The sequence below is a fragment of the Bactrocera dorsalis genome, unplaced genomic scaffold (genome assembly GCF_023373825.1).
Source record: "Bactrocera dorsalis isolate Fly_Bdor unplaced genomic scaffold, ASM2337382v1 BdCtg043, whole genome shotgun sequence".
Taxonomy (NCBI): domain Eukaryota; kingdom Metazoa; phylum Arthropoda; class Insecta; order Diptera; family Tephritidae; genus Bactrocera; species Bactrocera dorsalis.
Window position 1 is genome coordinate 1 of NW_026038094.1, and position 68,471 is coordinate 68,471.

The 68,471-nt window shown below is 35.1% G+C and overlaps 11 protein-coding genes across 18 annotated transcripts in view; 5 read left to right on the top strand and 6 right to left on the bottom strand.

The window, feature by feature from the left end:
• Positions 1-2,759: 2,759 nt before the first annotated feature.
• On the bottom strand, positions 2,760-12,573 carry LOC105228976 (2-acylglycerol O-acyltransferase 2). The gene is made up of 7 exons (XM_011209014.4): positions 12,171-12,573; positions 10,932-12,113; positions 10,783-10,880; positions 8,071-8,202; positions 7,673-7,996; positions 3,690-3,865; positions 2,760-3,623 (listed from the first exon to the last, which is right to left on the bottom strand). The coding sequence occupies exons 2-7, from the start codon at positions 11,052-11,054 to the stop codon at positions 3,466-3,468; spliced, it is 1,011 nt and encodes a 336-aa protein (XP_011207316.3). The 5' UTR covers positions 11,055-12,113; positions 12,171-12,573; the 3' UTR covers positions 2,760-3,465.
• Positions 12,574-12,998: 425 nt separating this feature from the next.
• Positions 12,999-15,357, top strand: LOC105228975 (kinesin-like protein subito). The gene is made up of 5 exons (XM_011209013.4): positions 12,999-13,685; positions 13,744-14,333; positions 14,396-14,805; positions 14,877-15,057; positions 15,123-15,357. Exons 1-5 carry the CDS (start codon positions 13,139-13,141, stop codon positions 15,219-15,221), a joined length of 1,827 nt encoding a protein of 608 aa, XP_011207315.2. The 5' UTR covers positions 12,999-13,138; the 3' UTR covers positions 15,222-15,357.
• A 374-nt stretch (positions 15,358-15,731) lies between these two features.
• Positions 15,732-16,664, bottom strand: LOC105228973 (protein FAM136A). The gene is made up of 3 exons (XM_011209012.4): positions 16,524-16,664; positions 16,290-16,454; positions 15,732-16,222 (listed from the first exon to the last, which is right to left on the bottom strand). Exons 1-3 carry the CDS (start codon positions 16,608-16,610, stop codon positions 16,034-16,036), a joined length of 441 nt encoding a protein of 146 aa, XP_011207314.2. The 5' UTR covers positions 16,611-16,664; the 3' UTR covers positions 15,732-16,033.
• An 87-nt stretch (positions 16,665-16,751) lies between these two features.
• On the bottom strand, positions 16,752-17,669 carry LOC105228972 (protein FAM136A). Its single transcript, XM_011209011.4, has 3 exons — positions 17,465-17,669; positions 17,236-17,400; positions 16,752-17,166 (listed from the first exon to the last, which is right to left on the bottom strand). Exons 1-3 carry the CDS (start codon positions 17,549-17,551, stop codon positions 16,978-16,980), a joined length of 441 nt encoding a protein of 146 aa, XP_011207313.1. The 5' UTR covers positions 17,552-17,669; the 3' UTR covers positions 16,752-16,977.
• A 312-nt stretch (positions 17,670-17,981) lies between these two features.
• On the top strand, positions 17,982-18,902 carry LOC105228970 (28S ribosomal protein S28, mitochondrial). Its single transcript, XM_011209009.4, has 3 exons — positions 17,982-18,381; positions 18,444-18,565; positions 18,626-18,902. Exons 1-3 carry the CDS (start codon positions 18,076-18,078, stop codon positions 18,792-18,794), a joined length of 597 nt encoding a protein of 198 aa, XP_011207311.2. The 5' UTR covers positions 17,982-18,075; the 3' UTR covers positions 18,795-18,902.
• LOC105228971 (probable inactive tRNA-specific adenosine deaminase-like protein 3) lies at positions 18,785-21,738 on the bottom strand. Of its 4 annotated transcripts, none has more exons than XM_019991271.3 (2): positions 21,426-21,738; positions 18,785-20,036 (listed from the first exon to the last, which is right to left on the bottom strand). In XM_019991271.3, the coding sequence occupies exons 1-2, from the start codon at positions 21,465-21,467 to the stop codon at positions 18,894-18,896; spliced, it is 1,185 nt and encodes a 394-aa protein (XP_019846830.2). In that variant the 5' UTR covers positions 21,468-21,738; the 3' UTR covers positions 18,785-18,893. The 4 variants fall into 4 exon arrangements, with proteins under 4 accessions (XP_019846830.2, XP_049317452.1, XP_049317453.1 ...); XM_049461495.1 differs by lacking the exon at positions 21,426-21,738 and adding an exon at positions 20,343-20,729 and having other exon boundaries at positions 18,785-20,270; XM_049461496.1 differs by lacking the exon at positions 21,426-21,738 and adding an exon at positions 20,187-20,729.
• Positions 21,739-30,055: 8,317 nt separating this feature from the next.
• On the top strand, positions 30,056-47,008 carry LOC105228969 (acetyl-CoA carboxylase). Its single transcript, XM_049461491.1, has 20 exons — positions 30,056-30,540; positions 30,654-30,919; positions 32,703-32,827; positions 37,846-38,212; positions 38,555-38,843; positions 38,935-41,590; positions 41,664-41,838; positions 41,912-42,183; positions 42,248-42,506; positions 42,579-42,941; positions 43,012-43,314; positions 43,386-43,556; positions 43,620-44,048; positions 44,119-44,206; positions 44,290-44,466; positions 44,665-44,858; positions 44,920-45,330; positions 45,403-45,750; positions 45,822-45,956; positions 46,025-47,008. The coding sequence occupies exons 1-20, from the start codon at positions 30,408-30,410 to the stop codon at positions 46,160-46,162; spliced, it is 7,299 nt and encodes a 2,432-aa protein (XP_049317448.1). The 5' UTR covers positions 30,056-30,407; the 3' UTR covers positions 46,163-47,008.
• Positions 47,009-48,415: 1,407 nt separating this feature from the next.
• On the bottom strand, positions 48,416-50,018 carry LOC105228968 (COP9 signalosome complex subunit 4). Its single transcript, XM_011209007.4, has 2 exons — positions 49,302-50,018; positions 48,416-49,237 (listed from the first exon to the last, which is right to left on the bottom strand). Exons 1-2 carry the CDS (start codon positions 49,860-49,862, stop codon positions 48,575-48,577), a joined length of 1,224 nt encoding a protein of 407 aa, XP_011207309.1. The 5' UTR covers positions 49,863-50,018; the 3' UTR covers positions 48,416-48,574.
• A 248-nt stretch (positions 50,019-50,266) lies between these two features.
• Positions 50,267-57,662, top strand: LOC105228967 (PX domain-containing protein kinase-like protein). 2 transcript variants are annotated; one of them, XM_029551385.2, is made up of 9 exons: positions 50,268-50,606; positions 50,665-50,684; positions 50,851-51,136; positions 51,792-52,212; positions 52,281-52,459; positions 52,523-52,762; positions 52,827-53,143; positions 53,222-53,432; positions 53,489-57,662. In XM_029551385.2, exons 3-9 carry the CDS (start codon positions 50,971-50,973, stop codon positions 53,716-53,718), a joined length of 1,764 nt encoding a protein of 587 aa, XP_029407245.2. In that variant the 5' UTR covers positions 50,268-50,606; positions 50,665-50,684; positions 50,851-50,970; the 3' UTR covers positions 53,719-57,662. The 2 variants fall into 2 exon arrangements, with proteins under 2 accessions (XP_011207308.2, XP_029407245.2); XM_011209006.4 differs by lacking the exon at positions 50,665-50,684 and having other exon boundaries at positions 50,267-50,606.
• A 1,540-nt stretch (positions 57,663-59,202) lies between these two features.
• On the top strand, positions 59,203-63,407 carry LOC105228965 (dynein light chain Tctex-type protein 2B). 3 transcript variants are annotated; one of them, XM_011209005.4, is made up of 4 exons: positions 59,203-59,840; positions 61,769-61,837; positions 61,903-62,099; positions 63,056-63,397. In XM_011209005.4, exons 1-4 carry the CDS (start codon positions 59,823-59,825, stop codon positions 63,219-63,221), a joined length of 450 nt encoding a protein of 149 aa, XP_011207307.2. In that variant the 5' UTR covers positions 59,203-59,822; the 3' UTR covers positions 63,222-63,397. The 3 variants fall into 3 exon arrangements, with proteins under 3 accessions (XP_011207307.2, XP_011207306.2, XP_049317454.1); XM_011209004.4 differs by lacking the exon at positions 59,203-59,840 and adding an exon at positions 61,156-61,313; XM_049461497.1 differs by lacking the exon at positions 59,203-59,840 and adding an exon at positions 61,325-61,476 and having other exon boundaries at positions 61,769-62,099; positions 63,056-63,407.
• An 819-nt stretch (positions 63,408-64,226) lies between these two features.
• Positions 64,227-68,471, bottom strand: part of LOC105228964 (RNA-binding protein spenito) — a 5,592-nt gene continuing 1,347 nt past the window's right edge. For both annotated transcript variants that reach the window (XM_011209003.4, XM_019991296.3), the window contains exons 3-4: positions 68,236-68,471; positions 64,227-68,164 (exon numbers count right to left, since the gene is read on the bottom strand). The exon at positions 68,236-68,471 is cut by the window's right edge. In XM_011209003.4, the coding sequence (XP_011207305.1) occupies positions 66,367-68,164; positions 68,236-68,471 (2,034 nt within the window). In that variant the 3' untranslated portion in view covers positions 64,227-66,366. The remainder of the gene's footprint in view (positions 68,165-68,235) is intronic.

A 68,471-nucleotide genomic window follows, 5' to 3' on the forward strand; every position in this document is an offset into this window, starting at 1 on the left:
TACAATGTTATTTCTGATGTTCGTATTCTCTAAAGTGGAATTTATCGTCCAGATGCTTCTGGACTCGGTACTTACTCTATAATAGGTGTTTTTTTAGAGTTTTGGAATTATCAAGAAGAAGAATCTCAATCTGTCAAACAGCTATTAAAGTAAGCATACGAGTTTTGACATTTATATTCAACAAACTTTGGTCTGCAAGGACTTACTCCGGAAATTAATTTAATTTCATGAAGATTTATTTGTAGTTCAGAAAATACATTTTGGATTAACGTGTGCTAAGATAACCGGAATCGGCAGCATTTGAAGTACGGACAATGTTGAAAAGATTCTGCCGGCTCCTTTGTGTGAAGCAAAATTAATTCTCAGTCTCAAATAATTCGGAACATTTTGGTTACACACGCCAACACCACTTTTCTCAAAATGGTTAAATGGACGTTCAACAGGACGTCACAACACGCTCTACAGCACACGAAATCATCAACGTCAAGATATGACACTGTCACTTTTTGCGGCGTTACGTCAAGACAATGGTTTATGGTGATACTAGAAACAAATAATAGGTATGTTATTGGCGAGATGGAACTGGTTCTGCAGGAAAAAGTATCTGAAATTAAAACGAAGGCAGAAAAAAGAGCACACCATAATGCTAAAGACTTTAGAGGACCATCACCTTCATCCTGAAGGCCATAAAAAGGCTATTGCTCGCGAGTATTGAACGAGCGCTTAATCCTAGTAAGACTGAACTTGTGCGAACCAAATTATCTCACTTTCAACTTCCTCAACTTGGTGGTAATACATTTCTCTGTCCGCCACAGCAAAACATCTGGACATCGAGATAGATACCAAATTGAACTGGAAAATGAATATTGAGAAACGTATTAGGAAAGCTTACACATGGTGGCAAAAAAGTCCCCGAAAATTGTAATTAAATTCCCCGTGTAAATGTAAAGTGAAAAATATGGTGATGGAAAAACATTAGGCTAGTGTTGGAGAGATGGCAAACGAGCTCGACAACTTTCTCGAGTCCGTTCGAATGATTTTTGTTGATATTTTGGGTATGAAACGCGTTTTTGCTCGACTCGTCTCGATAAAGCTGAATTTTTTTCGCAAAGAGTACCGTAAACAGTTCTCTTTGGACATGCTTGATCGTGCGAATTCCGATCCCATATTCATGGAGAGCAATAAATAAACTTAAAAAAAAAATTATTTTGTATTTATTTTTAAAAATAAAAACCCGTCCGATTAGTTAACTATAACATTAAAAAAATTACGAAAATCTCTGATTTTTCCGAGGGTCACACTGAGACGATCCCTTAAGTCAAGTCTAACTCATGCGCTTAATATACGTATGCTCCTGCAGCAACTGCCCATAGACGTTCTCATACAGAAAGTGACAAGATTATCATTCTAATATCTAATTAATAATTTTCTGCTATAAGAGATTGATGATGCGAACAGGAAGACTTATGGAAGAACATATACGCAGCGAAATTCTGAATCAGATCGATACTGGTATAAATAAATCAGACTATATCCTGCCAAGATTGGATTTTAATAGTTAGTTCCAAGTGAGAACATCCGCTAGACGTTAATGGATAAGAGGTTAAGTAGAGAAGAAGAATATATTTAAGAATCCAATCTATACCAAAGGGTCCAAAATGAATTGCGGTGTAGGGACAGGGATATACTCCAAGGATCTTCATATCTCTCTATCTTTCCATCTAACAAACTCAAATAGCATTTTCCAAGCGGTAGTACCACGCTTGAAAAACTGCGGGAGGATACAGAAAGCAACCATTTACACAGGCAGCACAGCGGAACTGCTAGCCTTGTCATCACGAAATAGCGATTCCAGCTTAGTAAACAATTGTGGAAGGCTTTAAACTAACTGGCAGGTCAACTCCACTTGTTCAAAACTTGGATTTTCGGTCCAAGGAACATTTGCGGCAACGACGAAGCAGACGAGTTAAATAAGTCAGTACCACCTCTACACGGATTCGAGGTAGAGACAATACCGTGTCCGCTAGATATGATCATATGGGAGCTTAATGTACAATAATTTGTACAAATATCTCAAGATAGATGGAAATTTAAAACCAACTGCAGCATAACGAAACAGACAATTTATGGCAGGTCCAAGAAAAGTATGTACAGACGTAAAGCTACCATAAAGTGGCCTTAGCCATTTGGAGAATATGCTTTAAAAAGGGATATGCCTTATAAGAACAACGGCTAGCAACTGCAAACTCGAAGACAACAAGGAAACGGCTCTGTACGTTCTCTGTGAGTGACTGCTGCATCACGAACCAGATATCGAACTTTTGACAAAAGCAGTCTCGAATAATAAGTGTAATTCAGTCATTAAATATCGCAGAATTAAAAACATTACTTGGGTAATGATTTTGAAATCCTGGACCAAAGCAACGATCCTTCATTACGTTATGTAATAATTTTTTTCCCAAAATTTTATACCGTTTTTCTTTTTAGAGTCTCAACTTAATTTCTGAAATCTCATACGCGGATCAGAGAAAGCAACAACAAAGTGTAATTGGCTTTGGAGTGCCTTGCAAGCGTTCTCCAAACGATTTATTTTGTAATGACCTCTCCATTGCCCAGTTCAAATGATATTATTAAGATATCAACAGTCAACATTGCACAGTTCAACATTGCACTGTTGCAATGCATTTGCTTTTAAAACATGTTTTTCAAGTTTTCAATAAGAATTTTGAACCATGACTCTTTAATAACAGGCTTGTGAGATAATTCTTATTGCTGCTATGAATTTCTTTTGTACATACACTCATACATATGTAGAAATATGTTATGTATTTACATATACTCGTATTTAATAACTAAATTACAGCTACAACGATTACTAATTAAGGAGCCTTGGAACATGTCGAAGTAATTGAATATTTAAACTTCGGTCATTGACTTTCGTCGGGGCAAGATCAATGTTGTACATACGAGAATTTACAAAGAGACCCCATAATCAACTATGGTATGAAAAATTTTAGCTGGGTGACTAAATTTACAGTTATTTTCGATATTACAAATGATAACCCAGTTAATATTCACTTTTTTCTTCTTCTTTATTGACGTTTACACCACTTACTTGGTTATAATCGAGTTTCACTCCTTTAAGTGGGATTATATTCACCTTTCTACACTCAATATTTGAGAGAAGAGAGATTCCGAAATACATGAAAATGGCGATCAAGAGCTTAAGAGTTTAGACACTACCCGAAATTGTACCAAAAAGATAAGAACAAATAATTAAAATAATGATAAAGACGAAATATTTGAAGTCTGACTTTAGAAAGCTCATTTAGAACTCGAAGACATCACGAGCAACAATTACAGCTCTTTTTTTTTATTTTCTCAAAAAGCAAACGAACATTCAAGAGCAAAGAGGTCATAAAATTACTCGAATACAGCACCACCTAATCATTACAATTAACAATATTACTTAATTACAAGTTTAACATTTTCGTAATTTTCGATGTAACTAATTTTGTGGGTCTCAAATAAATCTTTAACACCTTCAATGACTTTTTGATGAATTTCGTCCACATATTCCGGTTGAGGGTTATCATTTTGTTGCACTTCGATTGGTTTGCCGACTGTAAGTTTATGAAAATAGCTCAAAAAGTATTGAATATTAATCGATTACATGAAGCGTTACTCACCCACTTGTACAATACGGCGCTTGAATGGAAGTGGAAGGCCACCACGCCCCTTTATTAGTATTATCGATATGCCCAGTAAGTATTTCACTGCCAATTGCCAATGCAAAGCCCATTTTCCATCCCAACGCTCGAAGCTGTCCACCTCACCGAAGGTGAAACATGGAACGATAGCAGCGCTGAGAATGATGGAAAAGAGTTTTACTTACATACATAAATATTATATTTATATAGTCCGATGGATCTATGGTAAGCAGAATAGTAAAAAAAACCTACTTTTTTAAATTAATAGTCCGTACCTACGTATGTATGTATAAATTCTGGATCTACAAGTACTACTATGAGCAAAAAATAGTAAGACTTTGTTCATTATTTAAAATTCTTAATTTATTCTTCAAAATCTATGTCATCCCTCTCAAAGAAATCTCTTTCCAGTATAGCTTTCAAAGCGCGTAGCTTTTCACGTTTAATGTCTTCAATTGACTCAAAGCAGTTTCCCCGGAGCGGTCGTTTGAGTTTACTGAATAGTCAGAAATCACACGGAGCAAAATCAGGCGAATACGGTGGTTGTGGCACGATATTGGTTGAAAATTTGGCGAAAAACTCACGAAGAATCAATGCAGTATGCGACGGCGCATAATCGTGGTGCAAAAACTATAAGCGGTAGGCCCATAATTTCGGTACTATATTGCCGGTTGATCTGCTTCTGGGGCACAGATCCAAGACTCATCATCCGTAGTAGTGCCCAAAAAATTCAAATTCGTTATTATTCTTCTAAATCAATTTCATCCCCTTCAAAGTAATCCCCTCCCTATGCAACGGATTTTCCAATCTTCGAAACACTGGTTGTGGTCACTTTACAGGATGGCCTTCAGTTCCGTCTTCGCTGCGGCTTGAATCTCCTCTATCGTATAAAAAAGGTGTCCCCGGAGCGGTCTTTTGAGCTTGGTGAACAGCCAGAAGTCGCACGGCGCCAGAATATGGTGGTTGCGGAACGATATAGGTTGAGTTTTTGGCGAAATTATCAGAAATTACGAGGGCAGTATGGGATGGTGCATTATCGTGGTGTAAAAACCAAGAATTGTCTTTCCACAATTCCGGTCTTTTTAGGCGGTTAGCGTTACGCAAACGACGCATAACGTTCAAATAATATTCCTTGTTGACTGTTTGACCGGTTGGAAGGGATTCATAATGCACAACACCACGATAATCGAAGAAAACAGTCAACACGACCTTGATTTTTGAGGGACTTTGGCGCGATTTTTTTCTTCTCGGCTCTCTTTTGGCACGATATTCGCTCGATTGATCGGTTGTTTCGGGGTCGTAAGCATAGATCCAAGTCTCATCGCCAGTTATAATGCATTTCATGACACCCTGGTAGTCAGAAAACATCGTTTCACACACTTCAACGCGACGCCTTTTTTCCAAAAAATTCAATGTTTTCGGTACCAGTCGAGATTTGACGCGCTTGAGGCCCAAAACATCCTTCAAAATGGTATTGGCTGAGCCTTTGGATATGCTAACTTCATCAGCAAGGTCTCAAATTGTTAATCGACGGTTTTTCAACACCAAATCTTTGATTTGTTGAACGTGAGCTTCATCAGTTGAGGTTGATGGTCGCCCTGGACGCTCTTCGTCTTCGACACGTTCACGGCCGGCTTGGAACTCACTATACCACTTGTAAACATTTTTTTAGACATAGCCTCATCACCAAAGGCTTTCTGCACCATCCTCAACCACCAACCTAAAAAAAAAAAATTATTCTCCAAATCCTTCGACGCGCCCAGTTTAAATTCAAATGTCACTTTATTTTTTGGGCACATTTGGGGTTTCATTATTTCGTCGACGCTGTTTTTCGAGAATTTAGTGGTTTTAGAACCAATCGTGCTTTCACTTTTCTTAGGATCAAATGATCTTTCAAAATGGTTTTTACTGGTCCGTTCGATATTCCAACGATGCCAGTAAGATCTCTTATTTTATTGACGTAATCATCAGTTGATGTTGTTGACCGTCCTGGAGGTGGTTTGTCGACAAGGCAATCTTGAATTTGTACCAATCAAAAACACTTGCGCGCGACAAACAATTATCACCTAAGGCCTTTTCCAACATAATGAATATTTCGCTACCAGAAATTTGATACCACACACAAAATTTAATAGAATTTCTTCGTTGATTTTCAGCATTAATGATTGATCGTCTAAAGTTTCAGAGCTAGCGAAGATACGAAGCAACCAAGCCTCATTTGAGCCGGTATATAACTATAAAGTCTAGTAATTTAGCCTAGTTAGAATGATTCTATTTATGTGAAATACTGTATGCACCGCAATTCCATTATGTCACTCTCAAAGAAAGTCTAGCTCTTATTAACAAAAAACAGGAACAGTTATTGATCACAAGAGGAATCTTTCAACAGCAAAGTCCTTCGCCATAGACAGGCACAGGTAGTGATCTCTTGGTGGCAGGTCCGCACTGTAAGGTGGAGGAATATCAAACAAAGTTCCCAGAGTTTCTGGCAATTCACTATCGATGTGTGATCGATTACATTAATCAGATAGTCCAATTGTTGACAGTATTAAAAGTTTAGCGGTAGGGGAGCAGCTCAAAGTAGATTATTATCTTTCAATCGCTCCAAACCTAAAGTAAAACCTTCCTGACCATCAATCCTACCGTGAACAGCATTTGCTCCGGCTCACCGCGATTTGAGCACGACCGTTTCAACCTATCATAAGAGAGTCACTTTGATTTCAACGTTTTTGTTGCGTTTCATCAACAACTCGCAAATAGAAACTTGATCCATGAGGTCCATGAGCGAAGCAATCACATGTATAACGAATTTGGTTTTAGATATCAATAAAACTCCTTATTTATATGAAGGCACATTCGATGCCATTATGTATGGAACTCAATTTCTTTTGCCAGGCCACCACGGGCACGCTTGCAGAAGTCCAGACGCTGAACTCAATTTTCTATGGTTTTCAAGCATAAATCGGTCGTAACTCCTGCAATTTCAATTTCGATATTCGTACGAAGTTCATCAATCGTCACTGGTTTGTTTGCATAGACCATAGACTTGACGTAGCCGCACAGGAAAACTAACAGCGTCAAATCGCAAGACCGATTCGGCCAATTGACTGGGCCATTTCGTGAGATAACACGTTCACTAAAGTAAGTTTTCAATAAATCGATTTTGACATTCGCTGTGTAGCTTGTGGCGCCGTCCTGTTGGAACGACGTATAATATTCGGTTATCATTGAGCGGTAGCAATTGCGATTCATAGTCACGTGCCGGTCTTGATAATCACGGAAGTACGGTCGAATGACGCCGCCGGCCGATAAACCGCACAAAACCGTAATTTATTCGGGGTACAATGGTGACTCATGGATTGTATGGATTGCTGTCTGACCAATAACGCATACTTTTCTTACTGACGAAGCCATTCAGCCAGAAATGATCCTCATCACTGAAGATGATTTTCAATTAATGCGCCAGCGGCAGCAATATTCTCAACACTACGGACACTTCTTTATCTCACAGACAAGAGAACATTTTGTACAGTGACTGTGGATTCAAATTTTTTCACTAGACGCTCAATTGTTGATCTGCCAGGATAATTATGACGAGCATATATTGGACGTAGGATCTGAAAATGGAGGCCACTGACACGGAAATTCGGTAGCTAATTTTAATGATTTCGACTCTTTGTTGGATCGTATATCTTTCCATGATGAAATGGCAAACCTTACTGAAGAGAAATGTTAAAAGAGCGGGAAAAATATGGTGTCGTTTGCTGTCCCTATCAGACTAGTTTTGTAGCGTCGTTATATACGTTTATGTCAAAGAACTTTCAACTCTCTAGTATTCGGAAAACAATTTAAGGAAACTTTATACCACTACTACCACTTTTATATATGTATATATATATATATATATACTCAGAGAAAACATACACACCTTGTCCTATACTTTTTATAGTCATACTACATACCCACTTTTTATGGCTACCCGAACAAATCCTTTACGTCTCAAAAATGTCAGCTCATATTGGCCAGGACGAGAGTCTAAAGCCTCCTGTGCACCGCCAACCATAATGAAAACACCGTTAGACGTGAAACCATCACCCTGCCAGCGACTGGTCAAATAATGCATTAAAGACTTTTCCGATACCGAAATAAAACCGCAAAGGCGCAAATATTCATGCAAGAACGGCGTCAAATAGGTGGCATTCAGAATCGTCTGCCTCGGCCGTATACCGGGAAATAGTGCTAGCCAATTGTCAATGTCATATGTAATGTTAACGCTGCAGCCATAACTAAACATAAAAGCAAGGAAATTAGCTAGCAAATTGAATTAAACTGAATGACTATACTGATTATGAAAACTTACGTCATAACACCATGTGGAAAAGTCGCGAACACATAATGACGGTTGGCAGGTAAATCTACTGTTTTCACCAACTCGATTGGAAAATAAAGGCGTAGTTGTTTCCAAAGCCAGTTACTGCGAAAGAATCTGATGCTTTAAGAAATAAAGAATAGAATTGATTATTAATTTAGGTGCGGTGAAAATCTAGTCGAACGAAACGAAATTCCCGCATAACGGGTTTCTATTTTTTTCTTACTATGAGATAGAAAAATTTGTATTTCACTTCCACCTATTGGGAAAAATATTTCGTATTGTGGATTTTGTTGAAAATTTAATGTCCTTCAAAAAATTACAAACGATTCTATCGTAAACCTAACCGTTCAAAAGATATTACCGATTAAAATTGGATTATTTTAAAGAATTTTCTTTTTATCATTTTATAACTCAAACAAAAATAAGTTTCAAATTAATGAGGTTAATAGGTTAATAAGGCTTATATACTTTAGGAGACTTGAAACCTATTCAACTTACAATAATCAAAGCAAAGCGAGCGAAATACCTTAAGGTACAAACCGTCAACCAGAGGAGCAGAATCCAACTTATACATACATGAACTTCCCTAACTCGAATCACCATAATCCACAAAAAAACTTCGTGTTATCATATGTATATAACTCAGGCCTGGCCGGCATATTCGGCATATATACATATGTAGTACATGGCAGTTGGGGTAGTATCGACCCGATTTTAAAATCGACCTTACTAAAAAAATGTTTCCTAGATTTCATTAAGATTCTTCACATACAATCATCACTCATATGAAGTAAAGTCAGTCGGGTATTCGAAAATCCTTATATTAGTTATAGAGGGCTAGGTAAAGCTTTCACCCAATTTTATCTATATTAGGCACAAAGATTCATTGTTATAAGTAAAACAGGCTCTCTAATCTTTTTTGCGATAGCTCACGTATTGTCCGATATATGCAGTATAAAGTCAACAGGTAGTTCGAAACTCTTTATAAAAGGTATTTTGATACTCAGGGAAGTGTTGACTTAATTTAACCCTTTTTGATACACAGATATATACATATGTATATTATTACAGGTATCCCTCGAATAACACGGTTAATTGGTTCCGTGTTATTCGAAATCGTGTTTATTTGAAATTTAAAAGGTAAAACTTTACAAACGCAATAATTTTTAAGTACATATGTTTCAACTACTGTCACTCTCCAAAGATTGATTTTTTTTTCCTTGAAGAGGTAGAGGATCCTTAAATTTCAATTTTTAAAAGGAATTTTCGCGGCTTCGTGTAATTCGAACCCCGTGTTATTCAAGGGTTTGTCGCAATTTTTAACCGTGCTATTCGAGATTTCGTGCAACTCAAGTGCCGTGCTATTCGAGGGATACCTGTATATGAAAAATATTCTCTCTGAATTTCAAGTATAAATACCATACATTGATCGAAATTTTCAATTAAAAGTCAGCTATGAACATTTTTGGTTGGATTTGGAGAATTTTTAGTCATAATGTGACACACTCTAAAGGCATTAATCATGTCAAGTTTTATCCTATTTTATCCTAATGTCTCTGGAAAATTTGGTAATTGACTTTTAGTAGTTTTATAACAGTATCGCTATATGGCGAGTAGACGGGGTTATCTTCCAATTTCCAACTTACAGAATTTGCGCTAGTCGAATACGATTGTTGCAGCTTAAGTGGTTAAAGAGATATATATTAAACCAAATAGAGGACGGAGCTACGCCCTTTTTCAATATTTTTAACACACAGGTGCCCCTTGCTACTTCGATCCCCTGTGCCAAATTACAGATTTGTATCTTAATTTAGTGCTTAGTTATGGTATTTTATTTATTTTCGTTTAATGACGTTTTGTGGGCGTGGCTGTGGTCCGATTACTCCCATCTACTAACTCCGCCTTGCTTTTTTGTCAAAGAACATGTGTACAAGTATATTCAATATATGTATCTTAATTTTTACTCAAGTTACAGCTTGCGCGGACCGACGGACATACAGACAGTCGCCTGAACTCATCGCGTCATCCTGATCATTTATATATATGTATATAACCCTATATGTATCTCAATTAGTTTTGGGTGGTGCACAACCCGCGGTACAACCGTTAGGTGAACTAAACTATTATACTCTGTAGCAACATGTAGCAAGGGTATGAAAATAATATTACAGTTGAAATCTTATTTTAAATGGACCAATCTTGAGAAGGCTTGCAATCGAAAAAAATAATTTTGAGGTTGCCACAAGTTTAAAAACGAATTTTTGTAATAATTTAAGTTGAGTGTTGCCAAACGAATTTGTAATAATAAGTTAAGATAAAAAAATAAATATTTAGTAACAAAAATATATAGAAAATTTTGAAAAATAATTTTAAGTATTACCACATGTTAAAATTTTTTTTGAAATAAAATAGATTTAAAAAACGAATTTATAATAATAAGTTAAGATAAAAAATAAATATGGACTAACAAAAACATATGTATAAACAAATTGATTGCTAATGTAAACAAAAGAGTTATCACTTATTTCAAATTTGCATCTAATAAAAATGATAAAAAAAAACGTACAAAATGATTATCAAACTAAAAACTTAAGATGGCTTAAAATTTGAAAATTTTTAAAAATGAGTTGCCAGCTGCTTGAAAAATGTTATTCAAATAATTTGATAAAATAAATTCAATAATTAAAATAATTTACTCACCCATTTCCTTTGATGTTCAAAATGAATTTCGCGCTTGACATATGAATATAGCAAATATAGAGAAGCATTGTTATTCTCCAAAATAAGTTGCCATAAAGCTAAAATAGTTTACATAAAAAACACTTTATAATAAATAAATAGTTACTCACAAGTAATCCAAGGGCCAGGATCCAGCAACACGAAAATCCTATTGTGATTACCAACACATAAATTAGGGCCGCAAGTGCGCCCATCAATTGCCGAAACCCGTATCCGTGCTCTATTTTGGCCATTTTTTAAAGAGATATTTTTGCTTTAAACGTAAAATGTACCAACAACTTTTGTGTTACAACTGAAAGTGTTTATATCAAACTACCAACCATTGGCTCGCACTCCAAATATGAAAACAAAGTGCATATTCTAGCAATGGTAAAAACTCAAGCTTTTAAGTTAATCGAACCAATTAGTCATATAGCTGCATGCTTATTCTGCAGCTTTTATTAATTTTTTTAACACAGTTTTCAGAAATAATAGATCAGACTTTTTGCAAACCAATTTACAATTAAAGTCACTAACCAAAATAAGTAAGGAAAAACTAGGTTCGAGAAACATTATGTTTACGGAGCAATTAATTTAATTATAATATCACACATATTGACCTACATATATATGTATGTATATATTTAAATCGTTTAAAGTCAGCTGAAAAATCGAAAATACATAACTACACCGAGTTTATTGTAACTAGAGGAAAGTCTGAGCAGAAATCATTTAACTACGACATTAAACTAAAGCAAGTTTGGGAACATATTTCCACTAAGTTATATTAATACAACTCAAAATTTGGCATACATATGTGGGGGCTACCGGAATTATTGAGTTTCAATAAGATTTCTCGCAGTTCTGATAATCCGATTCTGCCTCCGATTATCGCAAACGCTGCTTTTTGGCTTAGTAAGAAACGCAGAAATGAGTCCCAATCCGAAAACTAAAAATAACCCAATGTATTTTAGGGTGTGGGTAAATGCTCCTCTCAAACCAGTACAATTTGAAATCCGCCAATAATCACTTTATGCATTTCTTTATGGTTTATTACCTTTAAATAGCAATGTTTTGTGAATCCCCAAATGTCTAAGATCGCCAAAAAAACAGGACTTGGCTGGATAAATTCCGGTGCGTAGAACCAGCTGTCGTGGCACTTGAGCTATTTCAACTATTGCTTCTTTGAAGAGTGTTCTGCATAAAACTATTGGGCACACAAAAAAGAGGCAGGTGCTCGATGCTGCTCTCTCCGCTACTTTCGCCGTGCTGAGGCTCAAAAGCATACCATGAACAGCAACCAACTTACATCGCTGAGAGGTTAAACATGGTCAATCGTTTGAATTCAAATTTCTCTATTTATTAAATACCCTTTTCCCTTGACCATTTTCTAGTGCAACACGCCGACCTCTGCTGGATATTGGTAAAATTATTTTTTATGTCGCATCTGGATCCGTTTACTTTTAATTTCTTGTGTCGTTCCGTGCAGTAAATTTCTGCAAGGTTCTTTTTTCTCTTTTGACTACAGCACACACGTGTGGAACAATAACAATTTCGCGGCTCTTGTCGTTGCATATAACAATATTTCGTAAGAAGCATTGAGTATATTGCGCCAATACGCTGTTTAAAATCTGTTTAAAATTACTTGTGTTATAATAACCATCCATTTCCGGCTGATCAAAACAAAAATTTGACAGTAGAGTTTTGTTGGTGTAAACAAAATTCAGTATCCACGGTTATTTTATGCATTCACAATAGATATTTGTTATAAAATTATAATATCAAACAATTTTATAGTTTACTGCGAATGGCAAAAAGTTATAATAATCCAACTATAAATACTTACTTTTCCGAATGTTTTTTTTGCATAAAGTACTGAAGGCCCAATATGCATTTGAAATGGATAAACATTTTAAATTACGATTAGATCTTTATAACTCTATAATATAGTGACAAAAGCAGAAACCAATTGGATCAAAAAATTTTATTAGTGTCCTACTTATAGTCATAATAATCTAAAGCTCTGTCGAAATATTATCCATAAATTGAATTTGAATTGGAGTTCACAAATTTAACTCCCTATACTGTACCATTGTGATTTACTCGTTGATTAAAAAAAGAAGCACCATTATTTACGTTTAGAATTTGTATTTTCGCTAAATCGGCAACCCTAAAGAATCCTTCAATTTTGAATTTATCCAGTCGCCTGTCATTATTTTTGTGTTTACCCCGCGCCAATTCGAATTACAAAAGTTCTGTAATTTTCTTTTACTTTACAGTTAATCCTACAATAATTTTGTATTTGTTTAAAAATTTTGGTGAACTAAAGCGGTTTATAATGTCAAATTCATTATCCGACCATAGTTCGCTCGGTAGCATGTGTGAAGAAGTGCGCCCGTCTTTTCTACGTGCGCGTGATCCATCCGTAGATCGATGTTTTCGGCCGCGACCAGACAGACAAGTAAGACTCTTCGATGAAATAAAAGAGGAAGGTCAAACTGAATATAGCAGCGATGCCGACGTTTCATCATCTTATGAAGATGTATCCGTGCCGCTAAGTGAAGCGAGCAGTGATCTAAGCACAGACTCAAATGCTGCTTTAGTATATTTACGTTTGAAACCAGTTACACAAATATCAACTTCGTATACAATTTCAACGGCGGGTAATGTGCTTATAACTGAGCCTCCCAATGATGCATCAACAACAAGCAATAACAAAAGTAAAATGGAACAGCATTATAGTTTCTCAGCAGTGTTTGATAGCGCCGTAAAACAGGATGAAGTGTATCGTATTTGTATAGCACCACGCATTGAAAACCAGACTGACAGCTTTACAGTGCTGACATACGGCACCTCGGGTTCGGGCAAAACATTCACATTGCTCGGTAAGTGAGATTTGTAAGTATTACTAAGACAAGAAATAAAGAGATTTATTACCCTTAGGTACGCCCAGCAAGCCAGGCATTGTGCCACGTGCTGTAGAGAATATATTCCGTATGAATGCATCCAATATTTACCCACAACCTGCGCTTAAATTAGAGAAAGGTTGTGCCTGCATATTAGACGATGAGGCGCTAGCTCGTGAGGAAAACATGCGTCAGACGTTGCTGGAGTCATGCGTTGGACTAAACGCAGACCATGAGCTGCTGGAGAAAACAATAAAGTCAGAGCATGACTTTCAAACTATCGTGCAGGATGAAGTATCCGTATTCATTTGGATATCATTCGTGGAAATATACAATGAATTGGTATTTGATTTGTTAGCACCACCGTCACAACAGCCAAAAACCAGCCAACAAATGGCCCCACCACAACGAAAGGGTTTAAAGATTGTTACAAATGACGGCAAAGTTTTCATACAAGGTCTAACCTCAGTGTATGTGAAATCGTGTTCGGAAAGCCTGAAATTATTACACTGGGGTCTACAACACGTTTCTTATGCATCCACTTCTATTAATGCTAACTCGAGCCGCTCGCATTGTATATTTTTTATTGACATAATTAAATACTACAGCACCGGTGTGGTTGTCGATGTAAGTCTTTGAAGTTTACTACGGCTGCATGGTTGTGCTTAAAAGGCTAATTTTATTTTCAGACCTCCTACAAATTCTGCGATTTAGCGGGTTCTGAACGTTTGAGTAAAACACGTAACGTTGGTTCACGTCTCAACGAAGCTAAAGGTATTAATACGTCACTTATGACGCTCGGGCGCTGTCTGGATGCAGCTAATAATAATAAAAAATTAAAAACCAAGGGCCAGGTGATACCAGTGCGTGAATCGAAATTAACAATGTTATTACAAAGTGCCTTGTTAGGCAAAGAAAAGCTCACAATGATAGTGAATGTCACACCCATGGACACATTTTATGAAGAAAACATGAATGTGCTGCGATTTTCTGCAATTGCTAAGAATATTACATTCAAACAGCCGCCAAAACCAGTGAATAAGTCGCGTTATTCGTTTGTCGTTGAGAAGGCTAAGTCAGCTGCTGAAGAGAACATATTGTAAGCATGTGGAAATTAGTTTATTTTTTAATTTTTTATTCAATTAACATATCTCTTAATATCCCGCACAGTTTACGCAGCGAGGTGGAGCGTTTGCAATCGGAAATGCAATATCGTCTACTTGAACAAGAACGGATTTTGCGCAAGGAACTGGTCGAATCATTTGAGAAGAAATTGGAGGAAAAGCAGAAGGATCATGAGCAAAGCTTGAAGCATGAACTACAAATGCAGCAACGTTTGCATGATTTAAAGGTATAAAATATTAGCAATTTCAAGATTACTTTGTTGCTAAGCATTTTATTTTTTTCTCAATTTAGATCGCTTCGCTCAAACGCCAATATGAAAATCAAATTGAAGATCTGCGCGATCAACTCGAAGAAGAGGAAACAGAAAAGAAGCGTCGTACATTAGAATAACAGTAGCTAAATTAGAATCACTATTTAAATATATTTGTGTAGAGTATCTTGTTATGTTAGTTAAACTTTATTACATTTATTGTATGTGCTTTTAAATTATTAAAATGTAATTTCATTTCCCTACTTTTTATACTGATACCGTGCTATTTTTTTAAATATCAAATGAAAATTGATTTTTTTTCTTAAAAAACGGTTGTTAACGGCTAATTTAGTTTTTGACTCGGCTTTGAAAGTGCCAATACTAAAATGCTCATTTGTTTTTTTTTTTTAGAGATTATTGCTGTCATTCTACATATTAGTTGCTATTAGTTAGTATTAGTATTAGTTAGTTATACCCTTCTGAAATAAATAAGATATATAACATACCGTTACCTTAAATATTGTTCCATGCCAAATTTTCTGAAGATACCGTGTAAATGAAAAAGTTTTGCATGTTCGGACGTAATTTTGATTTAGTTTAGTTTTTATGACAGCTATGTATGTATGAGCAATACAAGTATATGCACCGATATCGGTGGTTCCCTCAAACGAACAGCTTCTTGAAGGGAAATGGACTGGTTCAAAAATTCTGATCTATATCTCAAAAACCGAGGAATTAGTTAGCGCCAAGTTGATAACTCATATATTTATTTTAGAGAATTTCCCACGTTTCACGAGGATTACAAAATTCCTTGCAAACTTAACATACCATGTTCGGGGTTTAATAATAATTAACCATTGGCCTTACTCATCAAGTTTTAATTTTAGTTTATAAAACACACACATTACAGCATAATTTTTATTACAATTTATTTACAGCTTCAACAACTTTTCTATGCTTGTGGCAAAGCTTTAGGACCTTTCTCCAATACAGCCTTTATAGTCTTCATCATAGTTGGTATAAGGCCGATATGTCTATCCACACATGCCACCGTACAATATTCGAAATGATGTTGATATCTGGCGAGTTCTGCTTCTCCTGGATTTAATGGCAGCCTTTCTCGAGCATCTTCGCTGCATTTCTTAAAATTGTTTACAAAATAAATTGTAAATGCAAACTACAAATAAATACAAGTTTTAAAGGCACACCATAACACAATTTTGCAAACGTCCTTGAAACTGTCCCAATTCATGCTGCAAATAGTCCTGAGCTTTAGTAAGCGGTACGGCGCAACCCTCAATGCAAGTTTGCACGGAATCTAAAGTTCCACGTTGGTCGTCACAACATTTAGATGCACATAAATGCATTTCTGACTGGCTTAGAAAAATTATTCGAGTGAAAGCTGTCTTTACAAAAAAAACTGATCGTTGCTGCATACCAACCTGCATTTTGCGTAAGTGACTTGAATACATTTCGTTGATCATATCAGATACGGCGCGTTCTACGCGTTTACGTTGTTGTTCTATCATTTACGATTGAATACCCTTAAGCGGGAAGTTGAACGATGTATCTTTACCTTGAGTTGTTTGCCTAACACATGAGCTAAAGTGGATTTGTCTACGATTCGTTAAATTTGAATTTTTCGTTGGAATAAACTATTGCCAAAATAGTAGTTTGACATAAATTCTAAATGCTTTTCTTTATTACTCCACATTTATATTTTTTAACAAACAAAACAACTGTTCCTTATTTACTGTGCAATTTATGTTTGAAATATAATCGTGTTTAATTATTACACACATTTTAAAAACGTCAATGATTAGACATGACCACTAATATCTTTTTTAAATCAAGATATTCATCATTATTTGAGAGTAATGCTGGTTATGCTGGCAATTAAACTTGAGGTATGGACTCTGGACCTTTCGCCAATACGGATTTTATTGTTTTCATCATAGTAGGTATTAGTCCGACATGCTTGTCTACACACTGTATAGCGCAACGTTCAAATTGATCGGTATATTTGGCAATATCAGATTCGGAGGGATTTGGCGGCATTTTCACCTTCACATCATCGTTACATTGCTTTAAAGAGAAAGGTTTTTTTAAACTGATTTTCCTTATATGTAGGGATAAGTAAGCAATCAGGCTTACCATAACACATCGCTGCAGGCGCCCCTGAAATTCACCCAACTCGTGTTGAACGTAGTTTTGAGCGCGTGTCAATGGTGCCGAACACCTATCAACACATCTCTGAACACTGTCAAGGCTGGAATTCATATCCTGACAACATTTTGCCGCACATAAATGCATGTCTGTCTACAATTATATTTCGAGGATCACATAAGTTACAAGGTAAACATTAAGTTTGTCACCGGCTCACCTGCATTTTACGTAAATGAGTTTTATCCATATCGTCTACCATCTCTGTGACGGCACGTTCAATGCGTTGTCTCTGTTGTTCGATCATATTTACAATTTAATTAAAAATTTAATAAAATTACACAATAATTGTTATAAATTGCAGTTGAGGTGTTATGAGTAGAAAACCAGAAAACGTGCAGCGATTGCAACAGCTGATAAGAGAAAAATTGGATAAATGTCAAACTTCAGATATACATACATCCAATCAGCTGACAGCAGTGCAACCGTGCTGAGCAAAAGAAAAAGGCCTAAAAAAAATTCTAGTATTTCAATAGTATATCATAATACATACAATTTTTGTAAACTGAAAGATAATAATTTTTCAGAAACATAAGTTGCGAAAAAAGTTCTGTGTGATGTTGCTTAGAACGTCATTATAAATAGTTAATTCAAAATCTAAAAAATAAACATACCTTTTTTCATTAAATGTTGCTAAATCTATTTAAATGTCATCTACGCAACCCCATCAGCTGTTGTTATTGTCGAATAAGCTTTTGACATAACACTTTATAACCTAAAATAAATTATACTCTAGTACGAATCATAAAATTTACTATTTTTGAACAAAAAATGTATTCCTTGTACAAAATAACCACAGTAGCCGTTCGCGCTCCACAAATACCAAATATATTACCACGTTCATTAAACTTACGCAAAAAGCTGGCTCTTCGAACGTTGTGTACAAACAAGGGTATTACAGAAGACACTCAAAATGCTATTGTTGAAAAGGAAACAACAGTGGCGAGTGGTGCAAGTGCAAAAAGTGGGTTTGCACTAGCTTTTGAAAAGCACACAGAGGCGGCTACTAATAAACCTGAAGAAGTTGTTGACGATGAAACGTTTGCTGCATTGTTAAGAAAATCAAAATTCATAGACGTAAATAATCAGTGGCCATTCTTTTAAAGAATAATAAAATACATAATTTTTTACTTTTCTAGCTAGGGGATCCCGAGGGCAAGATTGTCAGCGGAAAGATCTTTCACGTTGTTGGTGATGATTTATACATAGATTTTGGCTGGAAGTTTCATTGTGTATGCACACGTCCGGCACGCAACGGCGAGTAAGTATAAAAAAGTGTTTATGAAAAATGTATGTGTGTGTTCGCAATTTACACTTTTAGGGACTATGTACGTGGAGCACGAGTGAGGTTACGCATTAAAGATTTGGAACTCTCAACAAAATTTTTGGGTTCTGAAAAGGATTTGACTATTTTAGAAGCCGACTGTCATTTGCTTGGTCTGTTATCGTCCCCAGCAAGGCAAAGCACAAAGTCGGTTAATGTGAATTAAAAACAAAATGTATTTGCATCAAATATATTCATAATAATATGGTATACAAATAAAGTTTACTAGTTAATGATAAAACTTGTATTATAACAATTAAATACGTCAACTATACATTACATTGTTTGATTGGTCTATCTTTTTACATTGAAAAACTTCATAGTGGTGATTTAACTCCCTGACTGCGTGCAGCTTCAAGCGTGTAACCAATGCACCATTATTAGAGCGTTTTACGAAATAAACTCTGCGCACTCGACTGTGTACAAGCGCCATAGCACACATTAGACACGGTTCTTGGCTTAAATACAATTCATATCCAGTACATAAATATGGGCCATATTTTTCTAAGTTATCCACATTTTGAGTAGTATCACTGACTTCACATTTTATTTTAGCTCTCGGTAATTCTGCACCAATTTGTATATCCTTAAATCTCTTATCGGTTCGTATAAATTCCAAAATCCGTTTGGGAATACCACTTATGACGGGATTCACTTTTATATCGTTGTAAATATCTTCGTCGATATTTTCGAATTCATGCGAAACCTCTTTTCGCCAAGCACCACCATCTTGTGTACGTGCTACGAAATCTACAAGCACCATTGGACAATGCATTACTGGACTAATTGATGTTCCACTACTTGCCAAAGCAACAACTCCCCTAGTTCGTGGATCAATGCAGATACCACACGGTTTGCTATGCTCCAACTCATTTGTAATAGCTTCCAACAAATGCATAATTTTTGAATGAAATTTTCGCTCATTTTCATTAAATATGCTACCAATTTGGAGTGATTCCATATATTTGTCTGGATGAAATTTGCAAGGCCAACATGTTTGCGCCAGCTCATATTGCCAACGGAGCAGGGGCGGTAAAGCAGGAACCTCACCTTCACGTATGTTTTTACACAAAAGATTAACCACATCATGACTAAGTCCCACTGCTTCTAAGTACTGACTTACACTATGGCCTTTTAAATCATTAACTTTGCATAAAAGAATATCCTGTTGTCGTACACGTTTTAAATGCTGTAAGTTTATTTGTTCCAGAGGTAGCATTTTAGATAGTTCCTGCATAACATTTGATATTTGGCGCTTATTGTCCAATTCGCTTAGGTAAACTCTAACACGTGGAACTTCTTTGGAGTATTCATCAGTTAATATGGCAGAGGCATACCACTCGGGATTGTAACTTAATTTCAATCGTTTTATTGGCCGAGATTTATCGTCCTCCATAACAAAACACCGCTAAATCAAATATGAATCAACAAGAGTTAAATAAAAGAATTATATACAACAATATGTACATATATGAATATATGTATATCAAGCTAACTTGCTTTTGTGGTTCTTCCTCATTTTCTAAACATTTATAATCAGCTGTTTCATCAAAGTCACTATTGAATCAAAATAATAAATAAAAAACGCCAAAAGAGGACGCGCTGTTGAACTTTGAAGGCCATGGTGAAATTAAGCTCCGATCTAAATTTTTTCAACGAAACCCCTTCGTGTGACACACCAAATCATTCTTAATAAATTAAATTATGTATTTACTTATTCTTTAATCATTTAAGTTTGCAGTATTTCACATTTTTTTATGAATCCGAATGTTTACAAATCAAACCTCCTCCTACTTAATTTTTAAAATGACCTAGAGCACTGGCACCTGCGCATCAAATAAAAACAAACAAGTCAAAAATCAGCCGATAAATAGAGAGAAGAAGCAGTAGTAATAAATGCTACCATCTTTAATGACAAAGTGTGTATTCGTTATTACTATGCAATTTCGTTCAAAAACTGTATAAAAAATATAAAACAGAGTAAATGGATTGATTTTTTAATTTTGAAAGCATATGATTTTTACTTCATATTGACTTGACACCTCGCAGATGGTGCTAATGTATTATTGTAAAAGCGTCACAATCGCAACAATTTGGACAGTGGCATCACCGGCAATCCGATGATAAAATTTGGCTGCAACAAAGTTGTTGAGGAGCTTCATTTGGTGAAATTGACAAATTGATTGTGAAGAAATCAAACAACGCAGCAGTTTTAATTTTAATAATAAATAATCATAACATAAAATAGCCTTTAAATATTTCAACCGACATCACGTGCAAGTGCTTGGACGTTATAGTTATTTTTCTCGGCAACAACAACCTGCCCTCACCTCGCTTTACAAACTACCGTTCTATCAGTGCACCTGAATTCTTAATAAGTGGGCCTGGTGGACCGGATAACAGTTATTTTTTCTACATATATGTATAGTGACTAAAAAAGATAGTGAATAACAATTTGATATAACGGTGACGTAGACAAAGCGAAATGGAAATCGGTGAGTAAAAACGCGTATTCCGCTAACAAAACTCATATAATCGATAAACAATTACCGCCCGTCGACCCACCCTTCACCGCCACACAACACTGTGTCAACGACAGTATAGTGTCATGATTCCATACCATATTAATTACGGTTATTTTAATGTTGTTTTACCAGCAACGGAATAAGAGAAATAATTTATTTTGTATGTAAAATGTGGAGATGTTTATTTAAAATATACATGTGCGCCGTGTTTACACAATGTTTTGTTATAAAATGACGTTGCAAATTAAAACAAAAATATATTTTCCACTTACCATAATGTGCCAAAAGCGACCACCGCCCCGTCGCACTACCATCTCTTACATCTATTTGTGTCTTGCACTTTCCCAATGTTTACAACGTTCGTGTGTTTGTTTTCATGATATTGTCGGTACTCACCGGCCGTAGCCATAAAAACGCGCTAGCCGTTCATTCGCTCTCAAAAGTCGCGCCACCATTTACGCCGGGAGCACTAATTGACCTTGGTTTCTTATTGGATGTTGAGGCTCGCGCCATTTCTACGTTAACGTAGTTAGTGCTACCAGATGTAATACGAAAAATATGTTCTAAATCATGTTACGTTGCGAACAGTGGGTAGTTTTGAAAATGCAGTTTTGAAATTATAAAACAAGTAATAGTTTTGAGAACGTCATACATAATTACGCTATTTCATTGGTTGCTGTCTTTCTTTCTTTCATGTTTGAAAGTATTAATGCCCCGTGTAGCTCTCTTAGTTTTTCGAACTTGCAGTTATAAATAGTACTATACGAGTACAATTTCCGAAACAAATATTTTATTTAATAACCGTTGACTTCTTATATAAATAAACAATATCTTTTGACATTTATGTGCAAGTGCATGCATATAGATACATACCCATATGTATACACATGTACTCATGCATATAAAGTTCTGATTACAATATTTTTTGTTGTTATTATTGTTTTTTTTTTAATAAATAAAAAACTTTATTAAAATAATGTTTTTTTTTTTCTTAAAATGTTCTGTTCTATTTGTAAAGATTTTATAGAAAAACATTTAATGATTACTACTAAGGGCAAGTTAGACACAAGAAAAAAACTAAAAACTTATATATTACCTGTGTTAAACCGCAGGAACTTTTGTGCCACAACCATTCTATAGGTTTTTTAATCAGTGAGTAGTTTAAAAAAGAATATATTTTATATTAATAATAAATTCCCCAAGCAAGTTTGTGTAATTCTCCTGAGTAACAGACCTTGGCCGGATATAAATCAGGTTCCGTTCCGGTTTGAGGAGAGTTAACTAAATCGGAAACGATATATCAAACGATATGTTGAAAAATCACAATTTCCTATAACAATTACTACCGGAAATAAAGAAATATCTAAAATAATATTACGGCTACCCAATAATTAATGATTTTAAAAACAGAGATAAAAAGAGTTTATAGAAATCTTAGCTGAAATCTAGTTTATAAGAGCAGCTTACTTTTTATAACGAAATTTGATTTAATTTATTTTTGTAGACTAAAACAATATACAAACATATGTACATACATAGCGATTAATCGCATGATTGGAAGCTGTTTAAGTTCATGTTTCTATGAATATGGTCGCGTGTAATCAGTATATGAACACATGCCTATGTGTAGTGATCACAACGATTTTATAAGAATCACCTCATCATCATTTGTCTTTGATTGCGCTAGACGAATGTGTTTAATCTCAACAACGTCCGACATTGACATTGTTGATGTATCTCCATGCTTTTGTTATTCCCTTATTTTGCATTTGTGCAGCAATAAGAAATAGTGTTCAATATATAACGACTAATATTTTGCGGTTTCGTTATCAATATTGAAGGCTAGTACGAGTACAAATGTTGTATACTTGGATGGGTGCACGTTGCTAACGATTAAAAATTATATAATATTAAATCAAGAAAGTACTATAAATATGTCTATAAGTTTGTAGTATCTGCTCTGCCGGGGTATTTATTATATTGAAATTTAATCACGGCACGCGTATGTTTTTTTATGTCGCTTCTTGTGGACCCTCGGAAATTTTGTTTAATATGTACATATTGATATATTCTTAGGTTAGAACAGAAGCGCACAAGTGTCTCTACATTCATTTAAATAATTTTTAATGCGTGAAATTTGCACAACTGCGTTTTTTAATTAGCTGGAATAAGTTTGATTTTGACGCAATGGTTGATATCGGACCAATGTAGCGTATCGCTGCCATACAATGTCATGGACCCAACTACTTATCCAGAAACGACCAGCATGCAACGAATCCCAGCATGACTCTAACCACCTCTTTGCATGCACAGTTGACACCCCTCCCCCTATGGTCTGATCCCGTCAAAACATCATGTTTCCTGGCCTACAGTTGGATGATCTCGAGGACAACTTATCTGAACCTTACCACCATAACGGCGACTAGATAACCTTTACAACAACAACGTAACTGCTTAAATTCGAACAGAATAGCATATAGCTGTCATTCAAACTCGATTGTCAAATAAATCAAGATAAAGATGTTATGCTATACAAAATGCACGTATGAAGAGTATCTTCTTATATCTTTAAAAAAGCAACTTTTCAATTGTAATAAACAAAACACTACCACTGATCTGGATTTTTTTTTTTTGTTTTTTGTAGCAGCATAGGGCATTAAGCAGATAATATTTAGAGATGCTGTTGAGGTGACAATCCTTAAATGAATACAAATTTCAGTCCATATCGGTTAGAAAGTTCTCACGGCAGAACCAAATACCCACTAAATATCATTAGTAAACGATTCAGAGGATGAGAACCTACTTGTTTGAAAAATAAACTCTTTTTTATGAATATAAGTTGAACAACCTTTGGATTATTTGTTGTAGATGCTTAAATAAATTTGTGAAGCTCTCAATGTATGTGTGTTGTTTGTGCATGTGTCGAATAAATGTATTTTAGCACTATTGACAAACTCAAACTAATCAGGTGGCAGTTATTGCACAACAAATACATAATACATACATATGTAAATAAAGGAAATTTTTATTAATGTATTGATTTCAAGTATAATTGTAAAAGGTCTATTTATTTCAAACAAATGTCAAACATTACAAAGTATTCACATACATATTCATGTGATAAGCAGCTAGGCGCACGCGTTCTGAATGCCTCCTCCGAAGCAAGCGCAAGCTAGTGTACATATGTATAAAGAACTACTGTATATAATTATAATTGTGTATGTATGACCGTGCTCCTTCATAAATATGCACCTGTACATGTGCTTATACCTGTATGCATATGTATATCTCTAAGCGATCGGCAACTAAACAGTGGCTTAGACGGGCGCTTGGCACAGCACAACGGCACGCACCACAGCTCAGCTCAGCACAGCACATCACAGCGCAGCGCCGCGTCACACTCAAGGCGGCAATCCAATTCAATCCAATTCCATTTGCCAGCAGTAGGTCAAGCGTATATGATAACATTGTTGAATGGTGGATTTCAAGTTTCAGTTACCGCTCGACCGCCGACCACTCAAGAAGTTCACAAAAATTTTCGTGTGAATGCAGTATAAACAAAACGCATACACACATATAAATATACACAGCCAAGCTAATCGTACTATAAGTGATCGTGTATGGGAAATGTGCTTTCATTGAGGCATAGTCGGCTTTTAAAAACGCTGCGAGTTTTGCTAAATTGGAAATGTGCGTATTAACTGCTATTTGAGTGTTATTTTGGCATGCAAATATTATACGTAGATAATAACTGCATATCGTATATAAAGTTTATTCAATAATTCAGTGAAATATTTGCGCCAAATTCAGTGACAACTAAGGTTAAAAGAAGTAAATACAAAACAAACGCTTTAATGCAAATGCATATTAGTTAAAACACTTGGTGCTATACAAATTGTTTGCGAAATATTCGCGGTTTATATATGTATTTATGTAAATATAATATTTTTGTGTTAATAAAGTATGAGGATGTTCTAAGAAACCCGCAAATGTAATTATGTATGTATGTATGTCTCTAATTGTATGTTTCCAAGACCTGCATTCATATCTGGCCAAGGATTGTTGGAGTATGAGCGTTCCAAAAAAATATATGTGAAATGTTTAGAGCTGTTAGAAATAGTACAATAATAACGTTAATTTTTAAATAACTATCCAAAAATAGTTCTTTTCAGTCAATGCATGCATTTTGTGCCGAGGCCTTCAGAATAAGATAACTCAAAGAATTCATTATTCGAGACTTTTAATAAAAAAAAACATGTAGCTTCTTGAAAGCAATCGATAAAATTTTATATAAAATTAAAAGTTACATAAAACTTTAAAAATGTTAAAATAAACAAAAAATCAGAATATTCCACAAAAAGTTGTTTAATATTAAATTTTGCTTTTTATACCCTGAACAGGTTATATTAAATTTGCCACTAAGTTTCTAACTCCCTACAAAGTATGTATATCTATAATATAAACGATCTGCGTGGCGAGCTGTATATCGATTTGAAATTTGTTTTCAAATATCGATTTGAACTTTTGCACACGTTCATTTCTCTCCAAGAAGCTGCTCAAACTGATCGAGCAAAATTAAGTCTTTCTATGGAAAACTTTGAGAAGTTTAACACAGATTATTGTCCATAATCTCCCGATAAGTTGTTTAGTTTGGATCACTATAGCATACACGTATGTAACTGTCATTTAAACTAGTCGATACAAATCAAAATAAATATAATTTTTTTCTTTTTAAAAATCCACTTATGAACCGTAGTGTAAATAGCTTCGGTGCAGCCAAAATTAAAGTTTTCTCTTGTTTATTTTAAACAAATATTTTTAAATTTGATTTCACATTGGTTATCGGTTTTAATACAGTAGTGATTAAAAAATTCAATAATAACTTGCCGAAAATCAAATTCTTATTACCTTTATTTATACAAACATAAAGTGTAGTTTTTAAGAATGAAAAACACAAATAATTAAATATTTTCTGTGATTAAAGCTCTTTATTACAAGTTTTACCCCAAAAATATTAATGACTTTTTATGTAAAATTGATTTATACTTTATTAACGTATTAGCAAAAATTAAATATTATTTTTAAACTGATTTTTTTTACAAAAATATTTTTTTTAAACTAAAACTTATTTTGTAAAAATATTGTTTTTAATCTAAAATTCGTTTTATAACATAAAAACACAATAAATATACATTGAATTTGAATGTAAAAATGTAAATGCATTGTGTGACATGCGTATATGTACATACTCACATGTGTTTGTATACACGTTTTTATTACACGTGTGTACTTATTTGCATGCAGATCACAGTTCAGATTTGTATGTTGTACAATTAATTCTATTTCTACGTATATAAACCATCGCAAAAGCCATATTATATATTTCCGACTATATTTCCTGCATCTAATATATTATATAGGTGAATCGTTTTTTCTAAGGAGAGGGCACAATAGACCTTAGGTCGTGGTGCAATCCTCATTTATTTATCTCACATAATCTATACATTTTTTGCATCATAAATATTCCTTATTTATGTTTTTTGTTTAAATATGTTGTTTGAGAAATGTTTTAAATTTTTTTTGTTTTTTTATAAGCATAAAAAATGTATCTCTTATTTTACTGTTATTTTTAAGTATTATTATAAGATAGTAATATTTGTTTTAACACGAGTAAAGTTATGTACATAAATATGTGTTTTTATATGTATGTATACTTGAATGCACTTGCCTGTTTATATATACTGGTGTATCGTATGATCGTTTTATAATATTGTTTGTATTGTATACATTAGACATATATATACAAACATACATATGTACATACAGTAATGAATATTTACATACTTATATATGTATGTATATTTATATTTCCATGTACATATGTATATAGTAGCATATATTCCGTGCAGTAGCTGCGCAATCGATTACTTTTCCAAATCACTCATACGCCCTGTCTAACTATTTTACGTCAATTCTGCGTGACGTTTCGAAATAATTTACTTTTTCTAATTTACTGTTTTTAATAATTCCGATTCACGTAATAAATTCTAAATTATTCGATTTTGGGGATTGCATTTTTTTATATAATTATTTTACTGGCACTTGAACAACAATAACATTGTTATTATACCCTGAACAGGGTATATTAAGTTTGTCACGATGTTTGTAACACCCAGAAGGAAGGGTCGGAGACCCTATAAAGTATATATATAAATGATCAGTATGTCGAGCTGAGTCGATTTAGCCATGTCTGTCCGTCTGTCTGTGTGTATATACATATGTATACAAACTAGTCCCTCAGTTTTTAAGATATCGTTTTGAAATTTTGCAAACGTCATTTTCTCTTCAAGAAGCTGCTCATTTGTCGGAACTGTCGATATCGGAGCACTATAACATATAGCTGCCATACAAACTGAACGATCGGAATCAAGTTCTTCTATGGCAAATTTTCACATTTGACGAGATATATTCACGAAATTTGGTACATATTATTGTCTAAAGCAACAATGTAATCTCCGAAGAAATTGTTCAGATCGGTTAACTATGGCATATAGCTTCCATACAAACTGAACACATAGTCACTAACAAAAATGCACCTGTAAAGGGTATTTAGCTTCGGCGCAACCGAAGTTAACGTTTTTTCTTGTTTTTCGTTGAAATGCTTACAATAAATCTATATGCGCTATTGCAATTCAATTAATTAAAAACAAAAAGTGTTTTTATAAAATACAATAAAGGCAGTGATAACAAGTGAATTGAATATTCACTGCCACTTTTAAGCCACTAGCTTTTTAAACACCATCGGCTTATCACTAAAAGTTTGAAGGGTACCCCAATGTTAATTTTAAATGGAAAAAATGCAGATTTGATTTGTGATAAGCATTCGATTTCGTACAATATGAATGGCAAACTAAAATAGATTTATTTTATACTTTATATTTTTTATTATATACGTGCATACATAGTATGTATTATACATACATTTGTATTATGAGGAGCACAGATTTTAAATGCAATTATCGATGTTTTTCTTATCAGAAGCTGGTACTTTTACTGGTTTAAAGTGGCTAAGCAAATAAGATTTCGTTTTAATCGTTTTTGCGTTTGCCTAGCTTTATCAAAACACATAATAAACATATTGCACGTTTTCTACCATTTCACAAAATTCAATTTAATTTTTAAAATAATTTCAATCTTTGCGACAGACAAAACTGCTTTCTAATTTTACATAAATATTTTTGTATTAATAAGGAAAATTTACAATAATTTTGTATTATCAATTAAGTTAACAATAATTAAAAAAGTTGACTGACACTCATTCCAAATAAAAAAGCAAAAATAAAAAAACAAAACATTTTTACCTACATTTACTTATACAATTCTATTTATAAGCTTTAAGCAAGCGTTCATTAGCTTAAAATTGCTGCAATCTTATTTTATTTTTAAGTAATTTGAAAAATTGCATACAAAATGATGTAGACATTGACCTAGCCTGGCAGTCAAATAACGAAAAATATGTATTTGTGCGCATATACATATGTACATATGTATATAGTATGTGTTTATGACATCTCTTGCGGTCATTATGACTTTTGGACACCGCAATACCTTTAACTCAGTTCATATATATGTACATATACCATGCATATGTATGTACACATGTGCATGTACATATGTGTGCGCGTGTCTTTCTTTTCGTTTAACTACTTGTCTGTCCGTTTTTTCGCTTGAATTCATTATCATATATTCAACATTTCGTTTTCTTAATGTTGTCAACTTCTTTTTTCCAAATTTATGTGTTTGCATTTTATAGGTGTTTACATTAGAGATGACTAATTTTTTAACTTTTTTGTTTTACTTGATTTATTTTTATTGAATATTCAACAAATCTCCCACAAAATTAAATCTCTCAAATATTTGAACATTATAATGATCAACGTCACGTGCTGGGTCGATTTAGCATATCTGTTTTTCTGTCTGACCATGGACATACACGATACCCAAGAAGCTACTAATTTGGCGGAACCGTCAATATCAGACCACTATGGCTGCTATAAAAATTGGACAATAAAAATCAAGCTCTTGAATGGGAAATCTATTTGAGAAGATATCTAGGTAACGCTACAATCTCCGAAGCAATTGTTCAGATCAGACCACTATAGCATATTACGGTCATATAAACTGACCGATGAAAGTCAAGTTAAAGATGTACATACGTAACAAATCGTTTTTCCTTATTGAGTAACATAATTTCGACTTGTAGGCTGTTTAACAAAAAATTTAGTTAAACAGCTTGAATAGAAAAAACTAACAAAACGTTTTCCGTTTGTTGCAAATCTGTGGCCGTTGCTATCAGCAATGCATCTGTGAAGGATATATATATTCGGTGCAGTCAAAGTTAACGTTTTTTCCTGTTTTTGTTTTGTTTTGCTTCCGAGCTGTAAACCTTTTCTCTTTCGCTTCATTTAAAATATATTTGCTTACTTTGGCTCTTAGCAACGTTAACCGAAAAAGTTAATTAAAAAGAGATTTTATTTGACATACATATATTTACACATATTTACATATGTATATACAAAAAAGTATTAATATACATTGTATATATTTCGTACCTTAACATGTGTTATGCATTTTATACCCGACAACATTTGCTCTTTGCTGTAATTTGAATTATTCTTTGTCAGCTTTTTTTCATTATTATTTGCCCATTAAATCGCATTTCCTACGCACACAAATAAGAACAAGAAAACATTGTACGCAACGCCAATAAATAAATATTTAATATTTGTTAAAAAAAAACCGTCTAATACAGCCATACTTCACCTTCCTCCTCTGATTCTAGCTACGAACGCTTAAAAACTGAATGCACATGCACTTAATAAAGTATGCACATACATACATACATACATTCGCATTTCGTATAGTGCTGTAAGCAATTGAGGCTCCAAACGCTGTTTTGCCGCATGCACCAGCTGAACGCCTCGCTCGCCTTTATTTACCGCAATTCGTCACACAACATCCACCGAATGCTTCAATGCTCATGCCAGTCTAACGTTATTAACACAACAAAAACAAATTAATATATCTAAGTAAAATAGAAGTAAATATAATCTACTAACAACAACAAATGCGAACGTAACGTGCGTAAACGTAAACGAAAGCGAAAATAGAGAAAAAAATAAAATTTCAATAGACGATATACAGGCTCACACACATCTTGCTGTGGCAACATACCCAAATATTCACCTTAATCGATGCTCATCATCATCATAATACTGACAACATTATGTCTCGCCATCACAATCGTATTGTCAGCGATTTCGCGCTCGGACAACGCTAATCGTAGCAATCAAGTCGTCGTATATGGCGAGCAGCTTAGCATAAAAAGTACTTATGTTAAAGCATATATTATATTATATAAACATATTATGTGAATGTCGGGGCAAGTACAATTGAAATAATTTTAATTTTTTCTTTTTTTTTCTGCTCTCACTTTACAGATAACAAAACATCGGGTGAGCCGCTAAAGGAACCGTCATCAAACAGCAGCAGCAACAACCACAGTGATTGTGTGAACCGCATTAAGAAAGTACAATTTTCGAATGAGAATATCACAATAGAGAATAATCATAACGACTTTGCTGCCAGCGGTCAACTACAGCACAAACATTGTAATAACCTTGAATTGAGTAGTAATAATAGTGAAAGTAGCAATAGCGAAATCAGCATGAGCAACGATACATCTACGGAGCGTCCCAGCTTTCTGGTAAGCTTGTTCATTTAAGAAGCTAAATATTTTTTAAAGTTTTCACCCTTAAGTAACCCTAAAGCTTCATAGACAGCATAAATTCTTCAAAGGCTTCGCTTCGTTGATGTGTGAGAGGACTTTGAAATGACGTTGGAAATAAGATAGCGGGCTATAACCATATTAACGGAGTACTAATCCAACTTTGAATGACCGTAATCTTTATGCACTTGGTTGAAGTTTTATGCTATACATGTTAGTTGAATGGGCACATCCATAAGATAGTAGATACTACAGAGCATTAGAAAGTCAACGAATACTAAAAAATGTCAGATTGACAGCTCCGTTCCGGTTGCGTAGAACTGGCTCTCGTTGGAACTGTTCCCAGAGAGTCTCGAGAATTATATAAGAAATATTCTGTGTATTTGTTTAGCACTTACAAAATTAATGCTTTGGACTTTTTATTTGACGCCATCAATTTTCTGCTGATTCGGCGCTGATAGTTTTCATCCGATAATCTTGAACTTAGGATCCTACGGATGTTACGAATCTCTTTGTTCACTTGAAGTTCAACTCATTTACCTCCGTATTTTCGCACATAATTTTGATCCTTTGTCGCATATAAAAACGAGACTTTCCGCTTGAGTTTTCGATTTTTGTCACTTACCAAAACGGTAATCGGGTCTACACAACAACAAAATATATTTTACCTGACTACCATCGTTGTCACATGAACGATTATAAAATAGTTTGTATGAAGCTTCGCAAAAATTTTCTCCACAACAGTTAATCGCGTACGAATGTGCTTTAGATTAATAAGATTCTGTACCTTTACTTTTGAATCACACTGTCTACGAATACGCTTAAATTTGCTTTTACTTTATGCGCAAAGAACTTTAAATTATGTTTAATTAAACATCAGCACTTGAGAATATATTAATTTGGACACAATTCAAATGCATACGACACACTTACATGTGTATATGTATGTGTATTTGTACGTCTGCTGTAAGCGACAGTGCGTATAAGGAACGAAGTTCAATCGCAACGATAATGACTTGTGAATACACTAACCTAGGTATACTTTGGAAACGTTGCTGTAACAAAAAAAAAGAACAAAGTACACTTTTTAAAGTATGTTCTACTCGTTTTTACTGTCTTCTTTCATTACATTAAAATGTAATATAAATTTTACAAATTTGGACGACTTTATACGAGTAGTGGAGGTTATGTAGAAACAATTTCTTCTCGTAGTCTTGTATATTGATTTTAGCTGTACTTCCGATTAGGTCACCCCTCCGATTTTCTTTATAATTTATACAGGGATATATGATAAAAGACAACTTCACATGTATTTTTTTTGGCGGATTTTTTAAGTAAAAAATAAATTGACAATTTAACTATAAATTCCTGTAAATAAATAAAAAAAATTAATTAAAAAAAAATTCAATTTCCCGTGATCCGGTTTATGACAAAACAATTTTTCAAAAACAAATTTTCTTTTTATATTCTTTTTTCATTTTTTTGTTTTTTTTTTTACTTTATTTATTTATTTATTTTTCAAACAAAACCCTAGCCGATCCAACACTGGCACAAAAAATATACAGTCTTCTTTTTAACAGTTCAAAGAACTATTGTGTCATTTTAAATATTATTGCTTTGGTAAAAGAAAATTTAAACGAAAAAAATTTAAATAAAAAAAAATTACACTTTTTAATTTCGCAAAAAGGGACACTTGACTTCTATGTAAATTTCGTTAATTTTAAATATCATATTTACTCACTTCACCTATTTCTTATTTTAGGTTGGAGACGAAGTCGAAGCCAATGGACATGATGAAGTCAGCGAAGCTAGTGATGAATTCCCACAAAAAATGCAAAACGAAATTCGTCCACAAATTGATTTGATGGAGCGTCGTAAACGTTTGAGGTACACATAAATAAGTATATGCACCTATAAATTTTTTGTTCAATAGCATTTTTTATTAAAAATTTAAACTTTTTTGAATTGTGATGTTCACAATCCTATCTTTTGTAACACTTAAGAGCCGGACTCAAATCCAAATCAAATTCCAAATCAAAATATTTAATTTTAAATAATAAATTGCAAGGCAGGCGTTAGTTATAAAGGTGATCCACTTCGAGGTTTCCTACCTACTTTTTTTTTAAGAAAAGCACAGAAACTTCAAATTTAATGGTAAATGTTTATTATCATTCGAAGGAACATTCATGGCATTTTTTATGATTATCTCTTCCACGCTACACGCTATGTCTCCGATTTTCCATCCGTTGAGTCCAATTCGATGACTCGCGAGGACTTCGACTGGTAGTTTGGCAAATGACACACGTGATATTTTGCTCCAAGGTCTGAATCGAAGCGGGATTGTCCGCATTGACTTTAGACTTTACATATCCCCACAGGAAAAAGTCTAACGGTGTGATATCACACGATCTTGATGGCCAATTGACCGGCCAATACGTGACATTATCTGCTCTCTCAATGTATCCATTGATTGATGCGATGTGTAGGAAGTGGCGCCATCTTGTTGAATCCAAATGTCGCCGAGATCACGAGCTTTTCCACTAAGTTTGCTGAGTCTATTTAACCATATCCGCCTACCTGCCACAATACGAGTATACTAATTCCTCAATTTTTGAAATGTCAATCTGAAATTTCGCACACAACCTTTTCTGCACAAGAAGCTGCTCGGTTAATGAAACAGTCAATATCAAGCCTATACTATAATATGTATGTAGCTGCCATATAAACTAACCGATCAAACTTTAGTTCTTGTATGGATAACTCTTTTATTTGCGAGATATCTTCACCAAATTTGGTATAGACATTCTTACAATATCCGCACATATTGTTCAAATCGGACCACTGTATCATTTAGCTGTCACACAAACTGATCGATCAAAATCATGATAAAGATTTTTTTATACATTTTTAGTCTATAAGAAATGCGCCTGTGAAGGGTATTCGGTGCAGCCAAAGTTAAGGTTTTAATATTTAACACAAATATTTTCGGACATTTATAAACGTACATATGTATCTTAAAATGATCCGCTCTTATTGTTGTTGTCCAGCAATTAAATTATTATATGATCACAATCTATTGCAAGCTCTCCTGGTAGGAAAATGATAACAACTTATTGGTATATATGGAACAATATACATACAAATGTACAAAAATCCACTATACATAGAGTATTCTCTGAGAGCTTAGAGAATAGACCGTGCACAAGAGATTATACCGGCAAAACGCGCGGCAGTGAGTGGCCATGCGGGCGCAATCTCTGCGCCGTCAAAAAAGAAACAGTACAACGGGAGTATTTAATTCACACTGTATTCCTAATACCCCACCGGCGGTTGTCATTTTTTTAGTTTAGTTGTCAATATCATTTTTGCTGTCATTTTATTTGTTGTGCTATTACGCATTGACTTCCGCTAAGAAAATAAAGTAAATTCTTTAAATATACATATGTATGTGGTGTGTGCAATGTAAATGAATGAATAAAGGGGCCAGACATAAATATGCGATGGATACGTTTAGCGACCGGTTTGTTGCGGCCAATATCAAAGCTGAGCAGCTACAGGTGACTACGACAAAATGCTTTTCAACATTTTATCGTTACTTAAGTGCGTACGTATGTATGTATGTAGATATGCATGTATGTATGTAGCAAGCGTGAGCGCCACAGCTGATTGGGGCTGCCACCAACTATTTACGTAAATAATAAAAACTTGATGTGTGTACACACAAACAGATGGGAGTGAGAATTTTTGCTGAAACGTGCACATATCGTACACGCCTGAATCGTATGTTTACCCATATTCGCATTCAACGAAATTATACACCAGTAACTGCGGTAACAATGTCAGTTACACTTGGAACGTCGTGTCGTGTGGTTTATTAACGTGTGTTTACAGTAACCGCCGTGGAAAGCAACCACCTTACAGTGTATAATTGTGTTTAATTGTGGGTTCGTTCCTCGTTGTCAAGGATATTTTCTCTGTGTACATACCGACATATGTATGTATGTGGTGCGTTTGAAAGTCGCAAAAGTTGAGTCGTTAGTTTTGCCGGATTCCTATGCACGCATATAACATTTATGTTAGTGGCGTTTTTAAAGTGGTTATTTGAAATGATGAAACCAAGCACTAGACGCTTCACTATCGGTGAACCAGCCGATGAGGAATCAGCTATATCAGAGCTAACTGTGCATTCCAAAACATCAACACCCATCATTGTTGTAGATGAGCATACGAGTGATGCGGCTAAACATGCAGCGCCCGACAATCAATTGGAAAAAAACTTTTGCGCTAATTGCAACAACAACAATAATGTTGATTTTAGACGTAATTCATCGCAAATGAATTTATCCTCAACGCAGAGAACGGATCTCTCCTTATTATCGCCATCGCAGGCGCAAAGGACTATAAAGTAATGCTTACATATATACATTCATATAAATATTCATAGCTATTACTCACTAATTGCTTGCGTGTACTTTTAAATGTGCGCACAAACTACATATATATGTACATATATTTATATTGTATGTACCTCATACGTATTAAACTCAAATGGGGGCACTGTGTATTGAAAGTTACAAAATATAAAGGTTAAAATAAATTATGACTTATTAAAGGCATTGAATTATTCTTAAGTGGTCGTAAAAATTGCAGTTAGGCAAAGTTCGAAAGTAATGTGTTTTTATTTGCTCAAAAAAAATGTATGTGAAATTGTTTAGTTTTGAAGCCGCAGTCTTTATTTTTAAAAGTTTTGCTAAGAATTACTAATTCTTGTATAATTTCTTATACTTTAACTTTCTTTTGATGACATTTTCTAAAAGATTAGTTATAATAATATATATTTTCCATTTTATAGTTAATAATATATTGTATTTCGCGGGTTTTGTTCATTAACTCACAAGAAATTTATTTATATTTATAATTCCGGTTTTAGTATGATGCTGAAAAGGATATTATTCTTTATTTTAGTGCACAATGTTGACAGTAAGAGTTACTTTTTCCCAGATTTTTACAAATATTAATAAAAATGTTATATTGGTAGCAACTTTTACTCATTAATTTTGGTTAAAAATAAAATTTTATAGATTTTTTTTTAAATAATTCATAATTTTTGTTTTGAGTAAATTAGTAATTTCAAAAGCTTTCTTTCACTAAAATTTATTACAGCTTTCAACTTCGAGCATTTTTTTTTTAATATAAACTCTGCATTGAAATCAATATATTATATAAATATAGGTTGGAATTTTTTTGGAAACATATTTTGAACCCAAATATAGTACACTATTGTATAAAAAACATATGTACATATGTATATACAAAATTATTTTGTTTTTTTTTGTCAATAAAGTTTTGAAATTTTTTTTAACAATTTTATCGATAACAAGACGAACTATATACTTAGTTGATGGAATAAACAATTTGTTTGATTCGTCAATCACTTCGGCCATTGAGAGATACCTACACACCAAAATGACATGCTACCCTGAAGTAGGCCATTACGAACTATGTATGCCTTATCAGTGATAACATATGTATGTACATATATGTAATAATAGTTTTATGTCGTTATGATATCAAGTAAGACAGTTGTGGTAAAGAGAGTTGTGGTAACTGTATTTAACAAATGTTAGAAGATTGACTAATGGAGGGAAGAGAGATATGACGTAGAGCTAGAAGAAATATTTTTATCGAGATTATTAGTGCTTTTTTTAATTATTAGTGTTTTTTTTTATTTTTTTAGATTAGAAAAATAAGAAATTCTGTTTTACATGGTTTAGATTTAATACGGTTTAAAAATAACACAATTTTTACTTTTTACACGATTTTAGTTCATTTCGCACGTTTAAAAACTTTTTGGCTTAAATTAATTATTTGTGAAATATAAAATATCACAAAATTAGAATAAAATAAAAAAATTAGAAAAATTTGTTGAAATCAATTATAAATATCTTTGAAATGAATTAAAAATATATATTAATTACAATGCTAATGAAACCGACTAACCTTCTACACTTTGATATATTTTAAAATAATTTACTTTATGAATCAAATATGAAAAAGTATATATACTATACATATGTACATACATATGTATACATATGAGTTAAAACAATTTTACGTACCATTAATATCTTTGAAGCGAAAAAGATCGGTGTTTTTTTGAAAAAAAAAAAAAATTGAATCAGCTATCTTAACCTAACATTACTCTAACCTGTACAAACAATATTTTTTTAAATATGTTTTTATAAAATTGAATTCATTGCAAATCTAATGTCCCCAAACTGAATTCTAAATCATTACATTTTTTAAACCAAATTTGCTTACCATCATCACACTGTCACTGCCGCTTGCCATTTACGTCGGAAGACATTGATGACCAACCGCAGATTACGAAGCCATCACATAGCCTTATTTGTTTTAATTTTTTTTTGCTATCCCACATAATTTCGACAACACAATAAAGTTGATGCCGAATATTTGTGACTCGATTTCTATTCTCCACTCGCTCTCTTTTACAAAGCTTAAATATCAACAAACAGGTTAGCCATGCATGTACATATGTAAATGCAGAAGTACATATGTAGGCATTTATGAGCTTTCTGGGTTTTATTTGATTTTACAGTATTCTTTTCATATTCAATTTACACCATCGCGGCCGAGCGTATGGCGAGAGAAACTGGCCTCTGATTTTATGCCGTGATCTTGTGGGAAAAAATATTTTACACTCTGCTTTTAAACGAATAAATTCGAAAAAAAAAGTTGTGAAGTGCATTTTTGGGACGAGCCAATTGGTTGTTTACACTTGCGTTTTCAGTTTCCTTTTTGACTTGTTGCCATTCACACTAGTAGTTTGGCTAAGTTAGAAATTTGGTCAAAATGCGTAATCATCATCTGTCTTTCGGTTTTAGGCCGAGCATGTCGCGTGGCACTGGGCTGGGGCAGGATCGATATCAGGACCGCGATTTTCACATTGCCACACCGGAAGAGTTTGTCAAGAAGTTTGGTGGTACGCGTGTCATTAATCGTGTGCTAATCGCGAATAACGGTATTGCCGCTGTGAAATGTATGCGATCGATACGTCGTTGGTCTTATGAGATGTTCAAAAATGAACGTGCTGTCCGCTTCGTGGTAATGGTCACACCAGAGGATCTTAAAGCCAATGCTGAGTACATCAAGATGGCCGATCATTATGTGCCCGTACCTGGTGGAGCGAATAACAACAATTACGCCAATGTTGAGCTGATCGTCGATATTGCACTTCGGACTCAAGTTCAGGTGAGTGAAGGCACTTGTAAAACATTTACCTGTTAACTATATTTCATAATGTCGTATGATCGATTAGCGCGCATTTTCATGGTTATTCATTTAAAGCCAAAAAAAATTAAAACTCACACAAGCAACAATAATTAAATACGAAACTGCGTAAAGCTCACATAACAAAACCGGTTTTCAGTGTAAACAAGATGGGAAGCTGCATTTTGTTTACACTTTTGTTTTGCCTTATATTTATTCACTGCTTGCATCGTTTAAGACTGACTTCACTGTCAATGTTAACGTGCTTAATTTATCAATAAACGATGTCATCAATACGAAGTTAATTCGACTACTTTCTTACAGGCTGTCTGGGCTGGTTGGGGACATGCTTCGGAGAACCCGAAATTGCCCGAGTTGTTGAATAAGCAGGGTCTGGTCTTTTTGGGTCCACCGGATCGCGCTATGTGGGCGCTCGGTGATAAGGTTGCGTCCTCGATTGTCGCACAAACAGCTGATATACCCACGTTGTCGTGGTCGGGTTCCGGACTGAAGGCGCATTACAATGGCAAGAAAATTAAGATTTCGAGTGAATTGTTTCAACGCGGTTGTGTCAGTAATGCTGAAGAGGGTCTGATAGCAGCAAAAAAAATTGGTAAGCGAAAGTTTTATGTACAAACTTGAAATAATTTTTCCCAAAATTCATTAAAATTAATACTGTTGTTATCATTTATTTTTTTCTACAGGTTTCCCGGTTATGGTTAAAGCATCCGAAGGTGGTGGCGGTAAAGGTATTCGTCGTGTCGACAACGAAGCCGAATTTCCAGCACTCTTCCGTCAAGTGCAAGCCGAAATTCCCGGTTCACCCATATTCGTAATGAAGCTGGCACGCGGCGCACGACATCTTGAGGTGCAATTGCTTGCTGATCAGTATGGCAATGCGATAAGTTTGTTCGGACGTGATTGTTCGATACAGCGTCGTCATCAGAAGATCATTGAAGAAGCGCCAGCGATTGTGGCACAACCCGAAGTGTTTGAGGATATGGAGAAAGCCGCTGTACGTCTCGCAAAAATGGTTGGCTATGTAAGCGCCGGTACGGTGGAGTATTTATATGACTCAGATGGCCAATACTTTTTCCTTGAATTGAATCCGCGTCTACAAGTGGAGCATCCGTGCACAGAAATGGTAGCAGATGTGAATTTGCCTGCCGCCCAGTTGCAAATTGGTATGGGTATACCGTTATATCGTTTGAAAGATATTCGTCTCTTATATGGCGAATCGCCTTGGGGCTCTTCGGTTATTGATTTCGAAAATCCTGAGAATAAACCACAACCATCCGGACATGTAATTGCTGCACGTATCACATCGGAAAATCCAGACGAAGGTTTCAAGCCCAGCTCAGGCACAGTACAGGAATTGAATTTCCGTTCGAGTAAAAATGTATGGGGTTACTTCAGTGTTGCCGCTTCGGGTGGCTTGCATGAATATGCCGATTCTCAGTTTGGTCATTGTTTCTCTTGGGGAGAAAATCGTCAACAGGCGCGTGAAAATCTAGTCATTGCGCTGAAAGAACTTTCGATTCGTGGTGATTTCCGCACAACCGTTGAATATCTGATAACACTGTTGGAGACTAACAGTTTCTTGGATAACACCATTGATACTGCTTGGTTGGATGCTTTGATTGCGGAACGTGTACAATCGGAGAAACCTGATATTCTATTGGGTGTCGTCTGCGGTGCATTGCATATCGCGGATCACCAGATCAGCGATGCATTCTCCAGCTTTCAGACATCACTCGAGAAGGGTCAGATACAAGCCGCCAACACGCTGACAAATGTAATCGATGTAGAGCTGATAAACGGGGGTATGCGTTACAAGGTGCAGGCCGCCAAAAGTGGCGCAAACTCTTACTTCCTACTCATGAATAACTCTTTCAAAGAAGTGGAAATACACCGTTTGTCTGATGGTGGGCTCTTAATATCTTTGGAAGGTGCCTCTTATACCACTTACATGAAAGAGGAAGTGGACCGTTATCGTGTGGTAATCGGTAATCAAACTTGTGTCTTTGAGAAAGAAAACGATCCATCACTATTGCGCAGTCCATCTGCTGGCAAGTTGATTAATTTGTTGATTGAAGATGGTGCACACGTTGCTAAAGGACAGGCCTACGCCGAAATTGAGGTTATGAAAATGGTTATGACACTCACGTCACAAGAAGCGGGCACAGTTTCATTCTTACGTCGCCCCGGTGCAGTGCTCGATGCTGGCTCACTTTTAGGTCATTTGGAATTAGATGATCCCTCATTGGTAACTAAAGCACAACCCTACAAGAATCCCTTCCCACTATCTGAGAATCCACAAGTGCCTGAGAAGCTGAATCGTGCGCATAACTTGTATAAATCCATTTTGGAAAATACCTTGGCCGGTTACTGTCTACCCGAACCATATAATGCACAACGTTTGCGCGATGTTATTGAAAAGTTCATGACCAGCTTGCGTGATGCTTCATTGCCCCTGCTCGAACTGCAAGAGGTGATCGCCTCCATTTCGGGCCGCATACCTGTGTCTGTGGAGAAGAAAATACGCAAGCTAATGACTCTGTATGAGCGTAACATCACCAGTGTGCTTGCCCAATTCCCCTCACAACAAATTGCCGCAGTCATCGATAGCCATGCTGCTACATTGCAAAAGCGCACTGATCGCGATGTCTTTTTCCTCACCACACAGAGTATTGTACAGCTGGTGCAACGCTATCGCAACGGTATCAGGGGGCGCATGAAGGCCGTCGTACATGAATTATTGCGTCAATACTATGAAGTGGAGTCGCAGTTCCAACATGGTCACTATGATAAATGTGTCGCTTTGGTGCGTGAGAACAGCAAGGATGATATGCAGAAGGTCGTGAACACTATATTTTCGCATGCGCAAGTCTCGAAAAAGAATCTACTAGTCACACTGCTGATCGATCATCTGTGGTCATTTGAACCGGGTCTAACTGATGAGCTGGCAAATACGCTGAGCGAATTGACTTCGTTAAATCGTGCCGAACACTCACGCGTCGCATTGCGTTGTCGACAAGTATTAATTGCCGCCCATCAACCCGCCTATGAGCTGCGTCACAATCAAATGGAATCGATTTTCTTGTCCGCAGTCGATATGTACGGACATGACTTCCACCCGGAGAATCTACAACGCCTGATATTGTCCGAGACATCAATATTTGATATCTTACACGATTTCTTCTATCACACGAATCGTCAAGTCTGCAATGCTGCTTTGGAGGTGTACGTGAGACGTGCCTACACTTCATACGAACTCACCTGTTTGCAGCACTTGGAGTTGTCGGGCGGTTTGCCACTGGTGCACTTCCAATTTTTGTTACCCACCGCACATCCAAATAGGTATGTACGCAAAACTATCACTAACTTAGTTAAACTATTGCAATAAAAATATAAATTTCATAATGGTGTGCAGACTCTTCCCACGCATGCTGCAAGATGGCGAAGCTCGTGAAAAACTACTCGGCTCTTCGTTCATGCGTACCGGTTGCATGGCAGCCTTCGATTCTTTTGATCACTTCGAAATGCACTCGGATGAAATTTTGGATCTGTTGGAGGACTATGCCTCACCTGCCTTTGTTAGCGCAAAGGTAATATAAAATCCCAATTTTGCTACAAAATGCATCACTTATTTTCATTGTGCTCTGACTTGACTATTCTCAGATTTTGGAAGCTGTTGATGCCGTTGATTCCATTTCTGACGGCCGTCTAAGCACATCCATCAATGTCTCGCTTTCCGATCCCATTACACGCGCCAACGCTGTGGAAGAGGCAAAATCGACCGAGCCGATTCACATTATTAGTGTAGCCGTACGTGATAACGGTGATATGGATGATTTACAAATGGCGCACATATTTGGAAATTTCTGTAAAGAGCACCGTGATGAGCTGTTCCAGCGTCGCATTCGTCGCATCACATTTGCCGCTTTGAAAAAGTAATTCAGTATTCTCCTAAATTATATATAAACTGAATAATTTCATAAATACACTCGTTTATAGACGCCAATTCCCGAAATTCTTCACCTACCGTGCCCGCGACAATTTCGAAGAGGATAGAATATACCGTCACTTGGAGCCCGCTTGTGCTTTCCAACTCGAACTGAATCGTATGAAATCGTATCAATTGGAAGCATTACCAACTGCAAATCAAAAAATGCATCTCTATTTGGGCAGAGCCAAGGGGTCAAAGAGCCAAGAGGTCACCGATTACCGTTTCTTCATACGTTCCATTATACGACATTCGGATCTGATCACCAAGGTAGATGCCAAATAGTTAAACATAAATATTTTTCCACCATTAAAGCGAGGTTTATCTGTTACTTTCATCTAGGAAGCATCGTTTGAATATTTACAAAACGAAGGTGAGCGTGTTTTGCTCGAATCAATGGACGAACTCGAAGTGGCATTCTCACACCCGCACGCCAAACGCACCGATTGCAATCATATTTTCCTCAATTTCGTGCCAACCGTTATAATGGATCCGACGAAAATCGAGGAATCCGTTACAAAAATGATCATGCGCTACGGGCCACGTCTTTGGAAACTACGCGTACTGCAAGCTGAGCTGAAAATGTTGATCAGACAATCGCCGCAATCACCAACACAAGCCATACGCTTGTGTATTGCCAATGATTCGGGTTACTTCTTAGACATTGCCATGTACACTGAGGTCACCGATCCAGAGACGGGCATTGTAAGTACCTCGTATATAGTTTGAAGTTTGACTTTGTGAATAGTAAAGAAATTTCACACTTTTGTATTAGATCAAGTTCAAGGCTTACGGCGAAAAACAAGGATCACTACACGGTCATCCGATTTCTACACCGTACATGACCAAAGATTTTCTGCAACAAAAACGCTTTCAGGCGCAACAGAATGGCACAACATATGTGTATGACATACCCGATATGTTCCGCCAAATGACAGAGCGCCATTGGAAGGAATACTCAAAGGCACGTCCCACTGTCGATATCAGAATACCGGACAAAATTTTGATTGAATGCATGGAACTGGTATTGGATGATGATAATCTCGTTGAGATGCAGCGCCTACCAGGCGAAAATAACGTAAGCATTTCACCATCATTTTCACTATAATCTCAATAACCTAACATTCCGCCATTACCTTTGCAACGCAGTGCGGCATGGTTGCCTGGCGTATTGTACTAGCCACTCCCGAGTACCCAGAGGGTCGTGAAATTATTGTGATAGCCAATGACTTGACATATTTTATGGGCTCTTTCGGCATCAAAGAAGATATACTCTTCAATAAGGCATCGCAATTGGCACGCAGCAGAAGAGTGCCAAGGGTAAATACGATCTTCTACTCGTAAAATATTCTTGCTCTATTATATGCTCCGCTAACATTTCAGATTTACATTTCGGTGAACAGTGGCGCACGAATCGGTTTAGCCGAAGAGGTGAAATCGTTGTTTAAAGTTGCATGGGAAGATCCCGAAGAGCCCGACAAGGGTTTCAAATATCTCTATCTGTCCACAGAGGATTATAGTAAAATCGCAAATTTGAATTCGGTACGCGCCATACTGATCGAAGATGAGGGTGAACCGCGCTATAAAATTACCGACATTATCGGCAAGGAGGACGGTTTGGGTGTGGAAAACTTGCGCCATGCCGGTTTGATTGCCGGAGAGACATCGCAGGCGTATAATGAAATTGTCACAATGTCTTTGGTGACGTGCCGTACCATAGGTATCGGTTCGTATTTGGTGCGCTTGGGTCAACGTGTCATACAAATTGATAATTCCCACATTATACTGACTGGTTATGCAGCGCTCAATAAGGTGGGGAAGATAAGATTTTTCTGATTTCTGATTTTCTAATACTTATAATTCCTATTATTTTGTTTAACAGTTGCTTGGTCGCAAAGTGTACGCTTCCAATAACCAGTTGGGTGGTGTGCAAATCATGTACAACAACGGTGTCACACATAAGACTGAAGGTGTGTTTCTAGAATTCGTTGTTTATATTTTTCGTTTTTTCTTTTTATATACGAATTTAACGTAAATTATTTACCATTAACAGCCATGGATCTCGACGGTGTGTATACGCTTCTTCAATGGCTTTCATACATTCCAGCATACATCGGTTGTGATTTGCCGATTGTATTGCCAAACGATCGCATCGATCGCTCTGTAGATTTTATGCCAACGAAATCGCCATATGACCCCAGATGGATGTTAGCCGGACGCGTGAATCCGGGTAATTATTGATTGTGTTATTTTGAAGGTTATGTGTTGTGTTAGTTTTCGCAATTATGTTTGGATTGAATCATTGCCAACCAAAAAAAGCATAATTTTAGTTGTGTCCGAACTTATAATTAATTCATTATTATTATTTTTTATTTTTTTGGTATGCAAAATACATTAAAAAATGTTTCCCATTTGTTCCATTGTCTAGTTAATCCCAACGAATGGGAAAATGGCTTCTTCGATCGTGACAGTTGGGCTGAAATTATGCCGACCTGGGCGAAAACGGTTGTAACTGGACGCGCCCGCTTGGGCGGTGTGCCAGTTGGTGTTATTGCTGTTGAAACGCGTACGGTTGAGGTGGAACTACCAGCCGATCCTGCTAATTTAGACTCTGAAGCCAAAGTAAGCATTTCGACTCTTGCAAAAAAGATGCCATACGATTTTAACTAAACACATATTTCAGACACTTCAACAAGCTGGACAAGTCTGGTATCCAGATTCTTCATATAAGACAGCACAGGCCATTAAAGATTTCGGACGCGAAGAGCTGCCATTGGTTATATTTGCTAATTGGCGTGGTTTCTCCGGCGGCATGAAGGACATGTACGAGCAAGTGCTTAAATTCGGCGCATACATTGTGGATGGCCTGCGTGAATACAAGAAACCGGTCATCATCTATCTACCACCAAATGCAGAGTTGCGTGGTGGTGCCTGGGCCGTCTTGGATTCACTGATTAATCCACGTTATATGGAAACCTATGCGGATCCAGAGGCACGCGGTGGTATTTTGGAGCCGGAGGGCTTGGTCGAAATTAAGTACAAAGAGAAGGATTTATTAAAGACAATTCATCGTTTGGATACAACGACCATTGCGGTGAGACGGCGCAACAAACTGTTTTGTGTATAAACAAATATTAAAACTTATTAATTGACTTGCATTTTACAGCTCAAAAAAGAGTTGGAGGAATTAATCTCTGCCGGCGATAAAATTAAAGCCGCCGTGGTTGAGGAAAAACTAAAGACACGCATCTCACAATTGACGCACGTTTACCACACGGTAGCGGTGCACTTTGCCGATCTACATGACACGCCCGAACGTATGCTGGAAAAGGAGTGTATCAGCGAAATTATACCCTGGCGCGATTCTAGACGTCTGCTACATTGGCGCTTGCGACGTTTGCTGCTCGAGGATGCTTACATAAAGAAAATAATGAAGGCTCAAGAGAGCCTTTCGGTGGGTCAAGCAAAACAAATGTTGCGTCGCTGGTTGGTGGAAGATCGTGGTGCCATGGATGTAAGTGCAAAAGCAAAACGCAATGAAATTAACTTTACAACTTTTATTAACGGTTGTTACTCTCCAACTAGTCGTATATTTGGGATAAAAACGAGGAGATGGTGCATTGGTATGAGGAACAGAAACGGCCAGACTCTGTTGTCACGAAGAATATAAACGCTGTGAAACAGAATGCGGTAATCTCGAAAATCACCGAAATGCTTGAGGTATTTTTTTTTACATTGTAGCTCATAGTATTTTCCATATTTTTACACTTGCTTTTAAATTACTTCAGGATTGCCCGGATGTCTCGTTAGATGCTGTTGTAAGCATATGCCAAGGTCTCACGCCTATGAACCGCGGCGCAGTGGTGCGCACATTAACACAATTGGAGTTGAATGAAGAGACGACAGCATCAAATACGCAGGGATGATATCGCGCATATTAATTCATATATGTATTTGTTTGTATATCAGATATGCGATTAAAATGCATTAACTTCCAAATCGTTTATGTGGCCAAATACATGCGTACATACATACTCTACTCATCATCCGCAACTTCAACAAGCAACGAAGTTTAGTCTCTTACGTAGCAATACGGTACTGTAAATACTTAGATAAGCGTACATAAAATGAGCGACCAAAGTCTCGCTATAGCTTCGTCCTACACACTTCATATGCGCTTTGTTAATGCAAATTGTTTGTTTTTCTCTAATTTAGTTTATTATTATGTATAATACATTGGCTTTATTAAATACTGATTTATTTAATATAAAACGTACATATGTATCTAACTACGGCTTGTTTATGTGCTCTTTTACTCTTCCTATTTGTAAGCAAAATAATTACAAAAAAATAACTGAAAGTAATAATCCGAATGGCAGCACAATACTATATGACTAGTTACAATTTACATTATATACATAAAATAATACATAAAGAGGGGTGTTCAAACCATGTTTGATATATAGTTTAGTACAGTGTATCTTATAGCATACTTTTTTTTTTTTGAATTGTTAAAAATGTACAAAAAATTATGAAAAATAATTAGAAAGAAAACCTTAATATAGTAAATAGAAAACTTTTCAAATGCATACATACTATATTTAGTTGTATAACAATTGTGAATTAGCGAACAAAGTGGATGTTAACTATTGTAAAATAAAATAAAGCAAGTTTTAAATTATCCACAGACACTAAAATTATGTCTAGCCTAAGGCTAATCACTATATAATAAATGGAAATATAAATTAGTAAATAAAAATGTCGGCACTAAATTTTTTTAGTATAACTTATTCGGAAAAAGTAACCGGCCAACGGTTTGCATCCAACGGGAAATATTTTTCCAGTTCTTTAGGCCACGTTCTTTGATATTAACAAACAAGAAGTCAAATTACGGTTACTTAACAAATAAACAAGTTCTGATATGAACATTTTTATCTTTATTTTGAGCCATCAGTTTGAAGGACAGCTTCTATGCTATAGTGATCCAATCTAAACACTGTCAAATTCCTTGAAGATAAATTAACAAATAAAAAAGTTTTCCATACATGAACTTGATTTTGATTAAGCTATATGCTATAGTCCGATAAAAATAATATGTTCAGTAATTGTGACTTTGCGGTACTTAAGGCAGTCTCTGCTAATTGTGCAGGACACTGCGACTCTAGAACACCTGCTAATTGAATGGATAACAGTCTGCAGACGCAGGACAAAGGCTCTGGAATGCATCTTTCCAAAAAGGGAGCACATCGCCTTACTAACACCTAGCAGTATATTGAAATTTATCAATATGCTGGAGCTGGGTGAGTCTTTGCCATGTAGTAGAGGGCACAATAGACCTAAGGTCGCTGTGCAATCCTTGTCTATTTATCTATATATCTAAATGTAGCTTTGCCTTAGACAATTATGTGTGTCGAAATCAAGGTTTTATAAATTGAACCTTATTTCCATCGATCAGTTTGAATGGACAGGAGAGAACTTGAAAATTAATTTGCTTACGTAGCTGCTGCTGTTATTGTAGCAATGTTGTAGTGGTTTTAACTGCTAAAGTGACTGTTTTCAGCTGAATTATTCATAAACTCAATTATTCTACCGGAAGAGCTGGATACTATAGAAACGAGTGCCTGCCATCTTCTTCTTTCTAGGAAGATTGTTGTTGTTGTCATAGCGGCACAAAATATTTTCCTATTTGGTACCTTTTATTTATAAAATACCTTCTTTGATAATGAGCCTGTAGACACTCAAGCAGTCCTAAATCCTTCAACGATCTTTTGAGTAACGTATTCTGAGGGTTGTCTACAGAGCAGGATTATCCAGAACTACTGGGGCGTGACAAGATTTATAGGGTGGAATATATTAATTAATTCAATAAAAGGGGGGTACTACAAGTTTTAAACCGTTGTCTAAAATCTGATGAAATGTTACAAATAAATATTACCCTACGTTGTTGTTGTTGGCGGAATTCTGCAGAGTTGACAGTCCTTGGCCGGATAGAAATTCTGGTTAGGTAGACCCGACTGTCGTGAGAATGGAATATTACCCCACTATTATGTATCGATACTAGCGCAAGTATAGTATCCGATAGGTAACCGCATACATTTGAAGTTGCTAACGGATACCAATCTCTGGGAATTACGTTTACATACTTATACCATTTATCCAAAATCAAAATTTTCTTATAATTCAATTATAATGTAAAATTGTTCTTCCAGTTATTTTATTTTTCATTAAATTAATGTGAAATATGAGGACGTCTCAAAAGAAATTTTAACCAAAAAACAAACATATCTCTTTGAAAATGTCTCGTGTGTATAATAGATAAGATATTTCAATTAAATGTATCAGTTCAAAGTATCTAGTGTATTTGTCATCCAGTTCGGCTCAGCCGCGGCGATCTTTTCAATAATGGAGTTTACTTGATAGCATAACGATTGGATTTGGCGATCCCATTGTGGTAGCACCTCACGACTTTCAAAATGAACAAGACCGGATATTTGATCTATATGACCGTTCATTCGTTCTTCGGTAATCATTTGAGAAGCAATATTTTCAGCCTTTGCAGCGGGTATATCAAGTAATGCGCCTAGCTCTTCGAATGTAATATTATTATATAATTTACTAGCGGAAAGCAAGTTATGCTCAAATACAGCGCGATCTAGAATAGATGAACCGTCAACGGTTATAGCTTTTTGATGTGGTTGTAGTAACGCTTCGAATTCTTTTAATTCCGAACGTCTAATTATACGATCCAAATACATTTTTTCAAGTATAGCATAGGCTGGTAGTTGTTGACAACGTTCATCCTTGAATAATGTTGCCAACATGCGAGAACGCTGCTGCCCAGCAGATGCTAACACCGTGCAAATTAAAGCGCTTCTTAATGCATCCATACGATCACTTTCGCTCATCGTTTTACGATAGGACAGTTCATTATACCGTTGTGCAGCCTCTATGAATTTTCTACGATAATCCAAGACATGAGCGTAACACTTTTTGTAAAGCACCTTTAAAAGAAAATTCGATTTGCTTATGTATGTTCCTGTGTTTAAATTTTGGTTAAATATTCACCTGTAACTCTTCATCGGTTGTCTCGGTCTGCAACAAGGAGGCGCGATTTATATAAAACTCAGCTTGTGCCGAATCATCATCCTTCAAGTAGAGACTGGCAATTTTTAAATATGTTTTGAGCTTATAACCAACTGGGTATTGCTTTTGCCCAGTCTCTAGAGGTATGCCAACCAGCACATTTGCTGCATCACGCCAAAGTTGATTGCGCTCATAAATATCGGCTAAATGTTGTCGTATTCCAGCTACTTGCTCTTCAAAGGATATCACACGCGGCTGGACCTTCTCCAGTGTAAAATGAGAAACTTGTCGCGAAATTTCATCAGACAATTTACACAAGGAGTTGCTAACATCATTTAGTATTTGCCTTGAAATTACCAAACTGACGTGCTCATTGACTATGGCTTCCACAAAAAGCTTTAGTGTATCCACCAGATCACTTCCTGTATTATTGAGCACCATTACTAGCAATTGCCGGTACTTGTCTGCTTGCTCTTTGTGTGTGCCAGAAAAATTAGCGAGCGCCATGAGTTGTGTACGCAGAGCACTTGTACCGATTGACATTTTGTAGAGTTTAATGTTTAATATTACTTCCACAAATTGGGTATAAATTACAAATAGCAACTTATTAATCTATTTACACTAGTTTTCTCCTTGTTTCTGCAATTTGATGTTATCATGCAATTTCTTTACATTGACTTATAACAAGATTGCCACTTGTTGAAAAAATTTGTATTGCCTAAATTAGTGTTACCGGATAAACATTATTTATATTTTAAATTTCATTGCCTTGTCTGAATCGCGTTTCCGTTCCCAATGTTCTTTCATTATAAACTTTTTCGGAATAAAATTTATCTTATTTATTCAATGAAATGTTTATTTATAAAAGTTATTGTGAATTTTGCGAGAAGAGGAAGCATATGTACTTTGTTTTTGTCTTTTTCCTTTTATAAATTATAACCATTCACAAAGTCAATTAGCTATTGTTCACAGAAGTGATTACACATTTAAGTCAGCAGGTGTTATAGTGAAAATTTCTGATTAGGTTTATTTAATAACAGCTTTTAAATCGTATGTCGCAACTATAATACATTAACTAGACGTTGAAAATTAAGAATTGCCAAAGTTAGCGGCGGATGTGCGCTTGGTATGGATTGTATGCATTGAAAATGGATCCATATTCTAGAAGTATTATTTGGAGGACCAATGGCAATATTTGAGAGACCTTTTGGTTATAGACACAAACTCGATGACACACAGGCGATAATTTGCGTAATTGAGACAGCACAGGAAGTCAACGGCCACACGGTAATTAGAAAAATCATATTTTCATCAAACGCTTAAATGAATTTCTTCATCTGTGCAGATATGTCTGTATACAACTAGGTTTGTAGAAGTGTATCAGTGATAGAAAAATCAATATTAAGTGACGCCGTAAGGTGGAAATTTCGGGTGGGGGTAAACGCAATGCCATCAAATAGAATACAGATAAAGAATATAAAATTGTGCTCAACTAAACACACATATTGTAAAACTTGTCTCATCATTCCAGGAGTATTTATTGCGATTGCAGCGTGGCGCAAATAAAGAAAATTGTTGGAAGATTTTGCGTCGCTACAATGATTTCGCTGAGTTGCACAAATGCCTCTGCATATCAGGTATCGATCTGCCCATGCCAGGCAAACGGCTTTTCGGTAATATGCGGCCAGACTTCATAGCTGAAAGAAGACAAGCATTACAGGTTTACATAAATACAGTACTAATGAATCCCATTTTGGCATCGTCATTGCCAGCCAAACGGTTCGTCGATCCGGACAGTTACTCGCAATCCTTTCATGGTAAGTACTTAAATGTCTATACTAATAAATAATTTATAATTAATTACCTTGGTTGTAATATACACATGCATGCAGTAGTATGTCTCCTAACATAAGCCGCTAGGGTGTCATTAAGTTTAATTGAATATGTGTTATACAGTTAGTGTAATGTAATGAGGCGCACCCAATCCCATATGAAATAGCGTGACATACGAGTGTTTGTAAATACACATGTTATAAATTGTTTGAAGGATTATACACATTAAAGTATCATGCTGCCGAGTATGGGAAATATAATATGTGTATACAAACATATGTATACTATTGTCTTGTAAACGGAAGTATGTACGTCGCGCGTTTGTGGGGACCTTTGTGTCAACACGAACACGTCATACTTGGGTTTCGCCATGTACACACGGATGTGTACCAGTTATGCGCATCTGTTGCTTTCTGAATAATAGAAGTATATTAGTCCTTAAAGCTTTGTCTCATGCCTACTAAAAATATGAATTAAAAGTACTTAATATACATATGTACATATGAAAAATGTGACATAGTTTCATATGTATGTAATAATGTGTATTTCTAGTCTTAAATAGCAATTAAATAGTTCTCCAAAAGTTTGAGTACGTATACAAAGCATACTAAATAATGTCAACAACATCATTCCTTTTAGATCAAGCAGTGCAAAATGCTATGCTATGTTTACGCAGCGAGGGTATATGGACATTGGGTACCACACTTGGTCCAATAGGTTGGCGCCTACGAAAACATTACTTCAAAGTTTCACCAAAGCCACCGGAAAAGACTGGAAACAAATTACTCGTGAAAAGTGGCTCACAAACACATCAAGGCAAACATTTTGCCTCATCGAGCAGTAATGGCGGCGGTGGTGGTAGCAGTAGTGGATCAATAGATGGTGGCAGTTTGGATCCTTCTGAGTTAGTTTTAGAATGGATCGAATACGGACCCGACAAATATATAGACGAAAAGGAAATGGGTGGCATACTAAAGAGTCTGTTGGGCTTACAGCATCCGCATATCGAGCCAATCGTTTACGCGGCACACAACGAGAATGGCTGCATAGCTGTGCGTAGGTAAGTCGCAAAATCCAAATTGCTATCTAATTGTTTACAAGATATAAATACAATGTCACCTGCAACAGATTTTACAAACAAGGCACACTGAAGGACATACTTTGTATGGCAACGCCAAAAAATCCATTCCTTAGCAAGTACGGCAATCCTAAGGGCAGAACGGCACTAACAATGAAACAAGTCGCGATCTATGGACGTCAAATACTGGAGGCTTTAATATTTATACATTCAAAAGGATATCCATATGGTAGAGCAATGTTTAGCGAATACTTGTATAAGTAATTATTAACATATTTCATAATCTACACAGGTCACTTACATGCTGGCAATATTGTGATTGTTGATGATTGCGTTAAATTATTGGACATCGAGAATTACGTTTTGGGTGTACCCGCCTTTTATCGACCTTTCTTTGTGCAGCACAGTAAAATCCACTCAGTGGAGGCTATAGATGTATACAGCTTTGGGCATGTGCTGTTCGAAATGGCAATGGGCTATCCACTACAGGAATCGGTAGTGCGTCAAATTAACGAATGTCCCGAATCCTTAAGTAATTTGATTTGAAATCGTAGCTAATTTGCGTATTTTTAATATGTATTTAAACTTTTTTATAGAGAACCTATTGGAGAGTATATTGTCAAAAGAGGCGGTTAGAGCTGGTTTACCATCACTACAGCAACTCATCAGTCATCATTTCTTTGCGCAACATGCAAGTAGTGCGGCTGGCGGTTTTAGTTGTTGTAATGAAGATTCACGGAGAACGCATTTCAAATTGTCGCTTAACGCCAAGGAATTCTTAAAGCAAGCTGCGCTGAAAGCTGAGTTAAGACTGCGGGAAGAACAAAAATCAGTTAAAAATCAAAAGCGCATTGTGCGTGTGCAGGAGATGATGAGCTCCGAGGAGGAGAAACGCAAATCCAAACAAAGAGCGGTATATATATATATGTGTATTATTGTTTTTTGCAATAAGCTAAAATTGTTTTATTTTTATTTTATATTCATTTTTTAGAAACTCGAGCATAAACAGTCAAAACTGAAACAACAAGGTTCATTGCAAGCGGGCAACGGGCGTTTGTCACTTTCCGCAGCTAGTGGATCGGCAGCGCTTAGCACATTTGTTGGTGGCGTAACACCATTCGAGCGCACGGACAGCGTACTAAGTATGCATATGCCAAGGGAGTCAAATGCGGCGCCCTCTTCCTCCAACATGGACATAAAATGTGAGTAAAGTGCGTTACCACCGTTTTAAGGCAGCAATAATTTTGGTTTTCCTTAGCTCCACCACCAACACCGTTCGTACAATACAATGCACCAGAACAGCAGCAGGAGCAGCAACATTCTGCCACAAAGCAGATCACATTTTTGGCAAACGTCGAACGGCAAGCGTCAACACCAAATATTTCCACAGACACCGAGCAAAGCGGTGATCCAACACGCTCGGCACTCTTAGAGTCGATTTGTAAATTTAATCGTGGCTCTTTGCGTAAAGTGCGCTCTAATGACTAGAAATAAGTAAAAAGATTATTTAGTATATAGCATATACAAGTTTAGACAACTATAACTATGTATGTTATAAAGAGTGGTGAAGAGGATAACAGCCTACTGATCCTTTTCATATTATTTCATGCACAATAATTCCAGCCAAATTCAATCACCACCTCCAGAATAAAAGCTTTTATAATATAACACACTTTCTAAAATGCAGCATCTAAATTTAATATCCAATAAATATAGTAACACAAAGTAAACAATAACATACATATATGAATTTTACACGTACTAGTATCGATGTTAACGTACATACATATATGTAATGTAAACTAAAGTAAGAGAATGCTCTTCAGCATGCAACACCTGTTTAATGTAATTAATCCACAGTGTACTTCACCAAATAGAGATTAATATTAGAGGAATTCTTATAAAAATATAGTCTATACATATGTATGTACATTAAGTGTGGTGTTGTGTTTGTAAACAAAGCGTAGATCTACGCTTTCTACACATTTGTCACAATTAATGAAGAGCCATAAAAAATATGTATTAAATATTAGTGATTTGTTGTTTTTTATTATTTTTTTTTATTAAAATAATGTTAAATGAAAGCAGAATAATTATTTTTACAAAAATCTTCTTTGTGAAATTTATAGTAGCCTTTTTTTGTTGATACTTTGAAAGAACAAACAAAAGTTTGCAGCTAAAATACTTTTACTTAAATCTGAAAAATCATTCCAAAAATGATGTTTGTGTCTAAAATTCTCCTCGAAATGGTGCACAATTTGCTTCTTGTATCATGTTAAATATTATTGTCTTTGTTAAATATGATTTTGTATACTTTATATACTTTTCTGAGACAAGCTTTATTATTTCTAATCATAGGTATAATTTTCTTTAACATTGTATTCTCGAAACTGAAACGATATTTGTACATGCATACGTTTATATACTATAATAGAAGAAACACACAGTTCCTTTATAAACAAGAAATTTTGAAACACCAAAAAAATTGTATTATTTTCTTATCTCATCATTCAAATGCGCAGATTTTTCGTAATGATTATTACCTGTCAAATTTGTGTTGATTTTTTTTTGTTCACTAATGATTGTTAATTTTAAAAACTATGCCTGCTTTTAGGTACATTTACACCAATTCGAGCCGCTTTTCGTAGCGGTTCGAAAATTCAGTATTTTTATGATCGAAAAAAATATATAAAATATTTTTTTGTTTAATATTTATATAATTTTATTACATTTTTTTTAATTTTATTGATTTTTTCTTTTAATTTTATTGATTTTTTTTTAATTTTATTACATTTTTTTAATTTTATTGATTTAAAAAATAAATTTAATTTTATAATTTTTTTTTTTAATTGTATTAAAAATATTTTTTTTTTTTACTTTTACCCACTTTTAACTCTCTTTTAACATAATACCAAATTACTTTAATTTCATAATGTTCTTTAAACAATTGTTCAGAAATTCACCACGCATAACATGAGCACAATTTTACTAAAATAATATAATCTAGTATTAGCATAATCTAATAGCTTTGAGAATCAAAAATATTCACCACATATTAGGCGCACTAGCTGCCACTCATTAGACGCATCTCTCACTACTCACCACGACACCTGTAACACAAACCTATAGGTACCTATAAAATAGTAATATAACGATTAAGCACTCAAAAACGCACTTTAGTATATATTTAACCACCTACAAGCATAAAAAATCTGCAAAATCAAATCAACGTGCACAAAATATTCAACCAAAAGGTTTTTGATATTATTTTTCAAATCAGAATCCTGAAATATATAAATCTCTTGAATATCTTACAAAAATATACCAACGTGATAAAAATTAATATTGAATGCTATACTTGAAATATATTTATGCAAATATGTCTACAAGATTATCGATTTAATTTAGTAAAATTTATAACTACATATTACTCAGCGCTTTTAGCCCAAAGTCATATTTCAAAAACATTTTTTAGGTGGGTGCCACAACAAACATTGCTGTTGTGTTATGGCTGCAGAATTGCACTAAGCAACGTAATGTGTATTTGTGTTTATTCATAATTTTACTTTTTATATTTATTACTTACTTTTATAGCCTGGATAATTCATAATAGACCACGGCTGGCAGTGCAATTCGCAAAATTTAATCTATACCCTGAACAGGGTTTATTAAGTTTGTAACACCTTGAAGGAAACGTTGGAGAGCATACATTAGTATATCTATACATGAACAGCGTGACGAGCTGAGTCGGTTTAGTCCTGACCTGTATACACGTGTGCCAGGTCCGCAGTTTTTGAGATATCGATCTGAAATTTTGCACACATCCTTATCTCTCCAAGAGGCTGGTCATTTGTCGGACCCGCGTTTATCGGACCATTATAGCATATAGCTGTCATAAAAACTGTACGATGGTGTCAACTACCTGTTTGGAAAATTTTTTCGTTTGACGAGATATCTTCACGAAATTTGACATGGGTTATTGTCTAAGGCAATATTGCAATCTCCGAAGAAATTTTTCAGATCAGATCTCTACAGCATATGACTGACATACAAACTGAACGATCGAAATATAGTTCTTATAAGGAATATTTTGTATTTGTGAAGGTTATTAAAACTTCGCTGCAGCCGAAGTTAACATCTTTTACTATTGGTTTTCTTTTTTTATAATTTCGTTATGTCAACAATTTTTCTTTTTTTATTATTTGTTTTTTATTTATATTAAATTATTATTTTTTTTAGTTATCATTATTTTGTCGTTATATATAATAAATATACATGTGTTTATACATATAATATCTGTTCGTTAAAAAAATATAAAATTTTGTTTTCAGTTAAAATTTTTCTCTTCAATTATGTTGCTTGGTGTTGCAAATAACAGAACTGATTTTTGATAATACTATAAAATAGTAGCTGACCTTTGCTAATTTTTTTAAAGACTTTTCGAAGTAATGTATATATTATAAACCCAACTATTTACAAGTCCAATTCAGTGTTGGCGCAATTATATGTATGTATCTCTAAGTAATTATTATATAAATCTGTGTGTGAATATGTTTCTGTATTACTGCACCTAACTGTCGGCCATTAGAAAAAAATGATTATTAATTTTTTAAGGTAAAAATTGTGTGTCAAAAATTCTATATACCTACATTTTTATAAGCATTTTTAACATGTTTTTATTTTATCTAACCTCAAATTTGAAAGAACCCTTTTGTATTTAATTTTAATACATTGTTATCAACACAGAGCCTATGATTTTAAAATATATTGAGGCATGTTGTTGTTGTACCGAGTTGACAATCCTTGACAGGATAACAATCCGGTACCGTTCCGATTTCTTAGACCCGACTATCGTGAGAACTAATATGGAGACTTATAACTCTTTGTACTGGTCAAGTGCCGCTACGTCAGCGATGTTGGCAGAGTGTAATACTACTAAAACAATAACAACGACCTAATCGTCTTTTGCATCAGCAATAAAAAGTAGTATTGACTTCTATGTAACCGGAATATACCTGCAGCTCTACCCGGCCTCTGCAGTATTGCAAAACGTAATTAAGAAAATTTTATAGTTGTTAGAACAACAAAAGGAAATTGCGAACTCCACATTTCAGTGACTTTTCTACTTGTATGCTGATCTTATGACCCTGATCAATATAATTGTAATAAGACTTACCGATCTAAAAGAGGTTAGATCTCCGGTATAACATAACAGCACTTGGCCGGATGCAATCCGGGTCAATTCGGTGACGTACGGAATTTAATATATAATTTTGTAATATAATTGTATTCATTCAAGGCTATTTGTCGAACAAATTACCGCTTTGTAAAAAATATGAGTCAAAATTTTATATTTTTTTATGCCAAATTAAAATTTGTAACCTAAAAATTTTCGTAAAAGAATGAACTTAGCTTGAAAAAAAAACCCCAAATATCAGTAATTACAATCGCGATTCGCAATCGTTCAATCAACACATTTCAGTTCACCAATGTGCCAACACTGTGAAAATCTATGTATGTATGTATGTGTCGATTATCCCGAACAATCACAATCAGATAGCTAACTTTCTCTACCAGTTCGGTATGCACTTATGAATTACTACTAATTAATAATAATAATTATATGTATGTATATGTGTGTGTTTTAGCATATATGTATGTATGTATGTCCTTAAAGGCAAGTCTTATACCTAAAATTAACTAGTGATAAATAATAACATATTAAGTATGAAAATATGTATACATAAAAGTAAATTTAGGTAATTACATAGATAAAAATGCATTAATGTGTATCAAAATTAAGTAACAGTAAATGTGTATAGCAAAATTTTGTGTAATAGTATTTAATATTCGCAAACGAATACTAAGTACTAAGAGCTTTATTATACTCGTACATACATATGTATACATATGTATGTTGTATGCAAGCAAAATTTGCTGTATATTTGTATTGATGATGTCGAATTATGTAGCTGACATGGTCAAGCGCGTGATTGTTTACAAATAAAAACTTATTTTTAATTTTGTTTTTATACTTATATACATACAAACAAATATTTTCGTAATTGTTGTATTGTTGTAATAGCATAATAGTTGTTTTAAATGTCCCTTTGTAATAAGTATTTATATAAGTATGTATGTATGAAAGTGCGCAAACTTCTAAGTTTATGTGTTTGTACTTTATACCTGAAATCATCAAATTGAATAAGTCTTATGTCGTATTGTAATCAAATTTATCTATGTATCTAATATGTACATGCATACATACATATACATATATAATTGCATATAGTATATTTAACATACTTATATGTATATACACCTATATATAACCATATACATACATATACATATATACTCACATAAATAATATTTCTACAAAAGTGTCGTAAATGGATTTTTGACTGTGTATATGTATACTATATAAAAATAAATCAAATAAAAAATATTGCAACACACAAATAATTAGTGTTTATGTATAAATCGTGAAGTTAATGTGAAATTGAGTCTCTGGTTTTTAATTCCAGAGGTACATATGTATGTAAGTATCTTACTTAAGTAATTTAATTTTTGGCGCTATGTCTGAGTGTGGTATCCCTGCAAAGCTAATAAGACTGTGCAAGCTGACGTTAAGCAACACCAAAAGCTCCGTCGGGATCGAGAAGGACCTCTCCGAGCCGTTTGATACCAAGCGTGGTTTCAGGCAAGTAGATTCCCTATCGTGTCACTTTTTCAATCTACTGCTGGAGAAAAAAATACGAGCTGCTGAGCTAAATAGGGAACGTACAATCTTCTATAAGAGTGTGCAGCTGCTGACGTACGCCAATGATATTGCTATAATTGGCCTCAACAACCGCGCCGTTAGTTCTGTTTTCTTCAGACTGGATAAGGAAGCGAAGCAAATGGGTCCACTAGTGAACGAGGGCAAGACGGAATATTTCCTGTTATAAAACAAGTGTGCTCCTTTGAACTGAGTAGGCAATTGAGAAGTAAAGTTCTCTCTAAGATCAAATTCACATATTCACTGTTGTAAACTTTTCCCCTGACCAATCCGCTGGTGTGTCGGAACTGCTATTGTTGTATTGTTGTTGTTTTTGTAGCAGCATAAAATATTGCAAACGTTCGGAAAATCTCCACGTGTTCAGTGTCGTTTCGGTTATTTGACTACACAGTCTTTAAAAGTTTTCCGCCAAGTCTCCTTGTATCTATGGAAAATATATATGTATACTAGTCCTGACACCTGCGCACATCTTCGACAAGGAGATTAACTCTTGACGTAAAGAGAAATAACCTTTCAGTTTAAGATGATGGTTGTAAGATCTGCAAATTATGTTCTGTTAGAAAGCCTTAAATAAAAAAAATATTTATTCTGCGTGTAGCTGTTTCATAAATCAGGGCCACTTTTGTAAAAGCATTCTTCAACACTAATTTGATCACAAACTAATGGCATCTTCTAATTAAATTTTTTTTATTTTTTCTTTTTCTGATTGTTTGATATTTTTGTCTTTTGAAAACAAAACTCTTTCTAGCATTAACTTCAATATAGTTTTCAATTTTGAATATTTTAATATACTATAAATTTTTTGGACATTATGGATGTTGGTGGAGAGGTACGTATGGCAGTTTATATAGGCAACATTTTTATATATAAATAGATACGCGTCACTTAAGATCTTATAATGGAAAAATTTAGAGATCAGAGAGATTTTTACCAAAGTGAAATGATAAATCACACACGAGAAGCTTAGAAGTCCGAGGGAATCGGTTCTACTTAAGTGGAATGAAGTCGTATTTTATATCAAGAGCCGTGCGTCCTCCTCTATGGTATATAGACGAAATATGAATCGTGTGTGATATCCCATAAGAATTGTTCAAAAGACGTCTTTCTATATTTGATGTAGCACCTTAAGTTTTTAGTGGGTTTCACTAAGACATACGGTATTTTTTAAATCTACCACATACATACATATGTATATGCATATCTATATTCATACGTACTTACATAAAAAGTTTGTAGTTAATTTGTAACCGAGTGCGTGGAGAGGATAATAATAATTTCTCATAAAGGTCATCCTTCAGAAATCAACCAAATCTTCCAATATTTCGCTGATAACAACATATTTCATTAGGGGTAGTTTAGACGTCTCATAATCTCGAAGGCTGCTTTATTTGTAGCAAATCTCAATACATTGTACAAAGAGATGGATAGCCTCTGCCCAAGCAACTGTCACGGTATACATATGTGGCAAATTAATTGTCTATTTGGTTTCCGTACCCATGCAACATGTGGAGAGTATAATAGATACATATGTTCATCTAACAGCATGAACCAAAAAGAGATCGTTACAGTTTTTTTTAATATCTGTCGGTAAACCCATAAGTATTTCTGTAAAAGCAAAACACAATTGAAAAATATGCAACATTCCTTTGGAGATAGATATTATCGTAATATACTCGGTCTTTGCCAAACGTTGGACAATGGATTAAATCCATATTTATATCTAGCTCTAGCTCACCATACAGCAAATATACAGATTTCCGCCGATTCAGTCGACTTATCACGGATAACATGTAAAATATTTTATTTGGCGTATTGCACCGTCAGCTAAACATCTCAGGGTACATTACCAAAAAAATGGACACAATTGATCCATAACTTTATCTAAGAACTTGTGCCGATATCCCAGGTTATATTGTTATGTTAGGGATTTCGACAGGCATCACACAAAATTCCACTTTTGTTTAATACAATTCTGCTTCATACAATTAAAAATATTTAATGTTCGATTCCGTTCGCAGTTTTCCTTTTCTTACCTGTTGAAATTCAAATTAGTTAATTATGCTCAACCACAATAGTGCTCATATGTACATACATATGTATGTACATGTGATTTGCCGAGCTTGACATTTTTACGGCTTTTACTGTATGCACACACAAGCATAACATTTTGTTTACGTCATATCGATTTAACATTGGGCAAATTCGCAAATCAGGTCAAAATGTGATTGCACTCGGTTAGTTCTTGATGGCAGAGAATTGGTCTAACCTCGTAAACTTGTGTCTAGGTCAGGCACGCGAAGAGGTAGAAAATCGTGCGCTCGTAATTCTCAAATTGGCAATTTTCATTTGCATTCCCAAAACAATTCGTACCAATAAACTACGGCCATAAATTTATTTCAATTTGTTATTTTTGTGTGTGAAAGTGTGCATGTTTATATTGGGATTAACATGCATAAGAATGTGGTGTAAGAGTGTATACATTCAGATTGTCAAATTTGGATTAATATCACTAATGATCGATGACATTAGGTGTAATTGCCATTAATCAAACAATCAACACAACATAAACAGCTAAATGGCTATGCGCGCCTAACACGCAGCCTTACACGTCAATCACTTTACCATTTATTTAGGCGTAGCTAAGCAGCGGCACACCACAATTAACTCTCTCACCCGTTTATATACTTATTTTACTTAAGGAAATGCCTATTCATTTGTCTGTAATAATTTCTAAATGAAAATATATCAATTTTGCAGCGACGTGGTTCCCTCAAATCGGCGACTGGACGTAGATTAAGTGCGGCGTTCACAGTTCCTCAAGCGCGGGTAAGACGATGCCTTTGTCACAACAAAGCAGCAGTGTAAGCTCACCACTATCTATGTGTTTGCAGCCAGTTTTGAAGTATTTGCCCACATATCGTCTGGATCCAAAGTATCCGCTAAATAAAGAGGTATGCGAGAAAATTATGCACGCCGTGATGGACAATGCATTCGAAAATTTTATGTATTCGCCCAAAACGTCACTAACATTGTGTGCACAAATCAGCGAAGAGATTAAGAATCGTATTAAAGCGCAACACTTTGATCGGTATGTACTGGGAAATTTGAAAAAATAAAATTCACTCTGACTAGTCACATGGGTTAGCGCGCCGTCATCTATTTGTTTATCCTTCAAAGTTCCAAAAAATAATATTTCAATCATTCAATGTTAATTTTTTAGACTTCTTTTATGTAAAAACAATCCTTCCGACCCACCATGATACAAGTCAGTCGAGTCTATATTGCTAAAACGAATATCTATGTATATTCTGTCAAGTGCTAACACTTTAGCAGCACTTCCTGAAAATTAAATATAGTATGTATATCCCACATGTATGTATATAGATACTAGAATTGAGTTACTATTTAGTTAATGTATCATGCTGTTAGAACAACAATGTAGTTATGGTAAAATAGACTTAAAGAATCTGGTGGTAGACTGCGCTATTCTATTTATATTAAGGATAGTTATGTTATGTTATGTTATGTTATGTAAGTTATGCTCATAATTAAACAAAGAATAATTCAAGGAAGATTATCCTCTAAAAGTTCCAAGATTTTATTCAATCATGATATAAAATATTCAGCATCAATTCCAGATTTATACAAAGGAAAATGCTTCTTTAATATTTCGAAGTAAATTCGTCGAAGATCGGCCACATATTAATCCGAAGTGCTTTGCAAACGTAGACACGACTATCTTGGGAACGGTCCCTGTTCACTAATTTATCGAAAATGTTATAAAAGCCTTTAGGTAAATAACCAACCATGTTATTAATTAGTATGTTCCTAATGAGCATCTACCATTTGTTTTCCTTTAACAACTATAAATCTATACAGGTGCTTTTGTTTTCACGCAAATCAAATACAGATGACTAACTTGCTAGATTTTTTAAAGTGCTTTTCGAAGCAATATACTATATGTATGTACATATATTTATTTTTATATATGACCGAAGATATATGTCACCGTAATTATAAAGAAAAAATTTTATATTATTTCAGTTACCGTTACATTTGTGTCGTGTCCATTGGTGAAAAGGTAATGCAAGGATACTGTTCGCTGGTAAATTTTCTTTGGGATGCAGAAAAGGATGGTTACATTTCCTACGTTTATGATACCCCAAAATTTTTCGGTATCGCCACACTTTACTATCTTTATTATGATTAGCTCCAATTCTACGAGGTTTTAAAGAAATGTCATGCATATATTAGATAAATGTTATTATGCAGAAATAAAAAAAATATGTTTGCAAATCTTGATATGAAAAAGAATATTTAAAAAAAAACAACGATGGAAATATTAATAATGAGTAAATACTATATATGGATATGAATAGCTTATATGTATGTATGTATATTCATTTGTTTAGTTGCAGATACTATCTCGTTATTTAAGGGCCCATAAATTAAAGTTTAAGGTTGGGGTATGGTGTGATCTGAACAATTTCTTCGGAGATTGAACCGTTTCCTTGAACATTAATCCGTGTCAAATTGAAAATATCTCACCTCATTCCCACGACAATCGGGTCTACGTTTTGAGAACGGACCCGGATTTTTATCCGGCCAATGACTGTCAACTCGGTACAATTCTGTCCCTACAACAACAACAGATATTTCTCTAAATGAAAAAGTTTTCCATACAAAGACTTGCGATGAGTTTATATCGCAGCTACATACATATATGCTATCGTGATCCGCTCTAAAAACATATCTATTGTATCGTTGGGCAGTAATCCGCGCCACATTTCGTGAAGATATATTGTTAAATAAAAATGTATGTATACATACATATGTATATTTTATGGGGTTAATGACGTTTCATCGGGGTGTTATAAAAGTCTTGTTGAGCTTAATAGACCTTGTTCAGAGTATAATTATCTATTGATTTGTGAATTAAATGAAGTTACTAAACTAACTTTAAAATTGACGAAATTATGCAGTTTTGGTAATAGGTCAATGGACTTATTACATCGACTTCAAAATTATTATTAATATATTCTAATGTTCGAAATCTTACATTTTGTGCATATACGTAGGTATGTATGGTGGCAGAGTAACTAGTATATTGGACTTACCTAAGGTATTGCTTCAATGTTTACATACTTGGGATTTGAAGAAAAAAATTTCGTTTTCAGAGAAGACACAACACTATCACAGTAATAACACAAACATATTTGATAATTATGGTTTATTTAATTAAGTTTTACGTAAGAGAGTATATTTTTATTAATATTACAATTTATGCACTTTCCAATTCATTTTACTCTTCATAAACGAATTTTATGTTTTTGTATTACTTACAAGCATGCCATTAAAATTATTAAAATTGTTTAATTGTATATGCAATTCGATAACTTCAAAATCAATCATTTACACACGGAAAAAATTAAATATTCAAAAATTTAAAAATATTATGCAACTCATATATTTCTGTTTCACCTGGCAAACTCATATTTGCAAACGTGGCTCTTTTAAGATTAGTGTGCAGTGATAGCAAATTCACAACAATAATAAATAAGACAGTATTAGACGTCCGTGCGCAAATTTAAGAAAACAATGTAGCATTCGAAAAAACCCTTTATATGTAGCGATATATTTTAACCAAATGCTACACCTGGTTCTCTTAGCATGGCTTCGAAAAACATTTAGTACACCCACAGACATTAGAGAGAGTTGACACAAGAGGTCACAATCGGACGCACTTTCGTTGGTTTGGCACTCGCGTCATTGTGTAGGCGACAAACATGTATTTATTCGCAACTGAAATTGTATATTTAGGCTTTGAACCACTGAATTAATTATGCCATACAAAACCACCGTTAGAACTAGTTTTAATGCAGTCAGAGAAGTTTTAACTACTTTTGATTGTACCACCAAACAGCAGCCTTAGCAATATTAAACAATTCAAATAGAACAAAAGAAACCGCTCCTCATATACTCGCATTGAATTTTTCCCACATATTTATATTTAGGGCGACTTCACTTTCAGGGAGCTATTAGTTAGTTTAGCCAGTTTTAATTTTGGAAAATTTTCCACAAAACACCCACATCACACCACACCACACCAGCAATTCGTACAAATACTTCACTTTTAACCACCTTTGACTTTGAATTGCATCATAACGGCACTGAAATTACGGCGCTAAAGGGGCGAACTGCACTAGTTGTGGACTGAACTGAACCATTCTTTGATATGGATAATATTTAACTTTCACTTTCTTCTGACAATTTTTTGTGTTTCATTAAACAAAAACAATATTTCTAATAAAATTAAACAATTGACCATACATGGTAGGTATTTTTCTTACATAATGTAAAAAACACAAATTTAAAGTAAATAAAGTAACACAAACAAATTTCTCAGTGATCCAACTTTGATTTAAAACAAAAAATACACTTGCTGGAGAATAAAGCTCATCACTACCAAATAGCCACAATGCCACTACGCCACACTGCATCACCAAAATCAAACTTTGTTAGAAGCTATCATTTTTGTTCACTACGCGTACAAAATTAAATTAGATAATTTTTTTCTTTGTATAAACATACCACAATTTAGTTTTGTTCATTTTATACAATTTTCTTTTTGTTCGAATCTCATCTTTACACAAAAATTAAGTAAGTTTGAAACAGTTTTCAAAAATAATAATTATAAGCATAAATGTGTTGCGTTTAGTTGGTATCATAAACGATCAAATTAAACTTCACAAAATTTCCACAGCAACTTATTCACTTTTTTAACTAAATCAGAACATTTTTTAAAAGTATTATAAATTTGTATAAGTGCTTACCTACTTACTAAACTAGTTGATTGTTTGAAAGACTGTTATTAATATGTGGCAAAATGAAGTGCTTTGATAAAGTTGATCTGTAGCATAATAAGTATGCGTCAAAATACTACAGACTAATTTAAGCGAATAAAATATTAAGACCCAATAAATAGTACATAAATATAATTCAATTTTTAATTTTAAGTTTAGAGTTAAGAACCTCTAATTCATTTAAATAAATTTATATACTTTTATCAGTTCCAAATAAACTGACAAACTTCTGACCTAATAAGACTGCTAAGCCATTCAGTGGTCTGAACTTTTTATTCGCTTTCTATAAAATGAATATGTTGTTGTAGAATCAATACAGCGAACTTATTGTTATTCAAAAATTGATGTTTGAGGGCTTCAACCTTAACTCTTCGGTATTATTTAAATATCACTACCGACGCGTTAAAAGTACGTGCATATTCACTATTTTAGCGCACTCGAAAGTGATTTACAATTAATAAGAAATCTGCGAAAGACTACGCGTTATCGATTTTAAGCAGTTCCACCTCTTACAACTACTACCACAAGATGATCTTCCTTTAGACCCTCTTCAGTTACACTCTGGCATGTACGCTTCAGTAGTTCCGTAGAAAAGTCACATGGTGGGAAAGCGTATAGCACTCCAGTGGCTTCAGTATCTTTGTTCAACAGTGAGATAACACCGGCAGCTTCCTTTTGCTTTAAATACGACACTAAATTTCGTAGTGGACGTGTTTGTACGCTGCTATCCTCCAGAGTGGTTGCAGCTGATGAAGCTAAACCTAAAAATATTGCATGCGACGATGACGAGCTAATGCGTTTTTGCACATCCTCCAATTTTGGTGGATCGAGACGCAAACGCTGCGTAATACGCAAGTTATGTTTTCCTTCTTCATCGCGCATTAAGGAGTCGACAATATCCGCGTCTCCATCCGTCATATGGAATTTAGCCGGAAATAGTGAACTCTTTAGTATGAGTGCGCCCTGCCATACAACAGTGCACTTACGGGAAATATCAGGCAGAGTACGTGCGGTACTCAATGCACCGTTTCGACGTGAAGAAGAATCCGAGTCGGACTCGGGTGAATGTGCGCGTTTGTGAGGTGAGCGAGAACGTGAACGATCAGCACCGGGTTCACGTGAACCAGAACGTGCTCGTTCATATGAATCGCCTGGCGGACGACGCCATTCATCTTCAGCTCCAGCAGGTGGAGGCATCGACGATGTAGAACTGCCATGAATTGGACGATGCACATCATTATGATAGACATGGTATGAACCACGTCCACGACCGCGGTAGCCACCGCGACCCCTATAACCACCTCGTGGTGGATAAGGTGCGTACCCACCTCGCGGAGCATAATGTGGTGTCTCTTCATAATGATAGTCATACTCTGGACGCCTATATTCAGGTGCCTCATCGTAGCTCTTTGATTTAAATGGCGCAGCTGGGGTAGTTCCAGGTAATTCAGCAAAATCAGTACGCAAACGACGCTCGGGTCCACCCAAAGGAAAACCGCGCATTTCTTTTACTGCAGCAGAAGCTGCCTCGATGGTTTCATATTGTATATATGCACATGTCTCGCCTTTTTGGTATTCTATTTTCTTTATGACACCAAAACGATCGAATTCCCGTTCCAATTGTGTAACAGAAGTCCAAGCACCTAGACCTCCGATCCATATACGAGTAGCTGGTGTTACTTTACCATAACCAATCTTGCATTGGAACTTTCCAATATATTGGCCGGAAAGCTCTATTTTAGCACGATGTGCCATATCCAGATTTTGATAACGTACGAAAGCAAAGGCATTACCAGTACCTGGTGGGGGTCGCTTTATATCGATATCATCAACAATACCGTATTTACCGAATATACGACGCAACTCTTCATCCGAAATATTCACTTCTAAATTACCAGCAAATAGAGTCCGTGTTGCAAGTGGGTCGTCTTCTGGTTGCACATGATGCAAATAATTAGGAAATTTATCTTTCTTGCTTTCGGGCTTCTCATATGGAACATGTGGACGAGGTCCCATATGACGCATAGGTGCATACTGATGTGGTGGCGGTGGTCCATGCATATGTGGTGGCACACGATGCATTGGTGGTCCACGTGGGGGAAGTGGATATTCGTGATGAATTGGTCCACGATATTCCCGTGAACGACCATGCGGATGCATGGGTGGTCCATAACGGTCATACGGATCGATCGGTGGTCGACGATGTTCTATTGGACCAGTCGGACCCATAGGCGAACGTGGATAATGATAGCGATCGTAGTCAGGGGGAGTTATTGAACGTCCACGAGGCCTACAATTAGTAAATACAAAATCGAAATAGATTAATAAACAGTTTATAATAAAAAGGGTCCACACACACACCTGTATTCATTATGTGAAGAGGACTCGTAAACTGGTTCCACCAATGCCATTTTATCATACAATACAATACGCGGCTTATGATGTTTTGCTTCACGAGCATCCTCAGACGTTCTAAAACAAACGTAAGCAACACGTTCATCCAAATCATGAGATATACGAATGCTGAAGTCACCGAATTTCTTGTATTCACGATACAATGTTTCCTTAATGAAATCGTCAGAAGCTTTAGGATGCAA

Bases quoted from the DNA above. Each gene is read 5' to 3' on its own strand.
- LOC105228976 (XM_011209014.4), bottom strand. From the start codon at position 11,054: ATGGCCAAAATAGAGCACGGATACGGGTTTCGGCAATTGATGGGCGCA. The intron at 10,881-10,931 runs GTGAGTAACTAT...AAACTATTTTAG, and splicing joins TCCTGGCCCTTGGATTACTT to CTTTATGGCAACTTATTTTG. The intron at 3,624-3,689 runs GTGAGTAACGCT...ATAAACTTACAG, and splicing joins GCGCCGTATTGTACAAGTGG to TCGGCAAACCAATCGAAGTG.
- LOC105228975 (XM_011209013.4), top strand. From the start codon at position 13,139: ATGTCAAATTCATTATCCGACCATAGTTCGCTCGGTAGCATGTGTGAA. The intron at 14,334-14,395 runs GTAAGTCTTTGA...TTTTATTTTCAG, and splicing joins GCACCGGTGTGGTTGTCGAT to ACCTCCTACAAATTCTGCGA. The intron at 15,058-15,122 runs GTATAAAATATT...TTCTCAATTTAG, and splicing joins AACGTTTGCATGATTTAAAG to ATCGCTTCGCTCAAACGCCA.
- LOC105228973 (XM_011209012.4), bottom strand. From the start codon at position 16,610: ATGATAGAACAACAACGTAAACGCGTAGAACGCGCCGTATCTGATATG. The intron at 16,455-16,523 runs GTTGGTATGCAG...TTTCTAAGCCAG, and splicing joins GTCACTTACGCAAAATGCAG to TCAGAAATGCATTTATGTGC. The intron at 16,223-16,289 runs GTGTGCCTTTAA...AACAATTTTAAG, and splicing joins GTTTGCAAAATTGTGTTATG to AAATGCAGCGAAGATGCTCG.
- LOC105228972 (XM_011209011.4), bottom strand. From the start codon at position 17,551: ATGATCGAACAACAGAGACAACGCATTGAACGTGCCGTCACAGAGATG. The intron at 17,401-17,464 runs GTGAGCCGGTGA...ATATAATTGTAG, and splicing joins CTCATTTACGTAAAATGCAG to ACAGACATGCATTTATGTGC. The intron at 17,167-17,235 runs GTAAGCCTGATT...TTCTCTTTAAAG, and splicing joins GCCTGCAGCGATGTGTTATG to CAATGTAACGATGATGTGAA.
- LOC105228970 (XM_011209009.4), top strand. From the start codon at position 18,076: ATGTATTCCTTGTACAAAATAACCACAGTAGCCGTTCGCGCTCCACAA. The intron at 18,382-18,443 runs GTAAATAATCAG...TTACTTTTCTAG, and splicing joins GAAAATCAAAATTCATAGAC to CTAGGGGATCCCGAGGGCAA. The intron at 18,566-18,625 runs GTAAGTATAAAA...TTACACTTTTAG, and splicing joins CGTCCGGCACGCAACGGCGA to GGACTATGTACGTGGAGCAC.
- LOC105228971 (XM_019991271.3), bottom strand. From the start codon at position 21,467: ATGGTAGTGCGACGGGGCGGTGGTCGCTTTTGGCACATTATG. The intron at 20,037-21,425 runs GTAAGTGGAAAA...TATTTGATTTAG, and splicing joins GTCGCTTTTGGCACATTATG to CGGTGTTTTGTTATGGAGGA.
- LOC105228969 (XM_049461491.1), top strand. From the start codon at position 30,408: ATGCTCATCATCATCATAATACTGACAACATTATGTCTCGCCATCACA. The intron at 41,839-41,911 runs GTAATATAAAAT...GACTATTCTCAG, and splicing joins CTGCCTTTGTTAGCGCAAAG to ATTTTGGAAGCTGTTGATGC. The intron at 44,859-44,919 runs GTAAGCATTTCG...CACATATTTCAG, and splicing joins ATTTAGACTCTGAAGCCAAA to ACACTTCAACAAGCTGGACA.
- LOC105228968 (XM_011209007.4), bottom strand. From the start codon at position 49,862: ATGTCAATCGGTACAAGTGCTCTGCGTACACAACTCATGGCGCTCGCT. The intron at 49,238-49,301 runs GTGAATATTTAA...TTTCTTTTAAAG, and splicing joins CAACCGATGAAGAGTTACAG to GTGCTTTACAAAAAGTGTTA.
- LOC105228967 (XM_011209006.4), top strand. From the start codon at position 50,505: ATGGCAATATTTGAGAGACCTTTTGGTTATAGACACAAACTCGATGAC. The intron at 51,137-51,791 runs GTAAGTACTTAA...CATTCCTTTTAG, and splicing joins TTACTCGCAATCCTTTCATG to ATCAAGCAGTGCAAAATGCT. The intron at 53,144-53,221 runs GTATATATATAT...TTCATTTTTTAG, and splicing joins GCAAATCCAAACAAAGAGCG to AAACTCGAGCATAAACAGTC.
- LOC105228965 (XM_011209004.4), top strand. From the start codon at position 61,257: ATGGCAGAGAATTGGTCTAACCTCGTAAACTTGTGTCTAGGTCAGGCA. The intron at 61,314-61,768 runs GTAGAAAATCGT...TCAATTTTGCAG, and splicing joins TAGGTCAGGCACGCGAAGAG to CGACGTGGTTCCCTCAAATC. The intron at 61,838-61,902 runs GTAAGACGATGC...ATGTGTTTGCAG, and splicing joins TCACAGTTCCTCAAGCGCGG to CCAGTTTTGAAGTATTTGCC.